Genomic DNA, 70,148 nt, shown 5'->3' with positions numbered 1-70,148 from the left:
AACCGGCCTTCTCTTCCCAGAGTTTCTAAAATTTCTTTTGTGGCTCCCTCAGTGCTTGGTTCAATGTTACTCTCCCTCTGGAATACTTTAAAAATCAATTTGGGTAACTGTGGTAAGCTATTCAAAAGCCAGTTCTTAAGCCCTGTGACCCATCTCCTCTTCCTTACATAGCACCCTGTTGCTTTTTTCCTTTGCCTTTCGGCTTAGGGCCTGGCAACTCAAAGTGAGATCCGCAGACCAGCAGCATTGATACCACCCAGAGCTTGTCAGAACTGCAGAATTCCCCGCCTCCTCCCACCTGTTCAAGCTGCATCTGCAACACGACCTCCCCGGTGAATTACACTGAGGTTTGGCAAGCCCTGGAGGTGCTTCTTGTCTTCTCTCCCACTAGGCGGAACATCCTGAGGGCGGGGCCTCTATTCTCAAATGTCACTTGTACGCTTTCTACGTGCAAAGTATTTGCTTCGTTTTGCAAGGGACAGAACTCCTCAAATGCAGCGACGAGAGGATTTAAAGCTCAGAATAGTGGTTGAAGAGGATAAATTAGTTATATGGCATCCGAGCTTTGTTTTAACATAATCCTGCAAGAGGCAGAGGGAAGGTGGGGGTATAGATGAAGCGAATGTAGGGGGACAGAAACATGAGGATTCATTATACTATTCTCTCTACTTTTGCATATTTTTGAAACTTTCCATAATAAAAATTAAAGGTAGGAATACGGTGGAAGACACTGTAAGAGATCACGTAGCTGCTCAAAATAAATTTGTTTCCTGGCCAAATGAAGTGAATCCAAGGCACTGAGAGGACTTCCAAGTGAGATTGCTCAATCCCTGTCTGAAACTTGGAGGACGGGTACAGTAGGAAGAAGTGTGGAACATTGGCCATGTGCAAATGATTTTCTAATTTTGCCAAAGGAAGGGTGGTAGCAGTTTCTTTTTGTTACTTCAAACTGAGTTAAGGAAAAAAAGAAGGGAGGAGGGATTTGCCGGTTCACATGACTGGTAAGTCCAGGAGGAGTCAGATACGGCCGCCCCCCTGCCTCCAGGCTGGTTTCATTCTCAGGCAGGCTGTTGCCACGTGATAGCTGTAGGGGGTTGAATAGTGTACCCCCAAAATTCACGTCCACCCAAAACCTCAGAATGGACCTTATTTGGAACGAGGGTCTTTGCAGATGTAATTAACTCAAAATGAGGTCATACTGGATTAAGGTGGGCCCTATTTCTAGTGATTGGTGTCCTAATAAGAGAAGAGGACACACGGACAGGAGAAGATATACAGAGAGAAGGCGGCCATGTGAAGGCGGAGGCCGATTGGAGCGATGCAGCTACAAGCCGAGGGATGCCAAGGCTGCTGGGAGCCTCCAGAAGATAGGAGAGGCAAGGAAAGGGTCTTCCCCAAAGCTTCCAGAAGGAGCATGGCCCTGCTGACATCTTGATTCCGGACTTCTAGCTTCTAGAATTGCGGGAAAAGAAATTTCTGTTGCTTTAAGCCGTGAAGCATGTTGCGATTTGTTATACAGGTCCTAGAAAGCTACAACATCCTCGGCAACTCCAGGCTGGCCACCCCAGAGGAAAGGAAGGGTTTTTTTTTGTTTTTTGTTTTTCCCAACATTTGCAGCAGAAGTCCTGGGGGAAGAGAGGACCTTTGCTTCTTGGCCCCCTTGGGCCATGTGTTGATCCCTGAACCAATCACTGTAGCCAGAGGGAAACAGTGCTCCGATTGGCCAGATCTGAGTCATGTGTCCGTTGAGGAGCCAGTGATGAGGTTAGCCTATCCCAACCATTGGGAAGAGTGGGCTCTCTTACCAGGAGGAATGAATACAGGACAGACAAAATTAACACCTGTGCTGGACAGGGGAAAAAGTTGATTCCGCCAACTATATTCTCCTTCAAGAATAGATTTTTTAAAGATATAAAGGAAGTGGAGATTGCTCAGAACAAGTCAGGGCAAGGACAATCAAATTTCCTTTTTTGACCGGTCTCTGAACTGACAGATCGCAGAGCTGCCCTTGATAGTCTGTTGGCAAACTGGGTCTTCAGCGAGGCCTTTAACAATCTCTGCTGTGATATTCTTGCGGATAAAGTGGGAAATATGGGTTGGATGATAGTATGATTGAGAGGAAAGGAAACCTGATAAATGACTGGAGTGCACCTTTGCCATTATATCCGTCCACTCAGCATGCAACCCCCATCTTATTTTGCAAGAATTTTTAAATAATAGTAATATAGTCCTGGAGGGCTCTAGTGCCCTGGCTCCCACCATGGAAGCAGAAAGGGTAAGATCCTCCTTTCTACTTCCTGGCAGCTAGGGCTCAGGCATGTGAACTGGGCTCAGCCACTCCCATCCAGGACTTTGAATCTTTAGAGGCTGATGCTATGAGGCAGGGGTCATGGCAACAGCAGCAGCAGCTTGAACAGTCCTGACCTGGTGGTATGGAGTGCTCACTGGCAGTGGTGGCCACGGCAGAGCAGTGTGGTAATTGACTGTTTTGCAGTCAAAAATCCTGATTGGTACAATGACTGTATTTAAGGGATCCAAGTCAATGTGTAGCAGTGTTTCCGCTGTTCCAGGATTCTGTCTTCAGCCCTGTCTTTTAGTTTAACATGAACATCAAAAAGTGAATGTTGGGGCCGGCCCCATGGCCGAGTGGTTAAGTTCACGTGCTCTGCTTCGGTGGCCCATGGTTTCGCCAGTTCAGATCCTGGGCGTGGACATGGCACTGCTCATCAAGCCATGGTGAGACGGCATCCCACATGCTACAACTAGAAGGACTCATGACTAAAAATATACAGCTATGTACTGGTGGGCTTTGGGGAGAAAAAGGAAAAAATAAAATCTTAAAAAAAAAAAGTGAATGTTGTGGGGCTGGCCTGGTGGTATAGTGGTTAAGCTCATGTGCTCCGCTTCAGTGGACCAGGGTTTGCAGGTTCAGATCCTGGGTGTGGACCTACACACCGCTCATCAAGCCATGCTGTGGCAGGATCCCACATACAAAATAGAGGAAGATTGGCACAGATATTAGCTCAACAACAATCTTCCTCAAGCAAAAAAGGAGGAAAATTGGCAATGGATGTTAGCTCAGGGCCAGTCTCCCTCACCAAAATAATAATAATAATAATAATAATAATAATAAAAAGTTAAAAAAAAGTGAATGTTGCATTAGAAGGCATTGAAGAAAACATGACTTTTGGGACTATGGAGGTGGTCAATGGTCCTGCTCTGTTCTGTTGCTCAGACCCCAGCTGGAATGCTGCATTCAGTCCTGGGCACTGCTCTTTTATGAAGGAAAGAGACAGACTGGAGCCTGGCCAAAGAAGAGTGAACCAGACAGAGAAGGAACTCGACCATGAAGCATGAAGAACAGTAGAAGTGATAGGTATTAGTCAGCCTAGAGAGGAGTGGTCTTCAGGCTGGGAGAAGGCACACGTCCGATCTTTTTAAATAACTGAAACCATCAAGTGAAAGAGGACTCAGTTTATTCTCGCTGGCTCCAAGGAACATAGCTAGCTGGCATCACTGCTACTGGTGAGTTTCAGCTTCACAAAGAACATCTTAATTCTTGGGTCAGTGATAGCCACAACAGAACAGGCTATAGGGAGCTCCCTATCACTGGAGGTGTGCATGCAAAACCAGATAAACTCTCAGACAGTATACTGTGTGTGGCAATCGTTCACTGGATGAAAGAGGTGGTGTCCTTCTAGGTTCCCTCCAATGCTGAAATCTGACCAAGTCCATAGGGCAGATTGGGAAGGGCAGGAAGCCAGAGGTGGGGAGACCAGAGGAATTGCAAATTGTGAGCTGTTCTGGAGCACAGTTCCCAGCAACCATCCTAGCTCCAGAAAAAAAAAAAATGGAATGGAAGATTGCATTTTTCTCATTTCTTCACCACTCCTTCCATCCAATCCCCTTGCCATGTGACTTTGAAGTTCCTCCCACTAGAGGCAGAATGCATTTTCCTGCCCTGCTGATGTTGGGTTGGTCAAGTGACTTGCTTTGTCTCACAGAATGTGAATAGAAGTGGCCACTCCAAGCACAGTCCCTAAAAGGCATTGGCTTTCTTTGCTCCCCCATCTTGTGGTTTTGCCATCACCATGTGAAAAACATGCCCGTGGGAGGCGTCACAGAAGAGAGACACGTGGAGTAGACTGACCTAGCCAACCTTGAGACCTACAGCCTTAAGCAGAGCTGCCCCAGCCAACCCATGGACACATGAGAGAGGAATAAATGCTTTATTGTTGTCTGGCTCTTGGATTAGGCGGTTATTTGCTATGTAGCATTATTTGGCAATAACTTACTAAGACAGAGGGCATATTCCAGCAGACTCAGATACAGTATTGAAGGCAGTTCCCAGGCTTCTGCACTTGAGGCAAAGAACTCATCTCAAGAGATTGTGAGCATATCATGTCCTGGGTGTAGATGTTGCTAGGAATGCATGGCCAAGGTCACCGTGTGGGGCCTAGACCCAGAGATAGAGGCACTTTGTGGGGATTGGGGTAAAGAGGTGAGAGGAGGAGTCTGATTTCACTTCAGGTCACAGGAAGAATTTCAGCTGGGTACTTGGAGCAAAGTGTGGATGGGAGTAGCATCCTGACAAGCAGCTTATTTGTGTTGTGTTGGGTTAAAAATGGCTACCAATTCTTTACCACATCTCTCATCAATAGGTGAAGTCTATTTCCCCTCCTCTTAAATCTGAGCTGGCCCCGTAACTTGTTCTTACTGACAAAATGTGGCAGATGTGTCATCGTATAATGTCCAAGACTTAGCCTTGGATCTTCCACTCCCTCCTATGCATTTGGAATACTCCTTCTTAGAATCTGGCTGCCATGCTGTAAAGAAGCCCAAGCAGCCATGTGGAGAGGCCCACATGGAGGAGAACTGAGACCTTCGGGTACTGACCAATGGGCTCACCCCACTCACCACGATCTGAGCCAATTAATCACAATGAGTTAGAGATCGAGAAAGGAAGTTTAATGAGATTAGCCGGCTAATCAGAAGACCAGTGACTAATGTCTCAAAAACTCATCTTCGAGGATTTCAGAATCTTGAGGCAGTTATACAGGGAAAATGGGCAGTAAGGAGGGGTCCAGGGATGTTGGTCTCCAGGCATGACAGGCTCCAGGTATCACACTGTTCCATTCTTCTGCGAGCTACGATGGATGCCTTGTAGGTGTGTTTTCCACCTGTGGTCAGCCTGTTCCTGGAGAAAAACTCATAGAACATAGTTTAAATTTTTTTTTTTAAAGATCAGCACCTAAGCTAACATCTGTTGCCAGTCTTTTTGTTTTTTTTTTCTTCATCTCCCCAAAGCCCTCCAGTACATAGTTGTGTATTCTAGTTGCAGGTCCTTTTAGTTGTGGCATGTGAGATGCCGCCCCAGCATGGCCTGTTGAGCGGCATCATGTCTGCGCCCAGGAGCCGAACCGGAGAAACCCTGGGCTGCCAAAGCGGATAGCACAAACCTAACCACTTGGCCACGGGGGCTGCCCCCAAAGTTTTAATTTATCAAGGTATCAGGGAGTACATACGTAAGCGGAGGCCATAAATCAGGAGAGCATGTGAATTTTTTAAAGTACATGCAGAGCAGCGAGTAGTCACACAGAGGAGAAGCTGGGGCCATTTAGCAAAACAAGATGGCCTCACTTTTACTAACTTACACTTCAGCTAACAGCTACAGCTGAATTCCCAGTCAGCAATCAGCACCAACTTTCAGCTATGTGCGGGAGGCCATTTGTACGTTCCAGACATTCTGTTAACTCAGGCAACACTATATGAAGCAGAAAACCACCTAGTTAATACACAGAATTTTAAGAAATACTAAATTGTTGTTATTTTAAGAAATTCATCTTTGGGTAGTTTTTTGAATAGCAGGAGTTGGCAAACTTTGTCTATAAAAGATTAGTTATTTTTTTTTAGGTTTTGCAGGCAATTTGGTCTCTGTTGCACTACTCAACTCTGCCACTGTAGCACAAAAGCAAACACAGACAATAGGAAGACATATGAACACGGCTGATTTCTAAAAATTTTTCTTTACAAAAACAGGTGGAGGGCTGGATATGGCTTATGGAACCTGGTTTGCCAACTCCTGCAATAGGTAATTGAAACAGAAATTGGCACCTGGAAGTGGGGAGCTTCCATAAGAAAAACCTAAAACATAGAGCATTCACTTTGGAACCCAGAAGCTTGCAGAGTCCCAAAGAGTAGCAAAGGAGGATGCAAGCACAGTAAGGAAACTGTCACTGTAGGTTACTGCGGACGTAAGTTACATACTAGCAACATGCAGTAACATGGATGAGACAAAATGTATCAAATAAACTTGTGGTCTTGCTATGGAGATTTCCAGGCAAAATGTTCAAAGTTCCAGTTGACTCCCTTTAGCAGCCTATGAAAAAATACAGAAAGAAAAAACTCTTGTTTCAAGCAGAATTTAGAGAAACTACAGAGGGCCCAGGACAGTCTCTACAACCAGCAAAAGATACTCAGAGTAAACTAAAACTTAGAGCGAAAAATTAATTCCAGGACACTTCCAGTAAAATTTGGCCTAAACGTCAAGGATAGGACTGTATGACTCTTTAAAAATCTCAGAAAGATTTCAAGCAGTGCCTCCTAACCCTCTCAGCTAGACCAAAGTGCTTCTAAGAATCTTAAGGATTTGTCCCACGGCAGCCACCCTGACAGCCTAAAGAAGGGAGGAGCTTATCTGGAGATTTGGGGGTATGGTTTTTGTCTAATCGAGTGAAACTCAGTAAGATTCATGGGAAACTCACAAAGTTTTCTGCTTTTTCCTAAGAGAATTGTACTAGCATAAGTATCACTGACTTGCACTAAAATAGACACAGTTTAAAATGAAATGAAGACACTGGACACCCAGGGAAGCAGCCTGAACGTGTTACCCTGCTGCACAAGGGCTATTTCTTATGGAAAAGGAGGAATAACTCAAAGGATGGAGCCAAGAGCCCAGAGGGCAGAGGTAAGAGCCACCTGGAGCAGGGGGACTTGGTGTCCTGTGTGCTACTGGATCTCAGATTTCCTAAGGACTAGTGACTGTTATGTACCTTTCGTTATCCTCTTTCCAAGTGGGAGTATCTATTGTGATTTTCCTGTCCCTGTCTTCCCATTGTATGTTGGATATGGGGGAGGGGGGTGTGGAGATAATTTACAGTTGCAAGTTTAGTACAAATATTTCTTTGGACTATTTGAGAGTAAGTTTCTGACATGATGCCATACTACGCCAAAATGTTATACGCATGTTTCTAACATAACCACAAGCCAACCATCGAAATCAGGAAATTAACATCGATGCATTACTATCATCTTATCCTTAGGCCCCATTCACACTTCACTGGTCGTCCTCAAAATATCCTCTACGGCAGAAGAATCCACTTCAGAATCATGGTGTTGCATGTCATTTTTCTTTAGTCTCTTTCAATGGGGAACAGTTCCTCAGTCTTTCCTTGACTATCATAACCTTGACATTTTTTAAGATTTCAGGATGGTTATTTTGTAGAATGTTTCACAATTTGCATTTCTCTAACGTCTCCCTTTGAAATTACAAGTATTTTGTGGGGTAGGTACCTTGAACTTATGTAAATATTTCATTACTCATCAAACTTTCATGTCTCTTTTATCAGTATGAACTCATGGTTTCCTATTTTATTCAATTAGTTGTAAACTGCTCCTATCAATATTTATTTTAATGCTCAAATAGTTTCATATTTGGCCAATGGGAGCCCCTTCAAACTGATTTCTATGTTCATTTGACATACCCTTATCATTCTTCAAGCTCTTTCTTACTTTCTGGAACAAGATTTTCCAGGCTCATCTTGTAATATCCCTGGTCTATCCCTGAAATCAGCCTTTTCTCCAAGAATATCTAGTTCTTTCTATTGGAAAACAGTGTTTAGAAATCAAGATTTGGGTGCTAGCTGTGCTCATTGCTATTGGCAAGTTTCTGCTCCTAGGCCTGCTCCCAGATATTCACTCATATTCATGTACAAACACACACATCTATATTTATTTCATTATCGATACATTGAAAGCCATGAATTCACACCGATTTCTCCAATTCCAATAAAGTTTCAAAGAGTTCATTTTAGTTTTCTCCTTTCTATATTTGTAACTCCCTTCTCTGACAGTCAGAAAGTTGGGTAACTCTCATCATCCATATATATAGTTACTTTTTATCAGTCTTTCTGTCTTTAACAATCTCCTTGTCTACCTTGGGCTTCAACATCCTGCACTGGGCTGCCCCACCTCACAGAAGCCCCTAATACCCTAATACCCCATTCGCATTTACTCTTTACTCTGCTTGCATTTTGACACCCTGTGCTGGGCTGCCACCCTCCCCACCTCTCACTCCACGCCCCCCTCCTCATTTGTGTGGGCGTTGACACACTGTCTATGCCCTTTGGCCTCCCACCTTATTCTCCCTACCTAATGGCTTTTGGACTGAATTCCTCAAGAAGAGGAGGAGGGAGAAGGTACCTTGTTTTGTAGTTCATAGGTCCCTGAAGCTGAGGAACCATACCTGGACCTGATTTGGATGATTAGACTCTGGACCTAGAGCCTGAGCCTGAAGTCAAGTTTTAATGGGATGAGCCTTTGGGAGATCTTGGGAGATTAATGCATTTTACACGTGGGAAGAATCCAAATAATTTGTGGCCAGTGGGCAAACCATGGAAGACCTAAAAAGATGGCTGCCAATTCCTTACCCCTCCTCCTCTTGAATCCGGCCTGCCCTGTAACTTGTTTTAGCTAAAATTTCCACAGAAGTGACCTTAAGGCTGGGCCCTAAGAGATCTGCATCTTCTTACTTTGCTCTGGAAATGCTCCTGAGAGGTCCACGTGGAGAAGAAGCAAGGCCCCTGACCCACGACCCATTCTGACCCAGCCCCTAGCCAGCACCAACTGCCAGCCATGTGAATGAGGCCATTTGGAACCTCCAGCTGTGCCAGAGCCCAACTGACTCTAGGTGAAGCTGAACCTACACGACTGTGAGAAATTGTTAGTTTTAATACACTAAGTTTTCAGGCAGGGGTCGGTGGGGGGAGGTTATGCAGAAGTAGATAAATGAAATAACTGTCTACCCCATGCCAGGCACTATTCTATGCCCTTCTGATCTACTAGGGTGAAGCAGAAATGTGAACTGGGAGGTACATACAAAAGTGCCGTCAGAGGGCAGAGGAAATTCCGCTAACCAGCTGAAGGCGGCCGGCAGGGAGAAGCAGAGAGCTGAGTGATTCCGGGCAGATAAGCCCTGGACGGCCCAGTCAGCACCCCGCCTTCCTTCTCCAGGTGTCTCCGATGGGACGAAGTTTTCACCTGACAGAATTGAGAGCGGAAAGAGCTGAAGGAAGTTTCTTTGGGTCTGTCTCTCTAACACCAGTTCATGTTTGCACAGCTGGATGATGTTATCAAGCAGGTTTCTGACCTGGACCTTTCTGAAGAGAGAAATTTACTGATTCTAGGTACCTCTGGATGGGGGGGCTGGTGAGCCTGGTGTTCAAGATTCTGTGGACTCTGCATGTTCCCAAGGGATAGACAGTTTGCAAGTGTTGTTCCTTTTCCTAGCTTCCTTGCCACAAAGAGGGCCCCAGGATACACCTGGGACCCTAACCTCCCCTCAGCCCTGTCTCCTGGCCATAATCTGAACATATGGAAGACACATCAGCATTCCCCACCCCCTCCTTTTTCAGATGAGGGACTGTTCTGACCCTTCCTCACTCATTGGCCTGACATTTTCTTCTTGGCATAGGTGGTTGGCGTCAGCTTCACCCTCACCAGCTCCCTGGTGGAAAAACTTTTGACTTTTGTGTTCTAAAATAGCTTAGCGATAGTTCTTGCCTTCTCCCCTTCCCACATTAGCAAGACGATCATAAGCATTCATTTAACAGGTGTTTTAACAAATATTTATTCAGTGCCAACTCTGTGCTAGGTTCAGTTCTAGGAGCTGAGGATTCAGTAGTGAACAAGAGAGAAAGTTCCTGCACTCACGGAACTAATTTTCTAATGAGGGAGACAGACAACAACAAATAAATGTATAAGTGTATAATGTTGAGTAGTGAAACCTGTCCTGAAAATAATCAATCAGGTTAAACAGATTTGAATGGGGGACAGTTCTGAAATCTCTCTCATAAAGTGACATTTGAGAGATCTGAACAAAATACGGTGGAAGAGTATTTCAGGCTAAGTGAACAGCAAGTACAAAGGCCCTGAGGCAGGAAGAAACAGGGCAAATGGAAGGAATAGCAATTAGGTTAGTGTGGCTAAAGCAGGGAAAGCATGGTAGAGGGTGATGGATGAGGATGGGGAAGAGAGATGGGAACCAGATTAGATAGGACATCTACAGATGGGGATTTTGTTATGAGGATAAATGGCACGATCTGATTTGTGCTTACAAAGACCTCCCTAGAGGTGATTTGGAGAATAGACTGGGAGAGCGCATGGAAGAGGTGGAAGCAGGGAGAGCAATTAGGAGGCTACTGTATAACCCAGGGCACGACGATGGTGGCTTGGTCCAGGAGGGTTACAGCAGAGTTGGGGGTGGTTAATTCTGATGGTTTGAAGCTAGAGCTGACAAGACTCGCTGAGAGACTGGAAAAGGCATTTGAGAAGAAGAGCGGCACATGGAGGACACCTTTTGGGTTTTGGGCTCAGGGAACTGAACACTGGTACGATTCTCTGACACAGGTAAGCATGGGAGCTGAGTATGGGGAATAGGTTTTGGGGGCCAGGTGTGTTGAGTTTGATAGACAGTTGAACGTGAGTCTGGAGGTCTAGGCTGGAGATGGAAATTTTGCAGTCATCAACACATAGGTATTGGAAATCACCCCTGGGGGGCCAGCCCAGTGGCGCAGCGGTTAAGTGCGCACGATCCACTTCAGTGGCCTGGGGTTCACCGGTTTGGATCCCGGGTGAGGACATGGCACTGCTTGGCAAGCCATGCTGTGGCAGGCGTCCCACATAGAAAGTAGAGGAAGATGGGCACGGATGTTAGCTCAGGGCCAGTCTTCCTCAGCAAAAAGAGGAGGATTGGCAGTGGATGTTAGCTCAGGGCCAGTCTTCCTCAGCAAAAATAAAAATAAAAATAAATAAAAAATATTAAAAAAAAAATCACTCCGAGGGAGTCAGTATGGACAGGAAAGAGCACTGCAGACTATGGCTTGGGGCCTACAGCAACTGCCGGATAGAAGGAGCAGCCCACAGGGAAGACAGAAGCAGCCAGAGAAGTGAGGAAGATCAGGAAAGCCTGGCGTCCAGGAAGCCAAGCGAAGAAAGTAGATTCTGTATGATCACAACCAAGTGTCAACTTCTGAGCCTCAGTTTCCTCATCTGTGAAATGGAGACACTCACAACTGCCTACTTCACAGAGTTGTTAGGCTTGTGTCCTGCTGGCATATAGTAAACTCCCGGTCTATTGTTAGCATCCCCCCATAGCAGCGGTGGCTGCCAGAGCCCTCAGCTCCTCCATCCAGACAAACGGCAGCACCTCGGTGACTCTTCCTCAGGAGTGAGGTGTCCCTGCTCACTCAGGCAGCAGGTGGGCCTGAGGAGGGGCCTCTGGGCCAAATCTGAACCAAGAGACCTCAGCGCCTAAGCCTCTCATCCACACAGCCTCCAGCCTTTACCTCTAAATCAGAAAGGGGAAAACTTGGTAAATAAAGGTTTCGGAGTCCGAATTCTGCCTCTGCCTCTCACCAGCTGTGGGGTCTTAGGCAAGCTTCTTCTCTTCGTGAGCCTTGAACTCTTTACCTATGAGATGGGGACAACTCCCACTTTACAGGATTGTGTCCAGGCCGGTGCAGATGGCAAAAAGGCGCCTTCTCTCCTGCTTGCGGGCCCGCGAGTTAGCGAGGCTCCCTGCCACCCTCCCACTTAGGGCATGTAACCTCGCGAGGCAGGATGCACTAGGAGAGGCACCCCCCCAACACACCCAACACACCGCGCCCTCTGCGGTCCCCCAGCCTGGGCTAGAGGAGAGAAGCGCTTTCTTTTCCGCAGGGCGCCGGGGAAGGCCCATCTTTCGGCTGGGCCCCCGCAATGGCAGTGGGGCCTAGGGGTAGGAGGGACGGGGCACCGAACGTCCCAGAGAATCCTCCGCCGCTGTCCCACCCTCCATGGGCGTCGAAGCCCATTTCCTGGGCAACCTTTCTCCGCCCCTCCCCCCCGGCCACCAGGCTGGAACGCCGCGGCGGCCCCCAACCCTCAGGACAACCCTCCTGCCCTCCTCTCTGCCCTCTGCTCCGCCGCCGCGCTGCAGGCCCAGCCCGCACCCCAGCCCCGAGCATCCGAGGAAGTGGCGGCGCATCTCGAGGTCGGCTAGCAGGGGGGAGAGGGGGCGCGGCTTTCCAGCGACCGAAGTCCCACGCGAAGACCCAGGAGAGGGGCGGTGCGCCGCCGGGCGGTGGATCCGGAGGCGGAGCCTCCCCTGGAGACGGCCCCGCCCCTGCAGCCCCCAGGGCCGAGGCCCCGCCCCGCGCCCGGGGCCAGAAAAACTCCGCTCCGGCCCCGCCCCGCCGGCGGCCCTGCCCCTGCAGCCCCCTCCCGGCCCTGCAGCCCCACCCGAGGCCCCGCCCCTGCAGCCCCCTCCCACCCCTGCAGCCCCTCCCGAGGCCCCGCCCCTGCAGCCCCCTCCCACCCCTGCAGCCCCCTCCCGAGGTCCCGCCCCTGCAGCCCCTCCCAAGACCCCGCCCCTCTCCCCGCCCCTCCGCCCGCGCCCAGCAGCCCCGCCCCGCGCCCCGGTCCAGAAAACCCCGCTCCGGCCCCGCCCCGCCGGCGGCCCCGCCCCGCCCCGCCCGCGCCTCGGGCGCTCTGCTCCCTGCTCGGTGGCTGGGCAGCCCGAGTCTCCGCGTCCTGCCGCCCGCCCGCCCGCCCGCCGGCCGACGCCGCGCTCCTGCCTGCGCTCCGGCCCCTCCCCCGAGCCCCGTGGTCCGGCAGCTCCTGGCCGGGGGCCCGCGGGCGGGCCGCCCTCCCCGCCGCTGCCCACCCCCCTCTTAAAGCGGCGGCGGGAAGATGAAGCTTCGGGAGTCGCTCCTGGGCGGCAGCGCCGCGATGCCGGGCGCGTCCCTGCAGCGGGCCTGCCGCCTGCTCGTGGCCGTCTGCGCGCTGCACCTTGGCGTCACCCTCGTCTACTACCTGGCCGGCCGCGACCTGAGCCGCCTGCCCCAGCTGGTGGGAGTCTCCACCTCGCTGCAGGGCGGCTCGAACGGCGCCGCCGCCATCGGGCAGCCCTCCAGGGAGCTCCGACCGCCGGGCGCCCCGCCACCGCTGCCTTGGGGCGCCTCCTTCCAGCCGCGCCCGGGTCGTGACTCCAGCCCGGACGCAGACTCCCGTCCCGGCCCCGCGCGCAACTTGACTTTGGCCGCGCTGTCTCCCGGCACAGCAGTGTCGCTGCCCGCTTGCCCCGAGGAGTCCCCGCTGCTCGGTAAGGACCCGGGTCGGCGCCAGTCCGAGGACTGGGACTCCCCTGGATTTCCCCGACAGGGTCCCCCGGACGTTCCCCCGTGCCCTGTTTCGCGACAGCCAGCCTCCCTAATTCCGGATCAGAGTCCCTAATCCCACACGGGTCCCGGAACGGGTGAGGGTGAGAGGTTGGGAGGTAAGTTCCCTTGGATTCCTGTTGGAAGCTGAGGCGGGGGCGAGTAGGGAAGCCGCAGGCCCCTCTGGCCTCAGAACCCGAGAAGGCCTTGGAGACTTCCTCGCTCTGGTACAAACCTCAAGAAGTTTTGGAGTTTGAGTCGGCTGAAGGCTTGGAGCCGCTTTCACCCTGCTGACCCTGGTAGGGACCAGGAGGCACCTCCGAGTGACTCGCTGCGGTTTGGAGGACTGACTGATGGTGAGGCCTCCAGTGGGGAAGGGAGCTGAGCTCCCAGTTCACATCTCTTGTCTTCCCGTAGCGCCGCTCTCTCCTGAGTGTGGGTTGACTTTCTTCCGGAGCTTTTGGGCAAATGACATCTCCCTAAGCCTCTGGTTTCTCACCTCTTAAATGGGGATAATAAATGGTAACTGTTTCAGGCAGTTGTTTTGGAAGATTAAATGAAACATTGTAAACAAGGGTTTACATTAAGGAGGGTAAGCCCTCAGTAGATTGTCACTGTTGTGTTCAGTTCCTCCTCGGGGTAGATCCCTGCCCTGGGGCCCTCCTCCCCTGCTTCCTGCCCTGGTAGGTTCCCCAAACCTAAGTGAGCAGGGCCCTCCCAGGGGCGGGTGGTGTTTGTAGGAGTAGAATGTGTGTACCCTGGGGGCTGGAGTGCTAAACTGGAACCAGTTAGCACCCAGTTGTCCCTTCCCTGGAGCAGCCTGGTTATCTTGCCCAGATGATGTGGACCGTGGCCTCCAGCCTCTCTTTAGGCGTGGGCTGGGAGCTTGGGTGGGTGGCTCTGCGTTCCTTACCTCAGGAGGCGGCTGAGCCCCTGCCTGCCCAGACCTTTCCTTGACCTGTAATCCACAGGCGGTCAGACTCTCGGCAGCCACAGGTTGCTCCCGAGGGTACCTGACAGGTGGCTGCTCCTTTTTAGTGCCAGGGTTTAGAGAATGTGGTTCCCAGTGAGGGGCCCTGGCGGGAGGGCAGGCATCCTGCCCGTGGGAACTCTGTCACTTTTCTGCAATGCCTGGCAGACCAGGCCTCCTACACGCTCTTGCTCAATTTCTCCAGTAACTCCTTCAATATTTTCAGACCAAGTTTGGGAGGAAGCTCTTGGAAGTGGTCAGGCAAGAATTGTGGTGTTAAGGGGGACTTTTAATTAAAGCAGAAAGTTGGAGTCCTTTGGACTGGATGGTCAGTCTGAGAAGCAGGCTCATCCTGTAAAATGAAGACAAATCTTTGTCCTGCTGCTGAGTCTTGTACGTCAGGCGTGTCGGAGAGTTTCTCAGAATCTCTTCCTCATGTGGGAAATGGGGTTGTCGATGCTTAACTCACAGGGTTATTTTTAGAACTGCATGAGATTGTGTATGTTAAGTACGTGTAGGCAAATAGGACTTGAAGTTCCATTTTCTCAGACTCCGGTGGAGATAGCTCTGAACCGCAGAGAGAAGAGGGAACAGAGAGTCCCCAGACCCCAGACAGGCTAGGTTTTGTCCTTTTTGTTTTTAATTGTTGCCTGGACATTGTGCAGAAAGAAAGATAAATTATTTAGCAAATTAAAGTACCCCAAAGTTCATTTGGGGTATGGGATCTTCTCGATGAAGCGTGGGAGGCCCTGGTCACCCTTCCCTGCTTTGTTTTGTTGTCTAATGGTGGGAGCCCTTACTGGCATTTCAGAGGTGATTCTGAATTGGCAGCATGAAAGGACTTCCTGAGAGATAACGTTTGGGAGGGTGAGGAGAGAGGCCCTGGGGCTTCTCTAGCATGGCCGCCTTCATGTGACGTGCGTGCGGGAGACCATGACGGTTAGGCTGCCGCTGAGGGAGCCCCAGAAAGTGAGGGCTGAGCATTTTTCTGGAGCCCTTAGGTTTGAGTGGTTGCGTGCAGCTCTCGGAGCGGAGGCTCCTGGCCCGGAGGGGCCTTGGAGAAAGCTGAAAGTCACCCTGGGAGAGTGTGGGCTGGGGGATCGAGCCCATCTGTTCGGCTGGGCAGGTGTCAACCGAAGCCCTTGGAGGGTGGTTTTGAGGTTGCTGGGAGAAAGCATCTGCGGGGTTTAGAGCGGTGGCCTTTTCACTACTTGCAGTTCCTTTCTGCGACTCGGCTCTGCTTTCTGGTGTCCAGTGGTTTGGACCAGGTGCTGCGATTCCTCCCGGCTGGCAGGTGGTGACCAACGGGCATGCCTTTCCCCGAAGGAGCCAGGCACCGGGCTGGGCTGCCGGCGGGTCACTGTTTGAGCTGTCCCGGGTTCTTGGAGCCATGGGGTGGACTCCAGATAGACCTGAGCTTGAATCCTGCCTCTGTCTCCCCTATGTGTGTGCTGGAGGAGAGGTGGCAGGGTTTGGAGCCATAGTGGGCCCTGCCCCGGGCACCCCGTCAGGCTGGTGGGAGGCCTTTGGGAGTGCGGGCTGCAGGGGGAAGGTGGGCCTTGCCTGAGGCTTCCCACAAGTTCCGGGGAGTTCTCTGTGGGTTCAGGCCTGCAGCCGCTGTCCTCTTGGCCCTTGGGGTCCGGGCAGCCTCCGCTCGGGGAACATGGCGGTGAGGCTGTCTCCTGGCCGCCTGGGTGTCTGCCTGAGATGTAGTCAGCCTGGGAGGAGCAGCGGCATTGCCGTGCGTTTCTTTTCTCGGAATGTTTATCTCTGCTCAGATTTGGCGGCAGCTCAGTGTGACTTGACTGGCGCTGGCACCGCCAGCCCAGAGAGGGGCTGGGTGGGGGGCAGGCAGTACCTGAGGTTGCACTGCTCAGGGTGGTCGGGGCTGACCTGGGGGCTCAACTGTGGCCCGGGACGGTTGGTGTAGTCCCCTCAAAGGTGCATGGGGGGGTGAGCACAGGACGACTTAGACCCCAGAGGCCCCTCTTGCTCAGTTGTGCTTTGAGAAGATCCTTTTTGTCTGTTCGAAAGAGGACCCTGGTCTGGAGGTGGGCACCAGAGAGTCGTGGGCACCTGGGCCAGCAAACAGCGGCCCTGGGAGAGCAGTGGTCTGTGAGCCGATTTCCCCAGCTTTCGGGGGGGGGGGGGGGGGAGGGGGCTGTCAGCCGAGCCTCTGTCTCCCTTCGTGCCCTTGGGCAGAAAAAACACTAGCTGGGTCTCTGCTGGCCTCTTGCTCTCAGGTGTTTCTCCACCAGCACGTGGCCTCCGCCGCCTTCCCCCATGAGCACACATGTGGACATGCAGGCTGTCCTTGACAGAGCATGTTTTGAGGACATCTGTCCTGGCCTTGGCTTGGGAGCGGGCTCTCTCTCTTCTTTGGGGGTGAGTCTTGGAGCCTCATCCTGGGGGTTGGGGGAGGCACAGGGAGCCTTGCCTGGGTCCAGATCTTTAAGCTCTGGGAGTGTGGGTAACTAGTCCTTTAAACCAGTTTTTTCCTGTTGCTTTTCCTGGGGAAAATAGTGTACGGCTTCTTGTCTAACAGTCTGAGATTGAGAAATACCCTCCATGCCTCTCTGACTCGCTTTCTTCCACTCGGCCTGGTGGTGGCAGAAGTGATTCCTACTGCTCTGGTTCGTCCCAGACTCAGCCGGCGCGGGTGCCTCCACCTGATGAACCAAATGGAGCAAGAGCCACATGTGGGACTGGACTCAAACTGCACCATCCCGGCATGGGACTCTCCAGTTCCCAGGTCCCCATCCCTCATTGTGCTAGAGGCGAGAGGGGTCTTGCCTCGGGCCACACAGCCAGGGAGTGGCCCTCTGGGGCTGGAACCCAGGTATCCTGCTGCCCACTCAGTGCTCTTCCTGGAGGCTGTTGCCGAGTAGACATTTAGTACAGAGGCTCAGGGCCACCTGATGTGGCCTCGAGTTTGGGAAGATCCCTGCTAGGTGTGTCTGTGGGTCGGTCCGTAAGGTCTTGCGTGGTGGCAGCTTGCCTGGATGTCCTTGATGGCTAAGGTATCTGGTGACTTCGTTCCTCCAGTTCCGACTATGTGCCTGTCATGTGCTGGGCCCCAGAGCTCCAGAGAGGGAGACGACCAGATACCTTCTCTTCAGGAACTCACGATTGAGGCAGAGGAGGCATACCTAGACCGCGCTGATGTCATTTAGGGAAACCAGAGCCTGTGCGTGTGTGTTTAGTCTCTCCGTCTCCTTCTCGCTCTCCATCCCTCTTTTTCTTCTTTTCTTGTTTCTTTCTCTTATTCAGAAACCCAGTGTTGATATCAAAGCTCTCTAGTTCTGGTCTGTATTCGACTGTGTGAAAATGTTCCTCTAATTCCTGAAACCTCGCATGAGCTCTGCTGGGTAATCGTTAACTTGCCGCTTTACGATGACTCTAATGAGACATCAGCAGCCATATGGCCGGGTGTTGCAGTCTCTGGGTAGCAGGTTCCCAGGCTGGGACGAGGCTAATTTACGGGTTGGGAATGACAGAACAGTTAATGTCGAGGCCGTCCCAGCCCTTCCCTGGATTCCACCCTGGGGACCTTCCAGACTTTGGGGGCTCCGCTGGGCTCTGCCCAGTCATCCTGTGATCGAGTCCAACCTGGTGATTTCTCCCGCCACCCAGCACCTCCTCCGCCTTGTTCCCTACTCAGTGTCCGCTCCCTCTTCTGATAAGAAGCAGAGACTGGGATTTTGCTTCAAGCCAGGTCCACCTGGAAATTCCAGTTAAGCAGCAATCCAGTTTTAGGACAAATAGTCCACCCTTTGGGCTTAAATCCTTTGAGGACCTGGCCCTGTGGCCATTTTACATTTGGCTCTGGCATTGCCCAGGGTGGTCTCCGGGCAAGGAGGTCACTGTGGGGGCCAGCCAGCCAGACCCTGACTCCTGTGGGAACTAACAAGGCGTGGGTTTGGACTTGGTGATCTCCCCAGGGCCCCTCCTGTCCCTTCCTTGGCTAGGGTTCCTGGGAGCCAGGCTGTGGCTGTAATTGCAGAGGCCTCCATGGTGGGAGCCTCTGTGTTTACTTGGGCCCACGCAGGCCACCAGCTTGGGGAGAGATCTCGGACCCTGTTCTAAAGGTCGGAGACTGCCGGGTTGGAAGGTTGTGGTGGCTTGGGGGTAGGGGACAGAGTCTGGCTGGGAGCTGGTTCTGGGTGAACGTGGCCTAAAGGGATTTGTCCTTAGACAGCAGAGGGGCTGACTCACTCACTCAGTGTTTCAAGTTCCATTTTTCAGCCTGGCCCCGGCCCGCCCCTTCCCTGCACAAATGAAGGCCAGGGGCTGTATAATTGGCTGATGCTGAATTCTTCGGCAGTGATTTTAATGCCTGGTCTGGGTGTGTTACGTAGCTCCTTCTCTATCCCCCTGCCGTCCCTCTGAAGCCCCTTAGAAAGCCCAGGCAGAGAGGGGAGAAGGATTTGCCTCCCCGGGATGCTGGAGGCTGGGGCTGTGGGTCTCTGCTTTTGCCTGTTTTTTTGGGGAGTGGGTAATCTCTTCCTCCTTTTTATAAAAAGTAATGCAGGCTCGTTGAAAATAATCTGAAAAGTTAAAAAGAGGTGTAAAAGCACACCTGTAGTCTATCACCGTATGAAACGTGTCGGGCATCTTTCCTGCTCGTCTTTTTTCTTGTACGTGTTTAAGAAAGTAGCTGATCCTTTATAGATGGACAGAGGGATTGGCATAGATAGGTACGGGTGACCTGGTTGCCCAGCATTTGTCACTTAAGATTTTGTCACAAACTTAGTCCTACACCTTTAAAAACCACAAAGGCTGTATCGTTGTCAGCCGAATGTGCCGGAACTTTCTTTTATCATTCAACTGTTGTTGGACAAACACACACGCAGAGTTTTTGTTTTTCCTTAGAGGGCCACTGAGGCTCGTGCGTAAGGCTTTATGTACTTTTTGTAAGGCTTTATGTACTTTTTGGTTTGTTTCCATAGGAGAGTATTCTGAAAAGGAAAAGGAGTGAATGCGTTTTGAGAAGGGCGAGGTTTTCAAACCAGTCATCCTAAAGGGTAGGCCCGTTGAAAATTAGAGGTTTACTGTGTGCTGGCAGATGAGTATCATTTATTGCTAAATGAAGGATGTGTCTAGAATTCTGATTAAAAAGGAAAGTAGGCACAGGAAGCGCCTGGGGCAGGGGCAGAGGGCCAGGCGGGAGGACAGGCTCTTGGGATGAGGCTGAGCAGAAGTCTGCTGGCAGCAGAAGCGGGAGGTGGCGGGGTGATGCCCCAGGAGTCAGCTTTCTCTGTGACTTCTCCATTTGTCTCCCTGGCAGTTAAGTCCCTGGGCTGGGCCTGCGTGGGCTGTGGCACTGAGGCCGTGGTCCCAGGGGAACCCCAGTTCGCTAACCCAGTGCTGCTGACACACTGAGATGTGACTGTTGCCACAGGAGGAGTGGGAACGAGCCAGCAAACCAGACTGAAACATGTAGCAGGCTCTCCCCCCTGCGGGGGTCCTCAAGTCTGGGGAGGGGCCATGAACTGAGACCCCATAGGTTTCCAGGAGTTCCTTTCAGGAGAACCCTCGGGGACCAGCAGAGCCTGACCCTCTGTTTTGGGGTTTGTCCGGGTGGGTTAGAGCAATGTAGCCTCAGGCCAGTATGCCAGGCTCTTCCCAAAGGGTCTATTTTGAAGTTATTCCAGTTTGAATGTCCTCACTGGGGCTAAATTCTCCTCTTCTGAGGGACACTTTGGGTTTGGGAATCTTCCAGGGGCCATTTGGCACAAGCCCAAGGGTCAGGGGGAGGCTCTGTGAGGGAAGGGGCAGGGTTATGTCAGACCAGCGTGACCAGTGTGGTGTGAGGTCAGGCTCCTTCCTGCACCACCACATGGCTCTGGGAGTCATGGAGGGGGGCCCTGGCAGGCGGTTCCATAATTGCCTGGCCCCATGACAGGGTGCGTTCTAAAAATGTCTTTAAAAATTTCTTCAAAAGTTTCTTCCTGTTTTGCATAATGTCCTTTTGCCTTTGACATCCTGAAACCACAGAGCTGTCGTTGGTGTTTCAGGACACTGCCAGCTTGAAAAAACAGGAAAGGACTCCATGTTCAGGGTGGACCTAGGAACCTGGTCTTTGCATTATAGGAGCTCGGGGGGCTTGACGGTGAGGTGTAGCCTTCAGAGGAGCACTTCAGGAAGCCTAGACAGGGTCCCTGCCTGGCTGAGAATGGGTAGACTTGAGTCTTCACCCCAAATTCAGGAGGGGCCCCAAGGAAGAGGATGAATGGAGACTCATTTGCTCATCCAGTGAACTTTTATTGGTAACTACACTGTACAAAGCACAGGAGATGCACATGGACAAGAGCCGGCCTCCGCTCTTGGGGAGCCCCTCAGCAGTGGACAGACCCTGGCAATATGGTGTCAGAGAGAGGAAGCGTGGGTGCTCCCAGGGCGCTGAGGAGGTGCACCGAGCCAGATGTGTGGTCTGGGCCAGGGCCAGAGGCAAAATGAAGGGCCTCGCTTCTGAACACCGATTTTAGCATCCCTGTCTCTCGGCATGTTTGAACAGTCTCCCTGCTTGGGAAGGGCAGGGGCCTGCTGTAATTTGTCTAGTTGCTGTCACATGGGGAGAATGCCATAGCCGAGATCCCAGCTGTTGCATACACTCCCCAGCAGGGCAGGAGAAGACAGGACGCGGAGGCAGGGTGAAGGGAAGATGATGAAAGAGGGAAGCTGGTGCTGGACAGTGGGAGGCTGAGGATAGCTAGACTGAGGGACCGAAGGAAGGAAGGTGAATGGGAGAGAGAGACAGAAAGAGGGGCTTCATGGTCTGCGGAGGGAGGGCCAAGCCTTGAAGGCCACTGGAGTGAGGATCCCAAGGTCTGGTTCTTCTCTAACCCATTACATCATTTTGGGCAAGTCCCGACTCTGCTGGTCCCTTCTCCTCTCTCTGACGTTTGAGTGGGCTGGACCTGGTGGTCTTAACTCCCTTCCTTCTCTTCCTCCTGGAGTCTGCGTTGCTGTAGGGGGACATCCTGGTCATATCTGCAGCATGAAAGGTCTCTGAAATTCCCTACTCAATTCCCATGTCAGGGCTCTTGCGGTGAGGCTTCTGCTGAGGATATGTCATCTCTGCCTAAGCAGGCATAAAGATTTCAGCAGGTGGATGACCTTTGAAACTGACTCAGCATGTTTCCGCCTGTCACGCTGGCTAGCTGATATGAGAAAGTTGTTATCCTCTCTGTGCCTCAGTGTTCTCCCCTGTAAAATGGAGATAATAATAGTTTCTATCTCATCAACGTTGTGAAATTTAGGTAGTAGCCCTGAAAAGGCCTAGAACAGACCCTGACACAGAAAAAGTTCTGAATATATGTCTATTATTGGTAGTACTAATAGTTATTATTTTTGAAGGTTTTGGCTTTTGCTATGTAGGATTTATTCCTTTTTTTCTTTTAGTTGAAAATACAATGTTACCACATTAAATGTTTTTTAAAAAATGTGATTCTCGTACCTACCATTGTAACAAAATGTGCACCTACCGCTGTAACAAAACTTGCCATTGCTTTCCAAACGCCCACATATTTTACTCTATTGCAATGAGAGTGTGAAACTGTTTTGCATTCTGCTATTTTTGTCCATCGTTGTCTTGGAACTGTCATGTGATTTATAATTATCCTAATTATCTTTTGTAGCTGCTGTCTAAAATTCTTATGGATAATCCCTTAGCATTCAACATTCCAGTTTTCACCGCTGTAGATAATCTTGGACGTTTCTGCTGTATGTAGCTCTTCGCTTTGGTTGGATTATTTCCTTGGGATAAATTCCTGGAGAGGAATTTCTAGGCCAGAGAGTATGGTCATCTTGATGACACTGGTTCACATTGCCTCTTGGCTTTCCAGGAGGGTTGGAATACTCCACAGGCTCTAAATTGTAAATTCCTGCACCAAGGATATTGGCTTTTAAAGAGTGTGGATTCCTAGGGAGAGTCAGATATATCTGGGCTCTCACACTTAGACTCCCAGCCCTTGTGCATGCCCTGCATGTGTGTATGAGAGAGAGAGACAGTTTGCTATGTAGGACACTATGGCTGCTCAGGACCTGGACGGGAAGCTTTTCCTATAAGCCATCGCCTTTGGGCATTTCCTGCTGAGGTTCTGGGTATCCACAAAGGAGCCTTATTGGTGGCTCTTTCAACACCTCAAACACCTTTGCCACAAGATAAGAACCTTTCCTTCTTCCTTTACTTGTGAAGCCAAACCTGTAGAATGAGGGCAGATTCTGGCTTTAAAAGCTTGGCTTAAAAATGGTGTTGATCTAAAACTTTGTGTGTTGGTTGCTGGAAACACTGCACGCAGCCATCCACAGAAACTGTGCTAGGTTTTGATGGGCTAGGCTGGGTACCTGACAATTTAACCCAAGTGGACGAACTCTGATCTGACAGCCCTGATTTGTGGGTTCCAGAAACGGGGCCCAAATGAAGAAATGCTTTTAAATTATATTGAGTGAAAATAAGTTGTTCAATAGTGCAAGGTCTACAAATGTGAATTGCCACTTCTGTCCCTATAGCCACCCCCTAGGCGCATGCCTCTTCTTTAGATAACCAGGTGCCTGCAGACTTGCGTAAATGGTAGAAGGACTTTAGAGCTAGTGATTCCAGTGACCCAGTTTACAAGGCCAGCAGTCAGGGTGCATTCTACTTGTGACAGCTGCTCCCTTCATCTTATAGCCCCTCCATGTGTCCTTTCTTCTGCATTCCACAGCAGTCAGCTGTGACTTAGAGTACTCTCTGGGTCTCTTTGGAATCAGACCAGAGCTGCTGTCCAGCATATCATTCCTGGGGGACCCGGGGCAAGACTTTCTTTTTGTGTGAGATGGGGAGATAATTCTTAGCTCAAACTGTTGATAAGAGGTTTAAATGAGAATGGGGTATGTGGTAATATCAGTACTCTGCCTTTTCATCAGTACCTAACCCATCCCCTTGGGCACAGAAGGTATACGTTCCACACAGGAGGCTGCAGAGTAAACTTTCCTCCAAATGCAGGTTTTTCACCCCCCATGGGGGCAGCCTTAAGAGGAGGAGGGAGAGGTGTGAGGCTGTAATGACAGCTTAGGGATATGGTGTAGCCTGGAGCCAGGGTTTGTTGGAGTCTGTGGCCTGGGTTATATGAAGAGACCTACCCCAGGCCACAGGGAGAAGGCCTCCATCTTGTGAATCCACAGCATGGGCACCTGGAGTGTGTGTTGCCCTGTGTCAGGTGTGCCAGGATTCTGTGGTGATCCACAGCCTTCTCTTCCCCATTGGCCATTGTTTGTCAGTGTCCTGAGGAGTGGCCATTGTAGACTACAGATAGCTGAGAGGTCAGGAGGAGGAGCTGGAAGGAGCATTGGATGTTTGGTGGAGTCTCAGGAGGTGAGAAGGGATGTGATAAAAAAAATGGGGGCTGGACGTAGGTGGGCTCAGCCTGGGGTGCCCAATGGCCTGTGCCCAGTGTGCTAGAAAAACTTAGGCACAGGCCTGTAGATAGCCCGTCATTACTCTACCCAGAGGCTGGTGTTAGGAGCCAGGATGCCAAGCCCTTCAGCCCAGCTCTGGTGCCAACCTACGGAGTGATGTCTGAGAAGTCACATCCTCTCACTGGGCCTCAGTTTACCCATCTGTAAGATGAGATGGGGCTTTGGCTTGCATGCTCTCTGGAGTCTCTTCCTGCCTGGCATCTGATGTAGGCAGGCGCTCCTGCTCAGTATGGCTAAAGGGCATCGCTGCAGGACAGTTGAATGCTGCCCCCACTAGGGCCAGCCGTGTGGAGCTGCGGTGACTGTCAGTGGGCCCTGAGAGCCAGGCTTGAGTCTTACTGGACAAATCCACACCCACTACCCCTTCCAGCAAGTCTAGTTTCTAGGCACAAAATCAAAAGTCAAGGGATGGGTGGGTAAGTTGGTCAGTTTGAAAACTCAATCGGTGGGAGCATTTGTGAATCTAGGGTCCTAGGGTCCAGCAACAGACACGTCAGCCACTCCCACAACAGATAATGCTTGTTCAGCACTTACATGTACCGAGCATGGGGAAGGGACTTCACATGCGTGATTTTTTTATTAACTCTTACAGCAGCTCTTTTTCTTGCCTAATTGCCCTGGTTAGAACCTTTAGCACAATGTTGAATAGATGGAATAAGAGAGGATGTCCTTGTCTTGTTTCTGATCTTAGGGGGAAACATTTTCTTCTGCTATTAAGTGTGATGTTAGCTGTGGGTTTTTGTCAATGCTCTTTATCAGGTGAGGACGTTCCCTTCTGCTCCTAGTGTGTTGCGTGCTTTTATCATGAACAGGTGAAGTGTTTTGTCAAATGTATTTCTGTGTCTATTGAGATAATCATGTTGTTTTTGTCATTTATTGATATGGTGTATTATACATTGATTTTTCACGTATAAATCAATTTTGAATTCCTGGGATAAATCCTCCTTGGTCATGGTGTATAATCCTTTTTATATGCTGCTGGATTCAGCTTACTAGTATTTTGTTGAGGATTATTATTCATAAGAGATTGAGCTGTAGGTTTTTTCCCAGCTTTATTGAGGTATAATTGACAAATAAGTTTATCTGTAGTTTTTTTCTCGTGATGTTTCTGTCTGATTAGGGAAGTGTTCTCTCCTCTTCAGTTTTAGGGAGACTTTGTGAAGGATTTGTATTAATTCGTCTTTAAATATCTGGTAGAATTCACTAGTGAGGCCCTAGGGGCCTGGACTTTTTGATTGCTAATTCAATGGTTTTATTTGTTAAGGTGTGTTCTGATTTTGTGTTTATTCTCGTGTCAGTGTTGGTAGTTTGTATCTCCCAGAACTTGTCCGCTTCACCGAAGTCATCAAATTTGCCGGCATACGGTTGTTCCCAGGATCCCCTTATAATCCTTTTTGTTTCTGTAACGTTGGTTGGGATATACCCTCCTTTGTTCTTGATGTTGGTAATTTGAGTCTTCTCCCCTTTTTTTTTTCTTGGTTAGTCTAGCCGAAAGTATGTCATCTTTGTTGATCTTTTCAAAGAACCAACTTTTGGTTCGTTGATTTTCTCTTCTCTATTTCATTAATTTCTGCTCTAATCTCTAGTATTTTCTTCCTTCTGCTTTTTCTAGGTTTAGTTTGCTCTTCTTTTTCCCCTGTCTTATGGTGGAAAGTTAGGTTGTTGATTGAGATCTAAAGATCGTAGACTATTAGCGTTTTGCTGGATGCTGCGTAATTGCCCTCCAGTTTAGGCTATCAGCAGTTGTATGAGAAGTGCCTGTTTCCTGCATCCATGCCCACAACGTTTTTATGTTTGCCAATATGATGGGCAAATGTGGGGGCTTGTTTTAATTTGTTTCTGTGATTACTGATGATGTTGAGCAAACTTTCATGTGTCTGTTGGCCATTTGTATTTCTTCTTACTTGTTCGTGTTTTTACCCTCTTTTCTATTAGTTTTCAAAATATGTTTGTAGGAGCTTTTAATACTACGGATATTACTTCTTTATTATGTATTGTTTGCAAATATGCTCTCCATCTGTCACTTCTCTTTTAATGTTATCTCTGGTCTCTCCACGTGGAAGTTTGGCCTTTTTATGTATTTAAGTCTGTCTTTCCCTTTGTGACGTCCGGTTCTGTTTGCACTTAGGAAGGTCTTGATCATCCAAAGATTATAAATCTTTTCTTTTGTATTCTCTTCCAAACTGGTTCTTTACCATTTTTAGTACTTGTCCCTGATGTAAAGGTGAACAGAATACTTGTTCAACCCTCGTGTGTTGCAAGAAGCCTGTATCATCCCCAAAGGACCCTTTGAGGTCCCAGACTCTTCCTCCAAATCTATCAGTGATGCTGGTGGATCAGAGTAGAAACGTGAAATTTTAGCCACTTGTGATCATAAGGCTGTAATAATCTGCAGGCTTTGAAGTTCTGGGGAGTCAGGGGAGAAGGCAAAGTAATATGTATTGAACATCTGTTAGTGCCAAGCGCTGTGATAAGTGTGTAAATGCGTTATCACATTTACCACCTGAAAAGAATGCGTTATTATCCTCACCCCTTAGAGGAGGAAATTGGAGCTGGCTGCATTTAAAGTGGCCCTGATACCAGAGAGGTATTGCCGTGAGTGCTCGGCTGGCTGACTGTCCAGGTGGCCTATAAGGCAGAAGGCTCTCCACAGTCCAAGATCTGGTTCTAGATGGAGAGAGGATGTACTTATTACCAGCATTGCTGGTCCAGAAATTCAGTCAGGCCTCCAGAACTGATTAGAAGGGCAGCTGACTCAGTAACAAAACTCCCATGAGACTTGTTTACATGTTGGAATGCTAAATTGCTGCTTTACGGGGAAGATTAGAACTGTTGTCGAGTGGCTTAGAATTCTCTGGCTGTAGGCACCCCTACAGGGGAAGCCGCAGTGTAGTTAGGCGGCTCGAGAGTCAGAAGTCAGAGCAGGGAAGTGAGTTGTACTCTCATGTCGGATGGTGTCAGGCTATCATGGCTGATGGATCTGTCCCCACAGAGTTGCAGACCTCTCTCAGGGACCTTGGTCTGGTCCAGAGGTCAGGGCTCCTTTCTCCCCTGTACTGCCGTGGAAGGGCACGTCCAGCTCCATTCTCCACCACTCCCCAATTTATTTTCTTCTGTGCTTTCTTCCTTCTTTCCTTCCTGTCTGTCCAGCCATCAAATGTTATTTCCTGGCCCATAATCATCATAGACTCTCTTGCCTTATTTATTTCCTCTGTCCTGTCTTCGCTCACACTCCATTTCCCAACCCCACCATGGGCAACCATTCTAATGTGCTTAATACGTGTCTGTTTTTGCTCTTGCCAAGTGGGAGCCGTTGCTTGATGTATGTGCATTTTTAAAGTAAAAAATATTTTTTTAGATTAACATACAGTAAAATTGGCCTTTGCGTGTGTATTTCTATAAATTTTAACAAATGTGTCTATTTGTATAACCACTTCCACAATCAGAATACGGAACAGTTCCAGACCAAAATAATTCCCCTTGTAGTCCCCTTCTCCTCCCACCCATGACCCTGGTCAACCACTGATCTGTTCTCCATATTGTTTTGTCTTTTTAACAGTGTCAAATAGGTGGATCGTAAAGTATATGTACATGTGTTTTTAACTTCGGTAAATGGTATTATTTTATAGCTCATTCTAATTTTTTTCACCCAACTCTGTTTTTGTTTTCTTTTAATTTTTAAAATGTTTGACATAACTTCAAACTTATAGGAGAGTGGCTAGAATTATACAAAGTGATATCCTCTGGATTCCCCTAAATTCCCCAAATGTTAAAATTTTACTGTATTTGGTTTTCTTTTCTCTCTCTCTTTCCATATATGTGTGTGTGTGATATATTCTGAACCAGAGCCCTTTTACTCCTAAATATTCAATATGTATTTCCTAAAATTATTATAGGGGCTGGAGATCTGACTCCGTCATTCCTTCTATGTTTATTAGTTGGCATTTTCCTGTAAGGGAGGGCTTTCCCTTCTGCCCTATTAATTTGTATGTCAATGCAGACTTAGGGATTCTTACTTTATTCAATAGTTCATAATTCTTTCTTTAGCACTATTTATTTTTGATGCTCAGACTGTCCCACATTTGGCCAATGAGCTCCCCTTCCTGTGTCCTTTTTGACGTGGCCCATCATTCTTTGAGCACTTCCTTCTTTTTAGGCGCAGCAAGATGTTCCAGGCTCCTCTTCCTCTTTCCTTGACTCTGCCCTGGCATGGCCACTTCTCTCTTTAGTAGAGATTGGTATTTAGAAACCAAGAACTGGACTCCAGGTGCTCACTGTTGTTTATAAGTTGCTCTGTGTACATCCAGTGCCCATGGTGTTCGTCTATTTTCTCTCTCCCTTAACAATAGTCTCCCACGCTGTCTTCACAGCTACGCCGGGAGGACCAGCCTTCCCCGTGTCCTTTATGGACCTGTGTGTGTGTGCTTATGTTGATGGGGGAGTGCCAGATACTGCTCCCGAATGGCCGTGCCCATTCACCTTCAGCAGCAGAGCGTGAGTGGCTCTGTACCTCCTCAAATCCTTGGCATTAACCTGCTTCCTGCTTTTTGCCAAACAAATAGATGCACTGGGGTAGCTCTTGTTTGAACTTGCTTTCTCTGATTACAGATGAGCTTGAGCATCTCTTCATATGCCTGATGGCCTTTGTGATTCTTCCTTGGTAAATTGCTTCTTCATAATAAGGCTTCAGCTGTTTTTTCACTGGGATTCTTATATTTTTGTTGATGGTCTGCAGGATTTCACTATACGTCCTTGATACTAACTAATGCTGGTCTCGGCTACCGCGGATACCTTCTCTGAATCTGTCATCTGTCTGTTCACTTTGCCCGTGCTATCTTTTGTTTGAACTTCAGACTCTTTTTCCTTTGCTTTGTGTAGTCTCTCAGCAGTACTCTTTTCTTTCTGTGACTGTGTTTGTACCCTTTGCTCCTCCCTATCTGAGGTGTGCTGGTATAGCTGAACTCGGCTGCTTCTCCTCAGCAGTCTTTCTCTAGGACTCCTTGGCCTGTAGTGAATTCTGTTAAGAATGACTTTGCCTCTTGGAGTGTAAGGCCCACAGGCAAGTGCTAGGCATATATTTAGTCAGCAAATATGTGTTGTAGGCCTACTGTGTGTTAGGCACTGTGCTAACACTGACAAGGTTCAGAGGTTATGAAATTTCTGTGGCTCTTCAGAGGTGGAGCAGGGATTTGAACCCTGACCTGTAACCCTTCCTACTGTACTACTACCCTTAGACATTGCGTTTGGTTCCTATAGAACTTTGTGTCAGATTTCTACATCTTTTCTAACAAATGACATAAGAAGGTGCAGAGTAAAGGGTCCCCCCGCCCCCAGCATCCTGAGGAGGGGGAAGTAATCAGAGAGGACTGGAGGTAAATGTGGCTCCTGCCATCCTGGGCCTGGAGTTCTCAAGAGGCAGGCTCTGAGCTCCCTGCTGGTGACTGACTCCAGGCTGGCAGTGGAGGACACAGAGGAGGCAGGGAGGCTGCCCCAGCCTGCATGGGAAAGTCTTAAAATAGCATACCAGGCTGGGGCCAGCCCCGTGGCCGAATGGTTACGTTCGTGTGCTCTGCTTCACTTAGCGGCCCAGGTTTTGCCAGTCTGGGTCCTGGGCGTGGACATGGCACTGCTCATTAAGCCATGCTGAGGTGGCATCCCACATGCCACAACCAGAAGGACCCACAACTAGAATACATGACTATGTACTGGGGGGCTTTGGGGACAAGAAGAAAAAAAGAAGATTGGCAACAAATGTTAGTTCAGGGCCAATCTTTAAAAAAAATAAAGAAGAAAACCAGGCTTGTATTCTCTTTTCTGAGAAGCTCAAAGCCATCCCTTCCAGAAGTGTTCCAGTTCTAACAGGACGAGATGCAGCAAGATCTTCCTGGGGCTAACGCAGAATTTCCAGGCGAGTTGGCCTCCCAAGCTTTTCCTGGTGGTGCTAACTGTGGGCAAGGCGGTTTCCACAAATTCCAGCGGAGGGAGGGAAGGAAGCCAGTGTGGAGAAGAGCTGGGGAGGAGGAAATCCGCCTTTGGGCCAGGACCAAGCAAAGCAGAAATTCCTCCTGGGACGGTTTTCCCCCAGAGGACAAACACTGGGAAGCCTGTTTAGTGAGCTGTAAAAGCCTGTGGTCCCCGGCGTGGCGTCCTGACCCCAGGGCCTTGCATCTCTGCGGTTTCACTGCTAGTGGAAACCTTCTCCTCAGGTCAGCCTGGGACAGAAGTGTACTGTCTTGCCCCCAGTTCTGGGGTCTCCCAGAGGTCTCCCCCTGTTCTCTCCTTGCTTCTACTGCCCCACTAAATTTGGGAGCCGTGACCACATGTGGTTTAGAAGTACGCTTGAGAAGGGGTTTAATCAGTGATGTCAAGTAAGACCCACTTGTATGCCACCTTGGATCAGTCGGTGGCTCCCTGGACCCCAAGGTTGAGAAGGATTCTGAGACAGACGCCCCAGGGACACAGCAGGGAGAGTAGAGGGGCCTGGGTGCTGCGATTTGCTGTCCCCTGTGTGGATGCATCCATGAACATCAGAACCCTAAAGGATTCATAAGGGGAAGATAAGGATGGCGTTTTTGCCAATCCAGGGGTGTCCTTGAGGAAGTCTGTCCATCTCCCTGGCCTTCAGTTTCCCTCGTGTGTAACCCTGCGGCTGAAACATGATTCTCAAGGTCCCTCCGGCCCTAATATGTAGGATTCTTCAGGGTTCTGGTTCGATGTGGATCCTGCCCCTTTGAGATGGTTGAATCTGACCTTGGCTCTGCTCCCTTAGGTTTAGGGCTTGGTACCCTTGGTGAGAGGATCCTGGACTGAGGACCACCCAAAGCTTTTCTGACGATCTCACAACCCATATCTGGCTTTGAGCTTTGGGGTTATTCTCTCCAAGAATAAGTGGTATTTGGTGAAGAGCCTGTTTGATGTGGCAGCGTGAGGTTTAGATGAGGAAATGCAACATTTTCATCAGGACGCTGGGCCGTCCATGGCCTCCAAGTCTCAAATTATAGGCCTAGAGCCTCGAGGAAACTTATTTTAAAATTGAGGGTGAAAATGTGTCTGTAAATCATGAATCAGGAGCTATGCTGGAAGCAAGAGGCATCTTTGGAGTCCAGAAAGGAGAGTGGTTTTGCCCTTGGTCACCTTGGCTGTAGGTGTGTCATTGGGACAACACTCTAGATTCTCGAGCATCAAAAACAAGATGGTTTCCTGCTCTGTCGGCTCAGCTTCTTAACTCATAGTTGAACAAGTGCTGGGTGGGTCAACCCACATTCGTGGATCCCGTCCTGCCAGAAGCCGTCCCAGGTACAGGAAGGAGTGGGCCACACCCTTGGCCCTCAAGGCAATGAGGGTCTCACAGAGGAAGCAGGTGGACAGACTGGCGCCCTCACCCTAAGGGCCCGAGTGTAGGCTTGGAGAGGTGGTGACAGCCGTCCGTGAAGGGTGCCGTGGGCATTGGCAGCAGCGACTGACTGGCCCGAGGGACTCTGGGGGAGCGTTGAAGTTCCAAGCTTGAACTTTGAAGGATTGTTACCTTACCTACTTCACAAAGTTTTGAGGTAACTCATGAGAATATGCCCCATAAAAAGGACCGATATAAATAAATTAAAACACGGAAAAGAGAAAATGTAACTTAAGAAGTTAAGACTGGGGAAGAGTTGAAAGTAGATATTCAGACCGTGGGGCCCTTCACAGTTATTACATCCGTCTCTTTGCGAAAGCCAAAAGTGAAACATGTTCTGCCACGTGATGGACGTCATCAGAGGGCAGAAATACACTGGAGTTCCTGAGAGTAAGTTGTTTTTCTTGGTACCTCACCCTTAAAGAGCTTCATGGGGGTGGGAAGGAGGTGGTGGTTAGTGAGTGGACCTGTAAACCAGTGTTTCTCAAAATACAGCCCAGGGACCCACATCAAAGTCACCTAGAGCACTTGTGAAAATGCAGAGTCGTTGCCCCAGCCCCAGACTTACTGAATCAGAAGCTCTGATGAGCAGGGCCCAGGAATCTGCAGTTTGACCTGCTTCCCCAGGTGATTCTTCTTGCACTCCACAGTTTGAAAGTCTCTGCGGTAGATGGAAACCTCACTGGCACTTGAAAAGCCAGTGCCCTAGCTGGTGAGAGCGCCTGCCTGGCCTTTGGTCGATGGTTGAGTGGGATTTAACGAGGGAGAGAGCAGGGCACAAGAAAAGGCAGAGCCACTGAGGTGGATGGTTCACTGCTGGGCAGGTCATTTTCTGGTCATGTTTGGAAGACCTACAAAGTGTGGCAGTTCGGGCCCAGGGCAGAGCTGCTTCTGAGCACAGAGGTGGATAGAGGAGTGCTTGGCCCACTGTGCCTGGTTGGTCCAGCCTCCCTGTGGCCCCGGGACTCTGCTCTGCACACCTCCTCCGGCAGGCTCCTTTATTTTTTGAGCAAATACTTTGTTTTTCTCTAGGCCCCCAAATGCAGGGTTCTGAGACCACAAATGAGCTCTGCTTCCTGTTGAAAGAGCATTTCTCTCCCCGGGCTTTACTGGTGGCTTGGATGGTGAGTTGGCAGAAAGATCAGAGGGTGTTGAAATTGCGTTCTGTGTGCAGTGTGCCTGAGACATATCAAGTCAACCTTAGGAGTAGATTATTCCTGTTTTCTGGTCTCTGAGTTGTATGTTTTGAAAACTTTTTTCTGAAAGACACTTCCTTGTTGGGAAAGGGACGAAGGAGGGGTCACGTGTCTTGTCCTTGGGTTATGTTTTAAAATAGTTCTTGTTCGATTTTAAAGATATACCCAAAGGTATAAAGAAAAATACCGTGAACATCTGGTTTAAGAAGTAAGTCATTTCTGGTACCTTAGAAGCCGTCATGAGTTAGATCTTAAAACTCAATGAGAAATAGATAACCTGAGACTTGAGGAATCCCTTCTGGTGGCTCTCTGTCCCAGGGTCTTCCATCACATTTCCTTGAGGTTTATTGAAATCCTCTGTGTTGCTTGCATCAGTGGCAGGGAAGCAGGGAGAAGAGCTGTGCGCCATCCACTCGGCTTAGATTTGCTCACGTGCTCTGTGCCTGGGGCAGCCGGCGGATACTCAGGACTGAGTGATGAGCTCCTGGAGAGGAGCTGAGGGGCCCCGTTGAGGCAGCTGCTTCTCTGCAGAGCTTCCCTTGATGCTCTTCTCTGGCCCGGAGTTGACTCGGCTTCCTTTCTGCCGTTTCCGCCGTTCTCACCTCTGCACACTCACTGTCGTTTACTTTGCTGGCCTCCTTCCTCACCAAGGACAGAGACCTCCTCTTACCCCGCTGTGCACACCTGGCACCAGCTGGCACGTGGTGTCTGATAACTGGCTGCATGTTTGAATGGATGTGGTGCTGGGAGGACTTCAGGGAGGTGGAGGAAGAGGAAGAACCAACCTAGGGTGGTCCCAGAAGCCTTCCTGGGAGAGGTGATGTTTGAGCCGAGGCCAGGCAGCTGCTGGATTGGTGATTACGAAGTCCTTGGCCAACTGGAAAGAGCTTCTCCTCCCTGAAGGACTGGAGAGAAGGTTTGGGAAGAGCCCTGTGCGGTTGGTGGTGTTTTGCATTTCTAGTCTAAGGGGCCACAAGGGCACCGTGCGTTCATGGGACCCACTGCAAGCAGCTGTCATTCCCAAGCCTGGGGATTTCGTAGCGCCTGGCTCAGCTTCCAATGCATATCTGGCCTTTGGAAGATGGGGACACAGGAAAACGGCCCAGCCACGTGAGCCTGTGGAACAACACTGTAGTTTAGGGGGAGATAGTTTGAGGACAGTCCGTGGCCCCCGTGCAATGGATGGCAGGACTGATATCTGGGCAAGGAACACAGCATCCCAACTGGTAGATCCACGAAGCTCTGGGCACCCCCTAGTCCCGCAAGTCTCAAATGTTTGAATTTCATTGCCCAGGAAAGTTTCAAAAGAAACTCAGGGGCCTGGCCCATGGCTGCCAAATAAGGATTTTCAAGGAATTGAACTTAAAAAATTAATCCAGAATCAATCTCCACCGTGATCATTTCATAAAAAAAGGACATTTTCACCTTTAAAGAGGAGGAAGCACTTAATCTTGGAAGAAGGACATTCTGATACGTTGATTACATTCGGCTCAGTGAAGAACATTGTGCATTGTCTACTTTTACCATCTTGTCCCAGGCTGGCGAGACCTTGTCACAGCCCAGCATCAGGCCCAGGGTCATGTCTTAAGCACTGGCCCTTCACTTGGGAAGCCGTGACTAGATGTTCCAGCCTGTTTTGCTGAGGCTGGAGGACGGAACCAGTGGTTCAGCCCTCAGGAAGGCGCAGCAGGGAGTCCGTGCTGGGTTGGCGCTAGATTAGCAGGGCCGCTATGCAGGGGAATGTGTGTGTTTGGGTTTGCCATGCCGGGCAGTGGAGCAGTGGAATTTGTCTGAGTTGAGCTCACACATTGAAGTTATTGAGTGACTTACACGCAAGGCCGTGACCTGGACTCCCAGCCGAGAGGCCCACGTGGCGGGGCTTTAGCTGGGGGAGCCGAGGACAGGCTCACATCTGCTCCTCTGCTTACGTAACCCTGCTTCCCAGCTCCCAGAGCCAAGAAAACACACAAGGCCAGCCCAGCGGGGCCGAGGGCCTGTGGTAGCACACGCCATGCGCTGCACAGCAAGGGAGCCCTGGCTCGGCCTGAGGACTGTCATGAAGCCCTCAGCCCTCTGCTTCCTCCCCTTGCCTCTCCCTGAGGCCCCGGCTAGTGGCTCTGAGACCTGGTAGCAGGCTTGTGTGGTTCTGGGCACAGCTGGTCCCTGCCCTCCCAGAGTCCTAGCTCATTGGACTTTCTCACTGTGACAGAGCCAGGCGTGCAGCAGGGGATGGTCCCTTCAGTGTGGCAGGAGATGTGCAGGGCATTCGGGAGGCTCCTGGCTAGCACTGGACCCAAGAAGGCATTTGACTCCAGGTCTGGAGCTGCCACTGATGGCCAAGTGCTGTCCAATCCCAGAGGGGTGAGCTAGCTGCAGGTTTCTCAGCTGTGGAGGCTTCACAGAGAGAAGGTGCAGAAAGAATTGCCAGACTGGGCAAGGCGGGTAGGTTTGGGGGTCAGGGTACTCTGGATGGGTTGGAGACGTGACAAGGGTTGTGAGAGGGGTGTAGAGGAGCAGGAGAGTGAGAACAGGCTGCTCAGTGATGAAGCTCTCCAGGGAACACTGGAGGAGCACGTCTCTTGGCTAGCCTTGAAGCAGGTTCGAGGCTCAGCCAGGTTCACCTAGGTTCTGCCACATGCTCAGCAGGACCTCCTTGAAGTCCAGAACTGTCCTGTCCATCTCATCACCTCCTCTCCACCCCCTCGAGCTCCCTGGACCTGGCACACAGCTTGGCACACAGTAGGTGCCCAGAAAGTATTGATTGAAACAAATTGAAAGTGGCCTTGACACATACACAGGAAAAATTTGTATTAAACAAACACTTCAGAAAAGACTTGCCTTTGGCATTTGAGTAGGCTCCCATGGATTGTCATTTGCTGTTGACGCCTCCCATGTGTGAGTGAGTGTGTGTGTGTGCTGGGGTTGGGGGAGGGGGCGGGGGAACAGAAGATGGACCACCCCAGTTATGAGCTCCTGTAATTGGGTGGACAGTGGTGTCAGTTGCTGAGGGACTCTAGAGGGAAAGCTGGTTTGGCCGTAGGTGGTGGTGGTGGAGGGGCTGAGTAACAGTTCACTGGCAGGTTGGGGTCCAGTCCCTGTAATTGACAAATGGGAAACCAGCATCCTCAGAGCCTACTTGCCCAGAGGTCGTCAACAAGTCGCTGGTGGAGCTGAACCAGGGCTCAGGCATCCTTTCTCCTGTTTAGACCACCTTTCTGGAACTCCTGAAGGGGCAAAACAAAGATGCTTTCCAGCCCGCAGGTGTCTCCTCCGGGCGGGGGGGCAGCTGGGCACACCGAGTGTGAATTCCTGTCTTCCGGGTTGGTTTCAGAAAGTGTGAGCAGGTTGGTAGGGGGACAGTCCAGATGCCTCTTGGGTTCCCGAAAATGGAGTTATGTTTAGCAGCATCTTCAGAACCAAGGGTAGGGTGGGGCTGGGGGGCTGCAGATGTTGTGGGGCCCTCTGAAGTGAGAAGAGCCCAAGGACAGACAGGTCTGTTGAGTTTTTCATGCCTGCACTGTGCAGCAGGGCCTCCTCGAAGCTTTTCCCAGGGTTGGGGAGTCGAACAGCCCAGGCCTGGTGGGCCCTGTGGGGACGGGCGACCTCCATGAAAGCCCTAGGGCTTGTGAGGATGGCTGGTCCGGCTCCCCGTTGTCCACCTTGCCCAATAAGAATCACGTGGGCTCCTGGTTACTCCCCAGGTCCTGCCTAAGATCTGCCCGGGCACACTCTCTGGGGGAGGGGCCTGAGATTCCATGTTTTTACAGTTGCCTCAGGAGATCCTGATGATAGATTGGGGAAAAACTGCTTTAGGGTGACCCTTTACTTAGTCCTGGAGCACAGCACCTACTGACCTGAGGGCCCCTGGGAGGTTGGAGCTGGGTCAGCAGGCAGTCATGTCAGGGACTGATCTGTGAGGCCTTGTCCCTCCAGGGAGGGGCCAGAGCTTTTGGAGCCCTCGGGATCCCACTTCTGTCCCAGGCTCTGTGCTAATGAGGAGAGCAGGTAAAGCAGATCGGGGCTTTGATTTTAAGATTCTGGCCTGGCTCCCAGGGCGGAAGTGCCTGATAGAGGAAAGAGGGAAGGGCATTTCCGGCAAACGGAAGCATGTGGACATGGGCCTGGTTTACAGGGGTGGGGGCAGATAGAACAGAGCCTAGTTGCCATGCTTGGAGGTTTGGCCTTACCTTGTCGAAGGCCGCACAGCCTTAGAGCCATCAGAGGTTTTTAGCAGGAAAGTAATGGGATCAGAGCTGTGTCTCAGAAGAAAATAAGCAAATGGGACCAGGTCCCAGATGACGGACCTGGGTCAGCATCAGAGGGAGGGGGAAGGTGTGAGGAGTCCTGGTGGGATCAGAGAGGGGAGATGGGGAGGAGATGGCAACTCCGCCTGCTGACAGGTGTCATAGCTTCCTTTTCTCGGGCTGTCTCATTTCAGGAGGGCGGTGATCTCTGGGGACAGGGGTGCTTGCTGAGCCACATATAATCGATAAACAGGGCACAGAGGGCTGCACACTGGGCCTCAGTTCTTGCCCGCCTGTTTCAGGTGAACTTGCTCTGAGTTTGTGGTCAGCATTCTCACCTCTGTTCTCTGGGTTCCTTCCTTTCTTCTTCTTCTTTTTTTTTTTTTGAGGAAGATTAGCCCTGAGCTAACATCTGCCACCAATCCTCCTCTTTTTGCTGAGGAATATTGACCCTGAGCTAACATCTGTGCCCATGTTCCTCCACTTTGTATGTGTGACGCCTGCCACAGCATGGCGTGACAAGCAGTGCGTAGGTCCACACCCGGGATCCAAACCGGCGGACCCTGGGCTGCCAAGCAGCATGTGCAGATTTAAGTGCTGCACCCTTGGGCTGGTCCCGTTCCTTTCTTTCTTCTCGTGGCTGGTTTGCTTCACGGGTGAAGCTGGCTACATTAGAGTAACAGTTCCCAAAGTGTGCTCCCTGATAAAATGGTTCTGTGGCCAAACAAATTTGGAAAATAGTGGTTAAATAAAGTGAAGGGGGTTTCCTGACGTACAGCTTCTCAGCCCCTTCCTGTACGTCATGATTTTCCAGAAACAGGATTTAGTATGCAGAATTCCCACCCTGATTTGACCAGGGAACATGTTCTTCCATTGGGCATCTTGCTGGGATTACTGTCTCCTGGAACTCACTTTGAGAAAGTCTGGCCTACAAGGGACTACTGAGGACCTGGGTTCGAGTCTTGACGTGTCCACAATTCCCTGTGTGTCCCTGGGCCAGTCATCTTTCCCTGGCCCTCACCGTGTGTGCTGCAGGAGGGTGGTCCCCAGCCTTGGAGGAGTTGGCTTCTCTCAGCTCCACCTGCTTCTACTTAGGAGACAAGGACTTCCATATCCAAATCTGGATCTTGACCTTTGCCCTTCCCTTTGCACCGAACCTGCTGCTAATTCAGAATCCACTATCCAGGTCTCACTGATTTTTCTTCTAAGCCAAGAGCTCTCTTGCTAACTTATTTCACTCATCTGGAGCCCTGTTCTTCCAGGCCAGAAACCTGGGAGTCATCCCTGATTTCTCCTCCCTTCTTCATCCCCTTTGTTAGTACTTGATCCCCTACTTTTATGAAGTGTTCTTCTTTGATGTTCTTTCCAGCTGTTTCTTCTCTAGGGTCTCCTTTCGTCCAGTCACTCCATCAAGTTTATTTCATCTGTGTATCAAGCCCCTTTCTGAGACATGGGTCCCCCAGGCCACTCCCTGCTGCCGTCTGATTTGAGGCTGATTTTTTCAACACTGACCTCCCCAACACACACACATCCCTCTCCCCCAACTAGGCTAGGACCAGGGAGTACCTGTCCAGGGCCACCCAGCTGGGAGGTGGCAGAACTAGGCCTTACCGTCAGGATTCTGAGAAAGTGCTTTTTCATCCATGCTCTCTGATCCTCACCCCTGCCTGTCAGGAAGTCTGAGCAAGAATTACCCCATTTCTACTTTACAGTTGAGAAACATAGAGGGGAGTGTGTCCTGGGTGGGTGAGTGCTTCCTGGGGTGCCCAGCACTCTGGGTTTGCCCGGCAATGAGGGGTTTCCTGGGATGGTCATGCTACTGCTGGCCATGGTGCCCAGTGCTGGATGTGAGTGCCTCTTCCACTGCCCCACAGCCCCCGGGAGGAGATGTCTCTTGTGGCTGCCGCCTGTGGCCTGGCAAGTTCTGTGGCAGGCTAACTTCTCCTTCCTCCACCTCTCTAGTTGGCCCCATGATGATCGAGTTTAACATGGCTGTGGACCTGAATCGTGTGGCGGAAGAGAACCCGGAGGTGAAGTTGGGTGGCCGCTACACCCCCAAGGACTGCGTCTCTCCTCACAAGGTGGCCATCATTATTCCTTTCCGCAATCGGCAGGAACACCTCAAGTACTGGCTCTATTACTTGCACCCGATCCTTCAACGTCAGCAGTTGGACTATGGCATCTATGTTATCAACCAGGTGAGGTCTGGGAAGATGGAGAGAGGGAGGGCGTGTGTGTGTGTGCACGCAAATACATGAATAATGAGGGGTGAGGGAAGGGAAGTGATTTCCTCACCCTTTGGCATTTTACAACCCCACCACTACCACCCTCCTTATCTCACAGAGTTCACACGAGCTGAGTGCCATATGAGGTGCTCGCTTGTTGCTGTCAACTCTTTTAGGCAAAGGAAATTGCTGGGGGTTTTGATGCTTGTTTTGTTTTTTTGGAATTAGGCTTCCAACAAAATTGAGAGAAAAATGGCAACCCTAATTCTCCCCAAATAAAGCACCAGTTGTTTCCTGTCTTTGGGCAGCTGTGTATTTTCCTTTTAAGAGATTAAAAACACCCATTTAGCTGTCAGACTTTCAGGTAACTTCAAAATTATCCAGTCTTACTGCATCTTCTGGGGGCACGTGCCGGAGACTGCGTGCTTAGTTCAGACCTGAATGCCAGCCCCCAGCAAAATACCTGGGAGGTCTGACTCATCCACCGCTGAGCATCATGAGGACTGGGCCCGGTCTGAGAAAAGAGAGCTTCTCCCTGCGTGTCTGATCCACGTGTGTTTGGGGCTTAGCCCTGCTTAGGACACTAATGTTGAAGATGCGTCAGCTTTCGTCACTTCATCATGACCTGGAGAATCAGATTGATCTAAGAGCTAGTTTTTGGGAAATAACGTTGGTTATTTCCAGTCTGCTTGAGAAGCATTATTATTTATCCAAAAATATAACTTTGGTATTTCCCATTTATCCCAAATACTTTAATTTGTATCTTTAGACTGTAATCTCCTAGGTGCAATGACACATCTAACTTACCTGTGTACCAAATTTCATTGAAATTCATCTGAAAAGACTGTATGCCCATTTCTAAAAGGCCCAGTGTCCATTTCATTTCAAGACAAATTCTAGATCTGCTTGAGGTAGTGAGCTTGTTGGTAGTTGACAGCTTCCGTCAAAGTTGTGGGACTTTGTGTGCCTTCACTCGGACCAGAAGGGAAGCGGGAAACAGCAATGTGTCCACCAAGCGTTTCTGAGGACTGCTATGGCATGTTGCTACACCAGTTGCTGCAGAGAGATTCTAAATAAGTGTAAGATCCCAGTTCTACCTGTCCAAAAGCTTCCATCCCCACTTATGGCAAGTGGGACCCTTCCAGGAGACAATTCGTTAACAATTCCAAACAGCATGTGATTGGATGGTGGCTGCCAAATGCTTTGGAAGCTCAGAGGGAGGAGAGAGCAATGGCCTGAGGAACCAGGATGTGAGCTAGGCTCTAAAGGCAGGAGGGAGACGTGGGCCTCTCAGCTGGGGCCAGTGAATGGGGACTTCAAGGCAGAAAGGAGCCAGATCGAGGCAGATCGAGATGGCCATTGGGGTGGGTAAGCAGCAGAGCTTATAGGGCCAGGTGAAGGAGCTGAGTCTGTTAGGCAGGAGAGAGCAGAACAACCCTGTTATTACAAGGGAACTGAAGCTCAAGGTGGGAGAGCCGGTGGCGAGCAGACCTCTCGAGGCTCTTTGAGTCCCTTGACGTGGCCAAGACCAAGGCCTGGACCAGGGCCCTGAGAAAACCTGCAAGCAAGACAGCGAGACTTTTGTGGCTCGTCTTAGAAGAATGTTGGAGAATGTGAGAGAGAACAGGTAGATGCCCTGCAGAATCCAGGCCACTTCAATCCAACAAGTATTTGTTTAAGAAAAGCCCTGTCCTCAAGGAACACTTGTTTGATGCCAATGAGCACATGTTGATCGTGGCAAGACTCGAGCCCGTTATTAAAGCAGTGGCAGTGAATGCCTGGAAGAGGAAGCCACCATCACCAGGAGCCAGCAGGGATTACAAAGAACGAGTCGTGCCAGCTGCATCTCTTTTCTCTCCTTGATAGTTATTACACCAGTGGATGAGTGATAGACTGTAGACCCAGTGTTGTCACATCTTACTCATCAAGGCAACTGACGGCCTCCGGCAAATCTGCCTGAGAAGAAGATAGACAGCTGTGGTCTGAATGGCATACAAATTAGATTAAAATACATACTTGGGTGAAGAGAGTTAGTGATGATGTCATGTTTTTGAATTTAGGTGACTGTGGTCAAGGAAGACTAGAGGAGAAGATGCTAATGCATAGATACGTTGTATTTTAGGTGATTGGAAGGCTTCCCTGTTTAATTGTAAAGTCAAAACAAATGTTGGACCAGTGAAAGTTAGCCACCATCTTGAATTCCTATGACACGATTTATCTAGATAATTCCCAGGCTTCAAACAACACATTTCCGAATGTCCTATACCAGCTATGTGCTCCTCTCTGCCCCAGTCCAAGCTGGTGGAGAAACTAAACAAGCCAAGATAGACCATTGGCACCGCTGTGCTGGCTAACACTGGACACTGCCTGAGTTTGGGCTTCTCCAAAAATGTGCTTTCCAAGATGGAGATCTGAGGCCAGATGCATTGGAGGAATGCTGGGTTGAACCATGTGAAGTGGGTCCCACTCCTGCAGGGCTGTCAGTGTGCTATTGCGTGCACGTTACAGCCTCCAGAAGTACTCAGCACGCCGTGGGCTTTCTGGAGCTTGTCTGGCTAGAGAACTGTTTGCCATGAACCATCCTAAGTGATGAATGTTCTGTGGAATCACACTTTGGGGAAAGCAGGCAGCATCCCCCAACCCTCCTGTTCTCCCTAGGATGCTGAGAACCCCTCATTCTTCCTCCTGCCCCACCTGAAACTTAGCATCGGAAATATTTTAGTTTTAGTTTTTCAAACGTATTTACATCTTTTTTTTCTCTAGTCTTGTCAGTTTCATTCCCTCCCCACCCAATCCACATTTTTTTGCCTCTTCATCTTTTCCTTCTCTTCCGAGGGTTAACTTTCCACCTCAGGAGAATCTTTCCCCTTTATCTCCCTCTCTGCTGGTTAACCTTGTTTCTTTTGCTCCAGCTCCACCCTGATTATTTCTTCGGGAAAGTATGGTCTGGCTTTCGGATAACCAAGTCAAAAAGAAACTTGAACTCTGCCCCACCTTTCTGGTAAAGGATAGTATCTGTTTGATAGCTATAAAGAACATGTAATAAAGTGATGACAGGAAACGTAAGAGGTGGAAGGAGAAACACTGGGAGTACACCCATTTCCAATTTAGGAATGTCCCGTGTCCTCTGTTTCATTACTATGCTGTGAAGAGAAAGAAAGGGAGTTCGTAGCATCTGGCTTTGACCTTTGTGTACTGTTCGTTGAGTAGCAGGCATCGTTAGAGCCTCTCAGCGTCACCCTGCTGTCATTTTGAGTCTTCCTTTGTCAGCCCACCCCATTTAAGATGAGAGAGAAAGATGCTTAAAATAGGAGGGGCCTCGAAGACATCTAGTCCAGGGGTTCTCAAACAGGGTTTTAAGAACCGAACCTCCTTCTGCCCCGTTAAAATGCTACACAAACCCCATCTACAGCGGGTCACAGTGGTGCTGTTCTACTTGAAGCGGGGCCTTGTCCCATCTCCGCCCCCTGACTTCCCTCCTTCACTCTTGGCTGGAATTTGCCTGGACCCCTGAGGCCAGATAGTGCTAGAACGTCTCCTCTGCTTCACTGGTGAGGAAACTGAGGCTTAGTGAGGGGAAGGGACCGGGAGAGAGTCACATAAGTAACCGTAGGGCTGCAGCTCAGACTCCTCCCGCTGCATCAGCGGTAACTCTCCTCAAGGCCAGCCAGTCGCCTCTTAGAGTGTTTCTCAAAGCCAGTATCCAGGGCGGGGTTCTGGCTCTGCCACTTCCCAGCTTGGTGACCTTAGACTTGAGTTCCCCAGACTTTGATGGTTTCCTTGTGGGCAGGAGAGCAAGGTGTTAGTACTTACTGCATGGGGCTTTAAGCACCTGGCATGCGGAGAGCCCTCAGTAAACATCAGGTGTTACTGTTGATTTGAGCACCCCCCCCCCCCCATTCCTCCTGCCTGTTTCCGCCGCCCACTGCTGTGGTGAGACACTCTTTATTGCTCTCCCTGCCTCCTGCTTCCCTCACTCGGTACCAGTGCCGAGACCCTCTCTCGCATGTGTGTGGCCTCCGTGGGGTCAGAGGAGAGTGGATAATGACACAGAACAGAACCGTCAGGTGACAGAATCTCAGGGGATGTAGGGACTTGTCAGGCTACGAGCTTCTTCAGAGTAGGGTCGTGTCTGAAGCCCCACACAGGGCTGAGCTCTCACGGGCTTTTGTGGCTTCTGCCCCTGCCCTTATTAAGCTGTTAGCCCGCTCCATTCACCAAAACAACTTAGGTCTCACGATAAGTGGGAGTGGGGAGGCTTCCCAGGTACGATGGAGAACAACAGCATTGCTGTGTGTCCTCGGAACTCCGCTCTACTCCTGCCCCACCCCCCCCGGTGTTTGAGAATCCCAATAGGGTTCCAGCACGTCCAGCGTCTTGGAGCCAAAGGTGCTTCTCTGAGGCACAGTTGTCCTACCCGAGGGCCAGCACTGGGACCCTGGTGCCAAGGTGGATATCATAGCAGGTTGGCAGGTGCACGCGGCACTTCCTCATACTTTAACCAGGAAAGGAAACTTCAAACCACCCAAGGTGAAGGGAAGGCAGGTTGCCGCCTGGCAGCATTAGCCCTAAATAAGAAATACAGGATGGTTGTGTGATTAACCGCCATAAAAGTTACCCAACGGGTGAGGAATGCAGGCCCAGTTGGCCAGGTGGGTTTGTAATAACCTTGGCAGCCCTTTGCCCCAGAGGAAGCACCCAGGACTGGTCTCTCCGATTCTGTTTGTGTGTCCTCTGACGCCTTTCTAATCCTGTCCATGTCATGCCCTCTCTTTACACCCTTTAGTATGTCCCCGCCACCCACAGGCAAGGGTCTGAAGGGTCTGAGGCCCTGAGCTCAGCATCTAAGCCCCTCTGCAGTCCAGCCCTGCCCTACCTCCAGCCGCTTCCTCCTCAGGCCCCCTTCACACCCTTTATGCCACAGCCACACTGGAGTCTCTGTCTGCACCCAGACACACTCTCGGCCTCCTGCGGCCCCCTCTGCCCTGCTTGCGTCCTTCCGTCTCCTACTTTCTCACTTTCTGGCCACCATTTATGGCTTTCAACCTTTTTAGCTCCGTGAAGCCCTGCAGTGGAGCTGACTTCTCCCTCCTGGCTGCTGCCAAGGCCGCTTGGCGCCTTCCACTGAGGGATGATGAGCTGTGTGTGTGCTCACCCCAGCTGTGTCGCTCAGGTCTGACTCCCTGTGTCTCCCTGATCACACGGCTCTGTGCACAGGCCAGTGCTCCGTCAGGGTTTGGAGCCCCGAGCTGCACCCTGTGGCTTCTGCCCACTTACTTACACCCTCTCAGGAGCCCCTGCTTCTGGTTCTCTGGCAAGGTCTGTGCCTCTTGGAAATGAAGCCTCCTTTCCCATTGAGGCCAGGTCATGACCCTTGGGAACTGCACAGCCCCTCCCCAGGAACTCTCCCTAACGCCTCCTGCACCTTGCTGACCAGAGCAGGCTGCCTGGGGCACAGCCCTCGGGTGACCTCCCTTTTCAGGAAAAATGCAGAGAACCGACTTTAGCCCTGTGGTTGTGGATGGTCATAAAACTTCTTTATGGTCCTTTGGACCGAATCTCTTTCATGGTCCCACTTTGAATTTTGACACTAATCACTGCTCCATGAGGCAAATGGGTGGTCTCATTGTTCCTGCTGAGGGAAGGCTCGAAGGTAAGTAGCTTGCTCTGCTCGGGTCCCGTGATGGGTGGGTGACCGAGCTGGGAATTGCACAGAGATCACCTGAGGCCTAAGGAATGCCCCGCCTGGCTGTGTTTATTCCCTGAACACTCGATTCCCCTCACCAAGCAACAGCTCCACATCCACTGGGCGACGCCTCAGTCCCGCTGGGTCTGGACAGCGGGGCAGCAGCTTTTGAGGAGCAGCCTCAGCACCCACAGGAGTCTTGCCCTGTTGTCATGCCAATAGGTAACCCCTGGCCTGAAAGGCTTGTGGGGAGCAGAGCGGGGACCCAGCTGCTGCCTGAGGCGTCTTTGTCTGACTTTGGAATTTTTTCCCTCTTCCTTTTCCTCTGGGCACTGTTGGGAGGTGGTTGCAGGCTGCTCATCTGGGGCCAGGTGTGGGTGGGTTTGGAGACAGCCCTTTGTACCCTCAGTGAGTGAGAGCATCTGTCACCAAACCCCAGCAGCTTATCTCTGTCACTGGGCCTGGCATGTGGTCCCTAAAGGAGGCCAAGAAGAACTGGGGTGAAGCAGACTCATGAGTCCACCCCATTGTGGAGGACAGCTGCCTGAGCCTGTGCCCCATGCTGGTTTGCTTTCTGTCTTGATCATCTCTGTTTCCCATCCCTGTCCCTGCCTTCCATTTCCTCCCCAGCTCTCAGCGCCCAAGTCAATGTTTGTAGGAATGGTGCACTGGAGGGGCGGCACCGATGCTGTCCTGCACACCCCCTTCCTTTGGGCACCGGACCTTTTGGAGCCTGGGGCCCAGGAGGCCTGTGGGAGGGTGCCTGTCCCAGTACTGCTTGTGTGCTGCCCTAGCCATTGGTCATCACCTTTGCTGTGTGTTTTCCTCTCTGTCTGGGCCTCTCTGTTCCCCTGGGGAATGTGTCAAAGCACTTACAGGTACTCACAGGCTGGTAAATTGCCTCCCTGGACTTTGTTCTGGGAAATGCTATTTTCTCTGCTCACCGTTGACTTCGTGGGGGAACGAGGAGTTCGTCTCTGCCCTGGAGCGAGGGTGATCAGAATGGGCCCTTTTCCTTTGCAGTCTCGACACTCTTCTCCCTTGCATCCATCCTTCTCTCTTCTTTCTGTTTCTTTTTTTCCTTCTCTTGGGGGCCTTTCGCCTTTACTTGTTGATTCTGTTTGTAGCAAAGCCAGCTGAAGGAGGAGCTCCTCTCTGTGATCTGCTTATTACTCTCCACCTCCCTCCTCTTCTGTACCCTCCACCTCCTAGAGAGAGAGAGAGTGCCGACCTTTCCACTGCCGTGACTGCTGCTGCTGCCGCCACTGCCGCTGCCACCCTGGTAATGTCCACACGCCCCACGTCACACCCAGATCCCAGGCCCTGCTGGCCAGGGGGAAGCTGTGTAAATAATCCTGCGAGTGTGCTGTCCTCGGGCCCTGGGGTCTCCCAGGCCAGGCCGTGGTCTCTGTGGGCTCGCTCGGACGTGCCAGCCCATTGTGTAGAGGTCTAAGGGACTTTGCCTTAAAGTTAAGCCTTGGTTGAGCTCATACTGTGTGCACATACTTTCGTTTCCTGCTTTTTTCTTAAATTCTGTATCATCAGCATCTCCCTGTGTTATTTCATGGTCTTCATAACTATCACTCTCCATGCCTTCATAGTCGTTGAGCATGTCGTTCCACCGTAATTCACTTAACCACTCCTATCAGAAACCATTTAGATAATTTCCACTTTCTCACTTGTGTAAATAATACCGTGATGAACATCTTTGAGCTTGAAGCTTATTCTGTGTTTGCTTCTTTCATATTTAGGATCGTTTCCTTGGGCTAGATTTTCAGATGAAGGATTATGGGCTCAGAAATTGTTTAAACATTTCCATGGTTCCTAAGATAAATGGCCAAATGGGTTTCTGAAAGAGAAGCCTTTATTTTCTAAAGTGATTCTCTGCAGAAAGTGAGGTCTCGGTGCCTCGGGCCTGGGGAGAGAGGCAGACATCCTGATGTGGCTCCTGTGGAACTGGGGTTCAAGAACTTTCCTCTGTGCTCACCTTGCCCAGAATTCCTGTGGGGCCATTCTGTTAGCTCAGTTCTCCCTGAAGGCAACTTATGACTTCTGATGTGTGTTCTGGGCAGGCAGAGGCCAAGGATATGCTCCTTCTTGTAAGTATTACTTCAGTAAATAGAAGCACTCCCTCAGCTTGGTCCCTGACCCTGGTGGGCTTGTGTCCTTTGATCACAAGGTCAATAGCTCAAGTCTCACATCCAGGTTTTGTTGAAGGCCCTGTCCAAGCTCAGGGCAACCATATTATTATGGTTAAAAACCAGAGGCCCAGCTGCTGTGAAGTCATGGGTGAGTGGATATTAGCCCTCCACAAAGTCAGCATTACTATCATTCCAGGCCCTTCCTGGTAATTCTCTGGGGATCAGCTCCCAGCCAGTCTGTCTACCACCCCAAGGTCCATGCTTAGGCCTGCAGGTCGGTCCTGCCACAGGACCGCCCAGTCAGAGCTCCCTCTGCTTTCCCATCACCTCCTCGGCCCAGGCCCTTCCTCTTGGTGTCTGAGTGGGCACAGAGAAGCACACTCAGGGTGTTGCCCCACATATTTCCGCCAGCTGCAGACCTGCCTCTGGATCTGCGGGGTTGAGAGCCCGGGGTAACTGCAGGCATGGGTGGGTGGTGGCTTTGTGATGGGCCAGAGCGTGTGTGCAGGAGCAATGTTGTCTCTTCCAGCACATAGAAATTCTGATTCTTCGAGTCTTGACTTGGGGTTGATGTTTCCAGCCCCATTGTTGCTGTGTCTTTTGATGGAGGAGGGCCAGGGCTGGTCCTTCCCTAAGCCATCATGGTTGGGGCACATGTCTGCTGGTGTTCATATGTGGTCCTGACCTCCAGGGAAGGCAGGTGTTCTGACAGATCTTCTAGAGATTGCTAAAACTTAGGCTGGGGGGGCCATGGCTTTCTGTAGATGGTCACCTGTCCTCTGTTGCCATCAGGAGAAGGCTGCTCTTGCCTTAACCACACTCAGAATTTGCCTGGGGATTAGACCAGACTCTGGCTTCCTGAAAGCCCCACGGAGGTTGCTTGTGAGTGCAGTGCGTGTCCAGGGAGCAGGTGAGGCAGGAAACGGGAGGTGGAGCCCCTGCCTGAGCCCTGTGGGGAGATCTCCTCTACTTGCCCACCGTGGCTGCCCAGTCTCTGATGTCTCTCATGTGAACCATGCTACAGCTTCCCAACTGGGTTGCCTGCCTTCAGCTGGGGGGTAGGGCACAAATCCCTCCTTGACATGAAAAACATAATCCTTATTTAAAACCTTCCACAGGGGCTGGCCCCATGGTCTAGTGGTTAAGTTTGGTGCGCTCCGCTTCAGCAGCCCAGGTTTGGTTCCCAGGCGCAGGCCTACACTCGTCGGTGGCCATGCTGTGGTGGCAACCCACATACAAAAGGGAAGAAGATTGGCACAGATGTTAGCTCAGGGCGAATCTTCCTTAGCAAAAAACAAACAAAAACCTTCCAGAGCTCCCTATGGCCTAAATCAAAGACATAGCCTGACTATTTTAGCAGAAGTTCCAGCCTTGCTCTCCCACCATGACTCAGTCCACACCCACCTTTATGTCTGGCTCTGGCTTCCCCATTCTGTGTTTCTTGCAGGTCCTTGAATGTTCTCAATGCAATTGCCTGCTTAAATTAAAACTCCTTAGAAGCAGGGCCTGTGTCTTTTCTGTAACCCTACCGCCCAGCATGAAGTGGACACTCAATGATACGAATGAATGAAAGAGAGAGAGAGAAACAGGGCACTCTGATCCTCTCCTGTCTCTGGGGCTGGCTTTTTTCTTCCCTTCTTTCTTATTTTTGGTAAACGCTTTATTGAGATATAATCACATACCATGCAATTCACCTATTTAACGTGTATAATTCAGTAGCTTTTTGTGTATTCAGAGTTGTGCATCTATCATCACAATTTTAGAACATTTTCGTTACACCAAAACAGAAACCCTGCACTTCTTAGCTACCAAACCCTCCATTCCCCCAGCTCTAGGCAACTACTAATCTACTTTCTGTCTCTATAGATTTGCCTATTCTGGACATGTCATATGAATGGAATCATACAATATGTGTTCCTTTGTGACTGGCTTCTTTCACTCAGCATGATATTTTCGGGGTTCATCCACATTATAGTGTATATCAGTGCTTCATTCCCTTTTATTGATGAATAACATTCCATTGTATGGACGTACCACATTTTCTTTATCCGTTCATCAGTTCATGGACCTTTGGGTTATTTCCACTTTTTAGCCAGTATGAGTAATTCTGCTGTGGACACTGTGTAAGTTTTTGTGTGGACAGATGCTTTCATTTCTCTTGGGTGGACACCCAGGAGTGGGATTGCCAGGTCATGTGGTAACTCTTGTTTATCCATCTGAGGAACTGCCAGACTGTTTTCCAATATGGCAGCACCAGTTTACATTCCCACCAGCAGGGTATGAGGGTTCCATTTTCAGTAGACATGCTACCTGCTCTGTTATCTTTTGTATAAATGAGGGCTCCAGAGTTTTTGAGAGCCCTAGAGAGCCACCTGATGCTTAAGACATTTGTCTCTGCCACCCAGATCTGCCAGAAGGGCACCGAGTTTGCTGTGGGAAGTATCTGGTGGCAGCTTCTTTCTTCTTTTCTCTCCTCTAGGGAGCTTTGCCTTCATGCCATGCCTCCCACCTCAGGTCTCCTCATTTGACCCCAGGCCAGCATGCCTGACCAAGCCCAGGCTCCTGTCCTTTCTGGACTGGCCATCGTTGGCTCTGCTTGACTGACTGACGCACCCACTCTCAGAATTGTATGCACAATCATAAAGGGTTTACAGGCTTTTCTGTGAGCTTTGGTCAGTGGGATAGCTGCCCTGTCCACCTATGGGAATGTTATGTCGTTTTTGGCCTGCCTTCTTTCTTCCTGTCCTTTCCCGCAAGAGGAGCCAAATGCTCTAGAAGGAAGGGAGAAGTCTGACTGTCATCTACCAACATAAGATGGAGCCAGCACTTGAAAAACTTGGCCTTTCACTGGCTCCCATTGCACAGCTCCTCTTCACCGAGGGGGACTCCCCAAGCATTTCACACGTGTCTAAGGTCTCTCTCTCCTCTGCTGCTATTGAGACTCTAATCATGTGAGCCACAGGCTAACTCACTTAAAACTTAATCCTTTTTAGAAACTCCCCCACCATCAGAGAAGCAGGATTTGGGAGGAATCTTGAAGCTGTTTGGGGAGGACACTCACAAACACTAGCGAAGGAGAAGTCTCCAAGTTGGATCTCTGACCTTCAAGATGGGTGGGAAAACCTGCTCTTGTCACAGTTATGGTAGCTGACGTTTGTTGCCAGGCAGTGTGCTAAGGCCTTTTCATGCATTGTCTCATTTAGTACAACTCAACCTGTTGTCATCCCCATGACCAAATGAGGAAACTGAGGCCAGAGGTGTGATTTGCCCAAAGTCACATAGCTAATAAGTGAAGCAGCTGGCATTCCTGGGATAAAAATGCACCTGTCTGTCACAAATGCGTATGTGGCTTGGCCGGATGGTAGGTGCTTGATAAATATCCACGTGAGTGAATGAAATAGCAGATGCACTGGATGAATGTGCCCAAGGAGGAGGGGCAGGAATGAGGGCTGGGTATCTTCCCGCCCCCTGCACAGGAATGAGCACCTCCTGTTAGTGGTGGCAGCTGATGGACTTGCCAGGGCCTGTCTTTCTTATCAAGAAAGTTACCCAAGGTATTATGCCATTTCACCCAAAGAAGCCTAGAAGCGACTGTTCTGTAATCCCAGGGGAGAGAGGAAGACACATACTTTCCTTATCTACCGTTCTGGTGTCCTGGGGGACTGGTAGGTAATAACACCTGTGAAAGTGTGCCTTGCCCGCCCCCTCTCCCAGGGTCATACAGGTGAGGCCGGGCTTGGAGGAAGTGTGGGAGGAGTGATAGATGGTTCAGGTTACTTTGGAAAACTGCCCGACTACTTGTAAGTGTGGGCTAGACACTGGAGCGCCTTATTGAGTTGAAGGAGCTGCTGTACCACACGTGGGAAAAGGGGAGAACGAGTCTGCTCCTTGGGTTTCTCCCCCAGGCTGCTCTTGTTCTTGGGGCTTGGCTCCAGAGGTGCCTGTTCATGGTTCCAAATATCCAGTTCCTGGGAGAAGAAGAATGCTTAGTGTGGTCTCAGTCAAGCATCTGCTTCCATCCGTCACGGTCAGCAGGCCAGGTCCTGTGGTTCAGACGTGGCCACCAAGAGCCCCTTGCCCCTGTTACTGGGGAGTGTTACAGTGGGAAGGGAGCATTGGGCAGCCGCCCGCAGGGATCCCGCTACACAGGTGTGAAAAGGCTTTGTTGGGACACTGCCCTTTCACTTGTTGGAAGAGTGTTCAGTGGGCTGAATTGTGTTTGAAAATGCTGAGAGCTAGCTCTTCTAGGGTCTTCACGGACCTGCAGGTGCTTTCCGTCTACAGGTGCAGGCTTCTCTCCCCATCACAGGGAGGGAGGAAGGTGTGGGAGGAATGAAGCAAATCTGGGTTGGGGTGAAGGTTGTTACAAGATTGTTGTGATGATTAAATGACAAGCCAAATGTGTAAAACACTTATCTTGTGCCTGGTATCTCATATCCCCCGAATGAATATGTGGTAATAATGACAATTACAGCAACTTCATAGTTTTCATATGCAGTTTTTAAACTTGGAACTACTTTTTGCCTCACAACTTTCACAGAATTAGCTGAAGGCAGAATTCTAAGTGCCTCTTAACTGGTGGAACAGCTAAAGAACACAGTGTGTGCCCCTGGGCGTGGCCTTCTCCTTTGACCCTGCGTGGATGGAAAGCTTTGTCATGGACTGAAGAAAGGAGCTCTTGCATAAGAGTTTCCTTAATTTGGTTACTCTTCTCTTGGCTGTCTTCTCTGACTTCCTGGTACTTGTCTTTCTTCAGTGGTTTGTTTCCCTGAGTCACCCGCCCGAGGCTGGGCAGCTGTGGTGCTGTCTGTGCTCTGAACTCACACAGGCAGCCTTGTGGAGCTCAGTACCCAAGTCTTCTCCCAGCGGCCTGGAGAGAGGATGTGGGGTATCCCACTTTTGAGCTTGTGTAGTGGTTGCAGGGCCTTGTGGGATACTTTTTCCCCCAAGTAGAGGGCCCTGATCTTGTTGATCCCAAGAGGTACTGAGAAAGAACACTACATGAGGATTCCAGAGTGTTGTGCTCTAGTCCCAGCTGTGTCACTTATGTGGCCTTAGTTTCTTCATGACATTGTTGGGAGGATTCTGGTTAGAATGAACGCACATGTGTGGAAGGGCTTGTGAACTGATAAGTGTAAGGGTGCTGTTACTGTCCTTACTAACCTGGGGCCAGGGGAGTTGGTAAGAGCAGAGACCCATGGTGGTGACCCTGAGGAGCTCCTTTGAATGGAGCTTCCCAAAAGAATTGCAGCCTGCCGTTGTATGTTGAAATGTATCCATCAGTCTACTCATCCATCCATCCATTCCACCATCCATCCCACCATCCATCCAGCAGTTATTTATTGAGCTCTTATTATATGCCAGGCAGTGTTCTTGGTACTTGGTGAATAAAACATAAAAAATTCCAGCCTTTGTTGAGCTTACATTCTAGTGAGGAGACTGAAAATAAACAAGATAAGTAAATAAAATATGAAGCACCTTTGCACCAACAAACTTGGTTCTTCGGGACCGAGTGGTTGGCATCCTGAAGCAGGTGTAGTCCTCTCTCTCTTACACCTTGTTTCTCTCATGATGTGTGTCACTCTGCTTCTCACCCGACATTGGGAGCACTGTGAGGGCATAGGTTGAGTTGGGTCCACCACATTGCTCTGGTGTCTAGTTTAGTGGCAGACACCTGAAAGGTACACAATGTGGTGATCAAACCATGGTCAATCATACAAAGAGGGTAGAAGTGGAAAGTGCTATAGGCACCAGTTTCTTGGGTGTCTTTCCCGAAATTAGTCTACTTATAGTATGTAAATAAATGGCACATATGTGTAAATGCCTTTTTACCTAACAATACTATCTTGAAGATCATTTCCTTTTAAAGCTTCCTTATTTTTTTAAAGAACCCTATTCTATTATATGAGCTCTATTGCATTATATAGGGATGCTGTGGTGTTGTTTGTATCCTTTAGCTGTGATGAACACTGCATGATGAACAACGTTGTTCATGTGCCATTCACACATTTGCAAGTCCTACAGGACAATTCCTAGAAGTGGGATTGCTGACTCAGGGCATACCATTTGGCATTGAATTTTAAAGTGAGGGCAGAAAAATGAGGCCCAAGAATGGACTAATGTCCACATGTAGTGGACAGGTCACCGGTCTCTGTGAGTATTCTGCTCAAAGGCCTTCTGGCGTCTGATATTGCTGCTTTTGTTTCTGCGCCAGGCTGGAGAAGCCATGTTCAATCGTGCTAAGCTCCTCAACGTGGGCTTCCAAGAGGCCTTGAAGGACTACGACTACAACTGCTTCGTGTTTAGCGACGTGGACCTCATTCCCATGAACGACCATAACGCCTACAGGTGTTTTTCGCAGCCTCGGCACATTTCTGTAGCAATGGATAAGTTTGGATTTAGGTAAGAGAGGTTCACCAGGATCTGCAGAAAACATGTTTGTCTCTTACATGACGACTGGGAAACGCTATTCCTCCTGCCTGGGAGTGCGTCCTTAGGCTCTGAAGGAGAATGCCCTCCTCTGAGAACTGGGTGCTTTTTAAGCCCAAATTCAGTTATTATTTGAGGAAGAAAGTGGAGTCCAGAAACGCCTATACCTCTGCACATCCAGGCAAGAGAAGTTTTTAGGTTTGGGGTGGCTCTCATCTTCAGGCTCCAAATAGATGCTGGATTTCCTCACTTTCGTTTCTCTCCCCTTCCCCATCCAGTTTGGGAAGCAAATTGAAATCATTTTCCCCCAGTAGATTCTTGGGTTTGGATACCTTGGCAAGAGTTCCTTGGCACTTTAAGAAGGAACATGATTCTGTTTGTCAGCAGAGCACAAGCTTCTGCTTGAACATTAGGGCCTAAACTTTTCCACCAAAATGCCCCTAGTGAGGAGGCCAGCTGACGCCTCTCCCCAGGGACAGCAGAATAATCCAAAGCATATTGTCCTAGGTGGAAAATGGCCTTGTAGACCATTTTTTTAATCTTAAAAAAAAATAATGTTTGCCTTTTGTTCTATAGTTTATCCATTTGTATTAACATAAAATTGTTTTAAATCACCTGTCAGTGGACTAATCTGACCTTTCCCTTAGTGCTCTAAGTCACCCAAAGCACCAGGAAACTGTGTGCCAGGTACCCTGTGTCCTGGGCGCCCTGGTGTAGGCTGTCCCACAGTGTGGCGGTCTGGGGCTAGCCAGCAGTCCTTTGCTGTAGATACAACTACTTTCTTTCGGGCTCATTTTATTCTCATAATTTCTTTCTATCCTCCGTTGCTGGGAGTCTGAGGGCTGTGAGATGAATACAGGGATGCTATGAAGTCCTTCCCCAAGATCAGCTGTACTCGGGCCCTGAACTTGCTGTCTTAAAGGGGAAATTTGACTGTACACGTCACTCTGCGCCTGCACCCACCTACTTCCCCTGCTCCCTGTTTGTGTCTCTTCCCTTTGGGGACAGGCTCATGCCCTGACCTCTCTTCATTCCTGCCTTGGAGTGGGGTGGTGACCACCTAATTCTCTACCACAGCACCATGTCTGTTTTACCCAGAACCAGTTAGGCTTGGAGGACGGGGCAGGTAGGTAAGAGAAACCAGCAGAGACGGCAAAACCAGATCTTGTCCACTCGGCATGTTGTTGCCCTTGAATGGCTAAGAGTCCATTTCTCTAAGAACCTTACTATGAAAAAACCTTACTGGCCTGGCCACCTCTGGTCCAAACCCTCACATCACAAGTGCAGATTGTAGTGTGAGGTACGCCGAAGGGTGGATGACTTGGTGCCTAAATGGTGACACCTGATTACTGTTAGATTCCCTTTAGGTCATTGAAGCAAGGCCACTAGGGATCTTTGCTTAGGGATACCTGCCATCAGAATTCCTGAATGTATTGGAAAATAATAATTGCATCTTTGTTTCCTATGTTCTGTATGGTTTGGCTGACGTCCCCCTCGAAGTCTGAGTTAGAGTTTGCCCTAATTTGTGTGACGGGTTTTGTTCTCTTCGGGTTCCAGCAAGAGCCTGAGTGTGGTTTTTGGAGCTGTACTCAGCATGATCACAAAACCACAGCCTTTAGAGGACCCACAGGAAGGCCTTTGCCTGGCCTCTGGACACATCCTGATTCTTAACATTTCTCATCATGCTTCCTCTGCGTCCCTCGGGAGTCCACGATTCATAACCACTGAAATGTCAAAACACAGAAGGTTTGGAAGGATGGGAGAGCCCAGATGCCCTACTGCTTGAAAATCAGTCAAAATAGATTCACCATCATACATTTTGCTAAGTCAGGATATGGTAGATATTGCCAAGAAAATTTTATTTTAGCAAATTTTCAGAAATGCTGTCTTGACTGTTGGGGTCAGTGTTCAAGCCAATATACCTCTGGAAGAATGAAAGCTAGGCTAGTAGATGGGATGGGGGTGGGGAGGGTGGGCACAGGGAGACTCTAAACAATCTGAGTTTCCAGGACCCCCGGAGAAGGGCTTCGTGTGCAGGAGCAGGGCACAGGACAAGCAGATTCCGGGGCGGTGCGGAAAGACTGGTGTATGCTCTTCTCACTGACTGATTTTCTAGATAACCGCAGAAGCAACACAGGGTTCTTAGAGAGGTGAAGATTCTACTTTTTGATGTCGGTGTCTTCTTTAAGATAATCTGAGTCTGATATAAAAACCAAACAAAGAAAACCTTCATAAATCTCCAATTAAAAAGTTCCAGAGAAGGGCCGGCCCCGTGGCCGAGTGGTTAAGTTCACTCGCTCCACTTCTGCGGCCCAGGGTTTCGCTAGTTCAGATCCTGGCATGGACATGGCACCCCTCATCAGGCCACGCTGAGGCGGCATCCCACATGCCACAACTAGAAGGACCCACAACTAAAATATACAACTATGTACTGGGGGCGGGGAGGCTTTGGGGAGAAGGAAAAGAAAAAAAAAAGAAGATTGGCAACAGATGTTAGCTCAGGGGCCAATCTTTAAAACAAAAAAGAGGAAAAGTCTTTAAAAAAAAAAAGTTCCAGAGAATAAAAATCACTTTTAGAAGTGTTTATGTTTTGAGCAAGCTTTGTTTTGAAAAGTCACAACCTGCTAACCCCTGGTCCTGTGTGTGTGTCTTTCCCCAGCCTCCCTTATGTTCAGTATTTTGGAGGTGTCTCTGCTCTAAGTAAAGAACAGTTTCTCACCATCAATGGATTTCCTAATAACTACTGGGGCTGGGGAGGCGAAGACGACGACATTTTTAACAGGTAACGGTCTCAACTTTGATCTCCTTCTTCCCTGTCTCCCTTCCCTTCCAGTCTTCCGATCAGTGCTTGGTTATTCGTCAAGGATTGACCCTCGGGAGGGGTACGGCCCCCATTCCCCCGGATTCTTAGGTGTGCCCTGGTATAGGTCTGAAGATGGCTTTAGGACAATTAGCTTCTGTGATAAAACTTGGGTTCTATGAGTATGCAGATTGCTTATCCAGCATGAGCTTAGTGAGCGTCTGCTGTGTGCAAAGCACTGTGCCAGGCAGGTCCAATGGGGGGACACTGAAGCCCTGGACAGGGTGTCCCGACAGATGCTCGCTTGCTTCCACAGCACCACAGCTGGCAAACACTGGGCTCGTGTGATGGTGTCCGGGGCTGGTGTGACATCACAGACCTGAATGGTCGGAAAGATTGTGGGGAGGGAGCACTGAGACAGATACCTGAAGGTGGAGGGACTAGAAGGATGCGTGGTTTGGGGAGCGGCTTTCTGGAAAGATAAAGGGCATAACTCTTACTCTGTACCTACTCACTATGCCAGCCACCAGATCAGCACTGGGGCTGCAGGGGAGTGAGGCCAGAAACTTTGAAGTCGCCCAGGACCAGCCAGTCCTGCCTCTTAAGTAACTATTGTATTCCTGCTGTCAAGGCTTTAGTTTTGGGCTTTTTCCTGCCCCCAAGACCTATGCAGAATCTTCCACCCTGCTCTGGCTGACTCTGGTCTTGTTCCCTGCTCTCCATTTTTACACTGCTTGTCAGAGAGACTTCCTGTTGGCCAAAAACCTTTGGGAAACACTGCGTATTTTATCCCTTTCAGACACCGGCACTGCTGGGTGGGATGCTAAAAACTCTGAGAAGCCCCCCATGATGTAGCCTTTGCCCTTCTTTCCAGCCTCATCTCTAGCCACTTCCTACCTCAGACCCTCTTCATCATCCCCGGAAGCTTGTGTTGTCCCCTGAGGGCGCTGTGCGCACTCTCGCCTCCCTACCTTTGCCTGTGCTGTCCTGCTGCCTGAAATCCTCTGGCAGACATCCCTTCATCTTCACAGCTCGGCTCTGCCTGGTCTTGCTCAAGTGGAGTTAGTTGCTTCCCCTCTGTGCCCCACAACCCCAGCTTCCCCTCCTCACCTCCGTCCTGGCACTGATGACCCTACATTCTAAGCTTCCACACTGTACATTCTGTGAGGGCAGATGCCCCCAGAGCCTGACACGGAATCGTCACCAACACAGACTGCAGAACCATTGCTAAAAGGACACGGGGGCTGGAGTTGAAACCAGGGCCACTCCAGGCTGCGGTCTGGGCCGAGTGAGACCAATCAGCAGGATGGTGGATGGGCACAGTCTGGCAGCTGGGGCTCTGGGACCCAAGCTGGTGGCAGCTCTATGATGCTGACTTGTCCCTTCACTCCTTGCAGGTTAGTTTTTAAAGGCATGTCTCTATCTCGCCCAAATGCTGTGATCGGGAAGTGCCGGATGATCCGCCATTCGAGAGACAAGAAAAACGAGCCCAATCCTCAGAGGTGCGTCCTGCTTTCGTTTACATCCCTCTTCCCCATTGAGGAGGGGGCGGGCTGCAGGAACAAGGCTCTGGAGGCCTCAATCTCCAGGCCTGAGCGGGGAGTGGGGAAGGGGTCAGTCCATGGGGCAGGGGAGAGTAGAAGGTAGGGGGGTGGGCAATGAAGTACAGACATTTAATGTTTTTTCTTAAGATTTTTGTTTTGACACCAACCCTTTGCCTTTTTGTGGCTTGTAGGTTTGACCGAATTGCACACACAAAGGAGACAATGTTCCTTGATGGTTTGAACACACTTTTCTACAACGTATTGGACGTACAGAGATACCCGTTGTATACCAAAGTCACAGTGGACATCGGCACACCGAGCTAGCATTGTGGTACACTAAAAGAGACCTGAAAATGGCCGGGGACCTCTACTACGTGTCTCTGTCAGTCTGCTGGGCTGGTCGCTCTCATTCTTCCCAGTCAGAGTGATAGGGCTTCCCAGCTCATCATTCAGATGCCTTTCCAGATGACCGGAACTAGCGGCATATTTGGCCCCCAACTTGGCTCGGCATGTGACTTCTTAGCTCTGCAAGGTGTTTGTCAGTGTAGGAAACATCAGCCTTTGGGGGGTTCTCAGCGTGTTCCCGGTGTCTCCCCAAAGAATCAGAGCTGTACACAGCCCCAAATTTGGTGACTGTGGGACTCCTTCCCAGCGCTAAACTGCTAATCTGTTGTGAAATACGTAAGAATTTTGCTTTAAATTGTGGTATTCTTGTTACTTTATGAAAAATTGGAGAGTGCTGCTGAATTGGATTGTTGTGATGTTTTTTGGTCGTCACATTTTAACAGAAAAACACACGATGTCAACCATTCTCATTTCACCCCCTCCCCTACCTTCTTTCGGTGGTATGCGACTATTACAATCACTGAGTCACTGTGTGTGTGTGTGTCTTTTCTCAGCAAAAGAATTTTAAAACTTGAGCCTTAGACCTTTGGTCCAGCTAATGTGGGAATTCCCGGGCAACTTTAGCCATCAGAGCATAAGCCTCGGGTGTTCTCACATTTAGTGGCCTTTCTCCAAATTGTCTGATTTCTGAATGTAAAGACTTTTTTAAAATAGCAGTTTGTAGTATTTTAAAGAAAGAACAAATCAGGTTCTAATTATGACCTAGCTTGATTTTGTGTTGATCCAGATTTACATAGCTATTTAGTCTTAAGTCATGGCAATTTATTGTTCTGAGCATGCTATGTAAACTTGAATTTCCTATGTATTTTTATTGTGGTGTTTTAAATGTGGGCAGGGGACTGAACACTTTTTAGGGGAAAAAATACTGTATGCTGTAACGGCCACTAACGGGCCTCTGATGTAGCTGGCAGGCTAGGTTTTGTGAAGAGCAAAGTCTCCTTTGGGCCCTTTGATGAGGGCAAGGCTTCTGGTCAGGCCGGCAGTACCCTGCCCTGTCGGACCTCTGGGGACACTGGGGCCCCAGCCTGCTGGCCAGAGCTCTCCCCCTCCCCACCCTCCCCAGGCGGGCAGGGCAGAGGGAACCGCCGCCTCCCGGACTGACCCTGGGACCTCCCTTCAGGGCCCTAGGCTGGGGGGTTGTAAGTGATAGCACTCAGGTTGTTTACTGGCCCTCAGCCTGGGGAGGCAGAGAGAGCCTCGTTCTGGCCCCTGGAGCCCTGGGCCCCCCGCTCGGCTCTGCTGGCCACGCCGCCCGGCCCACCTTGCAGGACCCGCTCTCCCTCTTCTCCCCTTCCTCCCTCCCCATTTTCAGTTCCTTGGCCTCTTGCCTGTTCCCTAAAACTTGCCTATGGCACTGAGGGTCAAATAGACTATTCATTCTCCAGCAGGAATGTGCCTTTTAATTAGAGATCTAGAAAGAATTTCAGCTGAACCCCCTACACTCCCCGAGGACCACTCTGGTGCCTGAGGCCTCCCATTCCCCCTCAGGTTTGCAGCAGGTGCTTCCACTCCTGGGAGGCTGCCCACGGCGTGCCTTCCCCAAACCCACCTCTGCGGGGCAGAGGTGTGGACTGCCTGGGGTGAGATGTGTGCACCAGTTCTTAGCTCTGGGCGCCCCTGCCGGCTTCAACCTGGGCTAAGGATGGAAGATTCACCTGTCTGATCCCAGGGCTGACCTTTCAGCTGGTGGCAGCCCGGACCCCACCACTGCCCTCCTGGGAAGCAGGTGTCAGCGTGGAAGCTGAGCTACTGCCCAACCCCAATGTCACCTGTGCCTTTATCGCTCTGAGCATCTCAGATCCTAACTTGATTCTTTTTCCAGAAGCCTTGGTATTGGTTAAAAATTATTTTCCACTGCAGTAGCAGCTGGGCTATGCAAAGAGTATTCCCTCTGTCAGCGCCCCACTCCTTCATAGCGATGTTAATAAAACTAAGAAGGATCGCCCGGGGAGGGAGTTCTAGGAAATACAAAGAATGACGGCCTCTCTTTCTGTCCCCAGATCCTGACTTTTCCAAAGTGCCTTAAAAGAAAGCAGACGAATACCCTAGGTGGTAACTTCTTTGTTACTTACTTTATTCTTAAAACAAAATTCTGACTTTTTTTTTGTTTCCTGTCACGTTTCCTTCATGTTCCATTGGAATAGTTAAGTATGTGGTTCCTTCTCAGAACCAAGGGCAATCCTGCTTCACTGGTGTGCCATTTGCTGACCTTGTGGTGCTCTCAGGGGCCGCCTGGGCCCAGGGCGAGGCCTCGACGCCTGCCGGGCTCGTGAGATTCTGCAGGTCCTCTCCCCTCCCTGGGCGGTTCTGGGCTGAGGGTTCAGGGAGCGTTTCCTTTACCTGGAAGTTGTCACCATGAAGTTGTCACGTGCTGTGTCTTTCTCTCTTTCTCTCCGTCCCGTTGCTGGTGCCCCTGTAAAGAGGCTTTTGGGAACGAGTAGAGGGCAGAGGTGGCACAGGAGGGTAAAGGATGTGCTGGTGCTGGCTCAGCCTGGCAGGGCTCTGCTGACCTCAGGGCCGGGCACAGCCAGGATGGCTGTTTTCCTGTCCCAGAGACCTGTTGTGCTGTGTTATTTTGATTTCCCATTTATGCAAATGTATGTATTTACAATTGTAAAGGGGGGGGGGATGTCTGACCTTAGTGTTCCAAACAGAACTGTATTTTTGCCTTTAAAATCCAGTGATATAACTGGAAGGTGAATAAATGACCTTATCTTTGTAACTGCACGTGGTTTCTCTTCTGATTTAGGGGGTTCGGGCTCCTCCAGAGCCGGGGGGCAGTGATGGGGCTGCCTGTGGGGAGGATCTGAGGAGAACAGAGGTCTGGCTCCGGGCCTGCCTCGCTCAGGGGGTGGCCTTGGGGGCACTGGGCGGGGGGGAGGAGGTGGCATCTCGCCTGGCTGTGTTCCACACGGCCCCTGGGGTCAGCCATTTCCCATCTGGGCCTTATTTTCTTACCTGTCACATGGGAATAATAACACATTGAGCCTTTTTGAGGCTTAAAAGATGTGATGTCACCTGAAATTACACAGTGTTATAAACCAGTATGGCCTCAATAAAATGAAATTTTAAAAAAATTAAAAAATTAAATTAAAAAATTCATTAAGTTAAAAAAAGTGATATGTCACAGGTACTCACCACGTGGTAGCCAGTACCACTTCAAAGACCCTTCCACAGAGTTCTCTGGCCACACTCTGCTGTTTTCAACAAATGCCAGGATCATTCTGAGCGTTCTCAGAGGCATTTATACAAGGTGTTCGTAGGGTAACTCAAACAGTATTATCCAAAATAAGGTTTCTTGTCAGCCCCAGGACATTTAACCCCCTGTTCTAAAGGGTCTTAGTTGTGACCTAAAGACTTGAGACAGTAGGTGCCCTGGGCGCCCCCACCTCAGTGCCCCGGGGGTCAGCACCAGCAGCCTCTTACGTGCTGGTTGGACTGAATTGGCATCTGGAAGAAGTGGGCCAGAGGAACCCAGGGGGCGGGAGAGGTCGCCCCTGCTGTCCGGGCTCCGGGGGCCACTGGCCCTGCTAGGATGGAGCTGCGAATGTGGGACCGGTGGGACCGGTGGGACTGGTGGGACCTGGTGGGAAACAGGAGCAGGAAGGGCAACCCCTGGTAGTGCCCCCCAGGGCCATCTGGCTGTCTCTGCCTATCCCTGTGACTGCTGGACGGCTCCCTAGTGGCCTCAGGCTTGAGGGAAGGGCAGAATGATGGGGAGCCCAAGGCCGGATTCTGAGAGCAAGTCATCAAACAGAAGAGTAAACTCAGGCTCAGAGAGGGAAATCGACTTGCCTAGAGTCACAGAGCAAGTAGGAAGGCAGAGAGAGCCAGAAGTAATGATCATTGTCTGTATGGCTTCTTCTTGGCCATCTTCTCCAAACCCCTTGCTGGTGACCTGGCACCCATCTTGCTCAAGCGCAGCTGTCCTTGGAGTGCCACAGTCCTCCAGCTTCCAGTTCATCACTCCCTGGGACAACCGTGCCCTGCAGGTTCCTCTGCCTCACAGCCTGGATACAGGACCAGGAGCCCAGAGGAAGGCAGCAGCCACATGTCCTGCCTGGGGACTCCGCCAGAGAGGGAAATGAGGCTTGGCTGGCACAAGCCGCTCAGCCAGACCAACCTCATTTCCTGACCGGGTAAGAACTTCAGTTCCAAGGAGAAATCGGCCCCCAGGAATGTCTGAAGTCCCACCTCCTGGAAGAAACAAGAGGCGGGGAGCCTGGGGGTGTGGGGAGACTTGGTGGCACCTAGCACTTGCCGATCTTCTCACCTCCTTGACCACTCCCCCACCCTCCCCACACACAGCTGCTCTGTCACCAGCAGCAGACACTCCCACCTGGGGAGGTCCCACCCACACCCACCTCCCCGGGCACCATGGCCCGGCCTCCAAAGGACACCTGTGGGGCAGTGATTTGGCAGCCAGGTCACATTCTTCCATGGAAAAGAGGTACAAAGTGTGGGGGTCTGGAGCCCATCCAATCCACACTCACGACTTCTGGGCTCTGCCTGGCTCAGACTTGGTCTGGGTCCCGTGTGACACGGGAGAGACTAGAGACAGCAATTCTCAAAGAAATGCCCAACCCCAGGAGCCTGTCTTTGGCCCCCTTCCCTCTACCTTCTTCCCTTCCTGGCCCCTTGGAGCCTACCAAGGGGGTTCGAGCCCCCTCCCTCCCCAAGGTAGCCATTCCAAACACCTGGGCTCAGGTGATGCAGGGGGGTGGGGGGGAATGATGGGGAAACACCACTGGTGAGGTCCTGGGCATCCCAGAAGAGGAGCGGTCACTTACCCTGAGGTTCACCCACCCAACTGCCACACAGTTAAGCCCCAGAGCTGTGCCCTCGAAGAGGAACCAGGAGGATCCCCAGTATACCCGGCACGGGCATGTGTCTACGTGAGTAATACATGCATGGCAGTGTGTGTGGTCGTGTCGGCACGTGTGCCCACATGTATTTCAAAAAATTGAACAAACATTTGTAACACATATAATGCTTAGGATGAGCCAGGTATGTTCTCAGTGTTTTATAAGTAACTCATTTGACCTTCATAACAACCCTATGAAACAGGTACTGTTATCCCCATTACACAGATGGACAAATTGAGGCACAGAGCAGCTAAGTCAATTTGCTCAAGGTCACAGAACCAGGAAGAGGCAGCAGTAGGATTTGAACCCAGGCATTCTGGCGCCTCATAGGCTCATGTCAGGTGTGTTGCGCATGCTAGCCTGTACGCAGCTGTGCAGCCAGGCGCATCTTTGGGGAGGGAAGGGGGCTCCACTTAACGCAGATCCTACAGCTCACAATGCTCTGGAAGGCAGCACTGCGTCCAAAGAACCAGAGTCTTCTGTTCACAGGTCAGATCTGAGCCCCAGGCCACTGTGTTTCGTTGGTTCGAATCCTGGGCACAGACATGGCACTGCTCATCGGACCACGCTGAGGCGGCATCCCACATGCCACAACTAGAAGGACCCACAACGAAATATACAACTATGTATTGGGGAGCTTTGCGGAGAAAAAGGAGAAAAATAAAATCTTTGAAAAAAAAAAAAAGAGGAGGACTGGCAGTAGTTAGCTCAAGGCTAATCTTCCTCAAAAAAAAAAAGTTTAAATTCTGTATTATAAAAAAAAATTGTTAAAATGATCAATTTTATGTTACATATATGCTGTTGACTGATGATATCTCCCCCAAAATTCATATGTTGAAACCTAATTCCCAACGTGCTGGTATTGGGAGGTGGGCATTTTGGGAGGTGACTAGGTCATGAGGGTGGAGCCCTCAAGAATGGGATTAGTGCCCTTATAAAAGACCCCAGAGAGCTCCCTCATCCCGTCTGCCACGTGAGGCTATAGAGAGAAGGCACAGGCTGTGAACCAGGAAGCAGGCTCTCACCAGACACCGTATCTGCTTGTGCCTTGATCTTGGACATCCCAGCCTCCAGAACTGTGAGAAACACATTTCTGTTGTTGATAGCCATCCAGGCTATGGTATTTTTATTAGAGCAGCCCGAACAGACTAAGAATATTTTACTGCAGTTTAAAGGAAAGGAGGAGGCATCCTGTGGCCACGTCAACCTCGTCCCATTCTAGAGGTGGCCGAGTCTAGCGGCGAGTCCAGCAGCCACTGGAGATTTTGAGCGTGAGATGGGCTAGCCGTGTGGGGCGTGCCACCTGAGGATCATCGAGTCTTGGGCACTCGGCTTGGTTGCTGAATCCAGCTTCGCACACTGCCCCAGAGGACTGGCTTCTCAGTTGCTCCCTTTTCCCGAGACAAACATCCTTCCGTAAGGAAGCTAGATGTGGCAAAGCTGTGACGTGGGTACAGTTGTCCCTTGGCCAGGGGGGGCTTGGGTGGAGAACGCAAAGCCTGGACTCGGGCAGGATCTCATGGAGGTGCCTTCTCCCAGACTGCCCACTTGCTTCCCATTTACTGTTGGCAGAAACCAGGGGTTGAGCTCGAGGCTTTTGAAAGGAAGAAATGGCAAGCTGGGGCCAGATTACACCTGGGGATGAAAACAGTCACCTAGACAGGTTCTCTCTGGATGGGGAGGGAGGCCCCCAGGTGTGGGGAGGGAGGGCCCCAGGTGTCAGGAGGGAGAGCTGAGTTCTGGAGCTTGGAGGGCGGAAGAGATGGCCCTACGACTTGGCGTTGGTGAGGGAGCCTCCACCCCCATGTTGCTACGTTGGTACAACCCTTCTGGGAGTGGACTGAAGGGAAATAAATCTTATAAATGGAGCTATCCCTTGGCCCCACAATTCAGCTTCTAGGAATTTATCCAAAGAAAACAATCCAATGCACAAGGTGTATGTGTGGCAGCGTTTACCTGGGCACTGCTCGTGACTCTGAAAACATAGAAGCCACCATTAATGGGGGACTGTGCTAAGTAAACTCAGGTCCATCCAAACAATTAAGTGCTAAGTGACCATTGAGAATGATGGAGTGGATCTATATTTATCGATTGGAAAGAAGTCTAAGGAGAAAAGCAAACTACAGAATGATATTTCCATATATGGCAGCGAAACATGAATAATTTAGTACAGAAGTTACTCTGTAATTGTTTGTGGGAGCAGATGCACAAGCGATAAAATGAAGGGATGGTCTTCCCTTCTCTGCACAGACTGTGCAGCCGGGTTCCTGTTCTAGGGTAACAACGTTCAGTGTTTCGGGGGCTCCCTGAGGGCCGAGGCCTTTAACAGTGCTGGCCCGGTTGAGAGAAGGAGCTGGGTTGTCCCCGATGGAGGTGGCATTCCCTGAAAGTGCTCAGACTTGGAAGGGAGATGGGGCTTCCTCCCACTGGCGGATGGTGGAAGCTGGACAGGAGCTCATCTCAGGCTGGGGAGCTTCTTGCAATTCTCTCAGACTTAGAAAAATAAAGTTAGGGCATTTCTTGCCACTCTGTCTTGAGTGCAACTGAACATTCATGCCTGTTGTACTCGGGTAATAAAAGTGTTAATGAACAGAAAGGTTGGGTGGAGGGGCTGTGCCATGGCTCCGGAGGGGCAGGACTGGCCTAAGGCACCTGATCAGGGCCCCGTGTGGAGCGTGAGCCCAGAAGGAAATGAAGGGGACCCCATTGCCCATGGATCTTTGGCCCCAGAATCCAGGAGCCCTATTGCTGAGGGAGGCGCTGACATCTGGATTTTGAGAGACCTGAACTTGGAGCTCATTTCCGGGCCAGATGTGAATGCCAGACAGTCAGCCTGTGCTCCTGGACCTGGTCCCTGCCTGGGAGGCATGTACCGGGGAGGCTAGGTACCAGGCTGTGACTAGCAAGAGTGCACGCCTCAATCACTGAATCCTATCTGGTGGGGTGCCAAGGGCTGGGCGCCAGCCCTGCTCCACCCTGCTCAGCTCCGGGGCCCGGCCAGCTGGAGCTTCCTGCATTCAGAGCCCTGGGACAGGGTGAGCCACCGGAGGTCATCCTGCCAGGGACTCGGGCCATTGGTGGGGCCTTCAGAATGTGCCTTTTGTGAAAGTGTCCTGTTGCTGTGGCTGCAGTGACTTTGGTCCTCTCTGATGACGGGAGACAGACTGGTTCCAAGGCCCCAGCTCTGTAGTTCTCAATCCACCAAAAGCAGGGCTGTAGTGAGGGAGGGAGGAGGGGGTGCAGGGGACTCGGCGAAGACCGTAATCCCTCATGCAGGCTCTCCCCGCTGAGCACACCCACACCTTCCCACCTGCTCTGTGTTGTTCGCCACAATAATCCCTATCATGAGAAACAGGCTCAGGGAGGTCATGTGACTTGCACAAGGTCGCACAGAGTTGGTGTCGTATCCAGGCCTCCTGAGTGTGGCCACTGGACATGATCCAGCCACTCATCCAGCCACAGGGGCTCTCCCTCCACAAAAGTGTGGGAGCTGGAGGCTGAGTGGTGCCCTGCCCCAGCCAGGGAAGGCGTCGCGCCTGCTTCCAGACTCAGCAGCATCAACAAGAGTGCAGCCTAGCCCTGGGGCTGGACCCAGCAGCATGGTTTTTGTTTTGCGTGTTTGTTTTGTTTTGTTTTCCCTTAACAGCTGTAGAGGATTTGGAACCTGGCACACTTCGTGGCAGCAGCTCCCTATACCGGAGACCTCAGTAGAGCCTTCACCTGGGAGGCACATGGGCGTGAACACTGAAATCCTCCGAGGAGGCAGGAGGCCTGGGTCACGGGGAAGCACGAGGAAAGGGGACCTCTGAGTGCTGCGGACCCACGTGGACTTGAAGAAGAAGCGGGGCTGCATCGCTCTGGGCACAGACAGCACAGCTCCTTCGTCCCACCACTGGGTCCTGGCCCTGCCCTGGGTTGACACCTGGTGTCCCAGAGGCCTCAGCACAGCGCGGTCCCAGGCTGCAGGCACCCCTGGGAGAAGGCGGAGAGACAGGCGGCTCTGCTGAGGCCTGGACTCCTGCTCAGCCCCCATTTCCCTTCTTGGCACCTCTTCTCCCCCAGTGTACAGCCTCTCCTCAAAGGAGGGCAGCTGCCACACCATTCCCAACCCTCCTGAACATTCCTGGCCAGTGGCATTTTCCTAATGAAGCCCGGGCCTGTGGTTTGGTTTGATGATTCATAATTCTGAGGCTGAATTGAGAGCTCTAAAAAGCAGGTCACTGGGTTTATCTTCATCAGCCTCCAGACCTCAGCGGTTGAGATTTCATGCAGTTTGCTCTGGACAGAACCTGACCCAGCTACCATGAGACCGTGGAATGAGAGAGAAGGCCTGCTGCTGAGGACAGAAGAAATCTCCACCAGGACCAATTTATCGGGCAACCACCTCCATCACTGGCCCAGGCCCCACCTGCTAGCTCGGATGCTTGGCTTCTGACTCGGATGCTGGGCTTAGCATCTTTTTTCATGGGCCCTGGTTTGGTGACTGGTGGGTTTGGCTGCTGAGTTTGGCCTGGTGGCTCCCCGGGGCCTGTCGGCACTCTCCCCATGTTGGGCCTGTCCTATCTTGCAGGTTCACTGCCCACAACCTCCAGAAGACTGTTCCAGGGCTTTTCTTCATGGGAAATAAGTCGTGCAGGGCCTTTCCGTGGCCCCACACTAACCCTGACATTTTTGCTTATTCTAAATCTAGATATGTAAGGGAAAACCTTTACTATTTCACCTTTAAGGATATTTGATGTCATTTTTTGTGTGTTTTTTTTAAAGATTTTATTTTTCCTTTTTCTCCCAAAGCCTCCTGGTACATAGTTGTGTATTTTTAGTTGTGGGTGCTTCTAGTTGTGGTATGTGGGATGCCACCTCAGCATGGCTTGATGAGGAGTGCCATGTCTGCGCCCAGGATTCGAACTGGCGAAACCCTGGGCCACCGAAGCAGAGTGCATGAACTTAACCACTTGGCCACAGGGCCAGCCCCTTGATGTAGTTTTATGTAGCTATTCTTTGTCAAATTGAGAAAATTCCCTTCTGTCCCTTGTTTGCTAAGAGGTGTTTTTAAAAATCATGAATGAATGTTGAATTTTATTAAATGCTTTTTGACATCTATTAAAATGATCATGTGATTTTTCTCCCTTATTCTTTTAATGAGGTGAATTGTTTGGATTGGTTTTCAAATATTAAATCAACCTTGCATTCCTAGAATGGAACCAGTTTAGTGATTATGTATTAACCTTTTTTATGTACTGCAAGATTTGGTTGGCTAACCTATTGTTTAGGATTTTTGTATTTATGTTCATGAGTGAGATTGGCAGGTAATTTTCCTTCTCATAACATCCTCATCAGGTTTTCATATCTCTGAAGCGGTTATTTTTCTTTTTTCTTTTAATTTTATAAGTCTGCTCAAAAAAAATTTTGGTTTTGGTCCTCTCTATTGTACTTTATTTCCATTTCTTTAATTTCTGATCTAATTTTTAAGATTTCTTTCCTTCTACTTTATTTGGGTTTAATTTGCTTTTCTTCTAATGCTTTGAGAGTAAAATTTAGCTCTTGATATGTATTTAAATATATTTACGCGAAGCTATAAATTTCCCTCGAAGCATATATTTAATTGCATTCTATAATTTTGTTGTCATGTTTATTACTATTGAGTTTCTAGTTTGCATTTTTTTGTAATTTCAATCGTGATGTTTTTCTTTCATCCAATGGCAACATAGAAATATATTTTTGAAATGTGCTGTCATATGTGGGTTTTCAAATTATTGCGTTTTTTGTTGTTGCCGTTGTTGTTATTGGCTTTCTGGGTCAATCGCATTGTAAGCAGGACACATCCTCAGTGTGATCTCGGTCCTTTGAAATTTGTTGAGACCTGCTTTGTGGCCTAGTGTGTGGTCAACTTTTGCAAGTGCTCTTATATGCATGAAGGACAATGTAGTCAGAACTTGGGGGGGGGTATACCCATTTGATCAAATATGCTAATTGTTTTGTTCGAATCTTTTATAACCGCAATGAATTTTTGAAAGAATCTCCTATACCCTTTACTTGTTAGAAATCTTCTACTATGTGCACTTTTTTTTTTTTAAAGATTTTTTATTTTTTCCTTTTTCTCCCCAAAGCCCCCCGGTACATAGTTGTGCATTCTTCGTTGTGGGTTCCTCTAGTTGTGGCATGTGGGACACTGCCTCAGCGTGGTCTGACGAGCAGTGCCATGTCCGCGCCCAGGATTCGAACCAACGAAACACTGGGCCGCCTGCAGCGGAGCGCGCGAACTTAACCACTCGGCCACGGGGCCAGCCCCTACTATGTGCACTTTTCCTGTTATTTTTGTAGTTGTATTGTTTCTTACCTTTTGTCTTTTGAAGCTATGTTTTTAGGAGCTTACAAATTTAGAATTGTTGTATCTTCTTGGCTTAAAGCTTTTGCCTTAAAGTCAACTTTATCCAAGCATTAGATAGTGGTGATGGTTGCATAATCTTGTGAATAAACTAAAAAAAAAAAAAAAAAAATCATTGAGGGGCCAGCCCCATGGCAGAGTGATTAAATTCATGCATTCTACTTTGACGGCCTGGGGTTTCGCTGGTTCAGATCTTGGCCACAGACATGGCACCGCTCATCAGGCCATGCTGAGATGGTGTCCTACATGCAACAACCAGAGGGACCTGCAACTAGAGTATACAACTCTGTACTGGGGGGCTTTGGAGAGAAGAAGAAGAAAAAAAAAAAAAAGAAGAAAGATTGGCACCAGATGTTAGCTCAGGTGCCAATCTTTAAAGAAAAAATCATTGAATTGTATGCTTTAAAGGTAAGAGAAAATCCGCTTTCTCTGCTATTAATATAGCTGCATCAGCTTTCTTTTGGTTAGTCTTCCCATTCTATATTTTTCTATCCTTTTAATTTTTCTGTATCCTTGTTTTACCTGTGTCTCTTGTAAACAGCATATAGTTGTTTGTTTTTTAAATCCAGTCTAACAATCTTTGCATTTTAACTGGAGGATTTTTTCCATTTACATTTAAAGTAATTATTGATATATTTCAGTCTAAATCTATCATTTTGAGCGCTTTCTAGCTCATATGCTCTATATTCCTTTTTCTCTCCTTTCTGCCTTATTTTTGAGCTGATTATATATTTTTAACTTTTCTGCTTTTATAATTTGCTTAGAAACTATGCATCTTTTACTATTCTTTGAGTGGTCATTGCAGGGGTTACCCTATCCATCCTTGATTTATTGAAGCCTAATAGGAATTTACTGTCTTCCAGGACAATGCAAGAACCTGGAACACTCTCACCCCATTTACTCCCTCTTCACTTCTGTGTTATTGTTG

At 50.0% G+C, this 70,148-nt stretch overlaps 1 protein-coding gene and 1 long non-coding RNA gene across 2 annotated transcripts; one reads left to right on the top strand and one right to left on the bottom strand.

Annotated features, from left to right (window-relative positions):
- Nucleotides 1–11,028: 11,028 nt before the first annotated feature.
- Nucleotides 11,029–14,817, bottom strand: LOC124240914 (uncharacterized). Its single transcript, XR_006889049.1, has 3 exons — nucleotides 14,389–14,817; nucleotides 13,711–13,976; nucleotides 11,029–11,624 (listed from the first exon to the last, which is right to left on the bottom strand). It is a non-coding gene; the product is annotated as an uncharacterized LOC124240914 (long non-coding RNA).
- B4GALT1 (beta-1,4-galactosyltransferase 1) lies at nucleotides 12,777–60,692 on the top strand. The gene is made up of 6 exons (XM_046664171.1): nucleotides 12,777–13,420; nucleotides 38,703–38,938; nucleotides 53,007–53,194; nucleotides 55,881–56,003; nucleotides 57,419–57,523; nucleotides 57,757–60,692. The coding sequence occupies exons 1-6, from the start codon at nucleotides 13,009–13,011 to the stop codon at nucleotides 57,887–57,889; spliced, it is 1,197 nt and encodes a 398-aa protein (XP_046520127.1). The 5' UTR covers nucleotides 12,777–13,008; the 3' UTR covers nucleotides 57,890–60,692.
- The last annotated feature ends 9,456 nt before the right edge of the window (nucleotides 60,693–70,148 follow it).

Source organism: Equus quagga, chromosome 6 (genome assembly GCF_021613505.1).
Source record: "Equus quagga isolate Etosha38 chromosome 6, UCLA_HA_Equagga_1.0, whole genome shotgun sequence".
Classification (NCBI taxonomy): Eukaryota; Metazoa; Chordata; class Mammalia; order Perissodactyla; family Equidae; genus Equus; species Equus quagga.
The sequence above is the reverse complement of the archived record's forward strand: the minus strand, read 5'-3'. Positions and strand labels throughout refer to the sequence as shown.

What these genes read in the sequence shown, in the direction of transcription:
- B4GALT1 (XM_046664171.1), top strand. Translation starts at nt 13,009, where the DNA reads ATGAAGCTTCGGGAGTCGCTCCTGGGCGGCAGCGCCGCGATGCCGGGC. An exon ending in CGAGGAGTCCCCGCTGCTCG is followed by an intron (nt 13,421 to 38,702) that starts GTAAGGACCCGG and finishes CCACCTCTCTAG; the next exon opens with TTGGCCCCATGATGATCGAG. An exon ending in ATGGATAAGTTTGGATTTAG is followed by an intron (nt 53,195 to 55,880) that starts GTAAGAGAGGTT and finishes GTCTTTCCCCAG; the next exon opens with CCTCCCTTATGTTCAGTATT.